At 41.1% G+C, this 71,471-nt stretch overlaps 2 protein-coding genes across 2 annotated transcripts; one reads left to right on the forward strand and one right to left on the reverse strand.

Moving 5' to 3' along the window:
* Nucleotides 1-2,164: 2,164 nt before the first annotated feature.
* atrx (ATRX chromatin remodeler) lies at nt 2,165-43,369 on the forward strand. The gene is given in 35 exon segments (XM_030145346.1): nt 2,165-2,338; nt 3,449-3,510; nt 3,639-3,688; nt 3,784-3,905; nt 3,998-4,078; nt 4,199-4,308; nt 4,419-4,486; nt 5,275-7,523; nt 9,364-9,433; nt 10,184-10,332; nt 10,422-10,592; nt 11,196-11,319; nt 11,418-11,517; nt 11,789-11,965; nt 13,257-13,398; nt 13,495-13,604; nt 13,988-14,134; nt 14,225-14,402; nt 15,645-15,782; nt 15,930-16,105; nt 16,221-16,338; nt 17,443-17,579; nt 17,824-17,918; nt 18,029-18,168; nt 18,963-19,113; nt 19,236-19,336; nt 20,630-20,738; nt 23,406-23,583; nt 24,236-24,277; nt 24,280-24,429; nt 35,150-35,299; nt 36,858-36,974; nt 38,853-38,948; nt 39,076-39,204; nt 41,750-43,369. Coding segments are annotated over 35 exon segments (6,378 nt in total). The 5' UTR covers nt 2,165-2,322; the 3' UTR covers nt 41,975-43,369.
* A 1,579-nt stretch (nt 43,370-44,948) lies between these two features.
* fgf16 (fibroblast growth factor 16) lies at nt 44,949-50,980 on the reverse strand. The gene is given in 4 exon segments (XM_030144775.1): nt 44,949-45,947; nt 45,949-46,139; nt 48,289-48,392; nt 49,919-50,980. Coding segments are annotated over 4 exon segments (651 nt in total). The 5' UTR covers nt 50,223-50,980; the 3' UTR covers nt 44,949-45,895.
* Nucleotides 50,981-71,471: the final 20,491 nt, after the last annotated feature.

Below are 71,471 nucleotides of genomic sequence, written 5' to 3' on the forward strand. Positions count from 1 at the left end.
CAATTTGAGTCTGTGCCAAAATCAAAGTAAGACAAGCCAAGTCTCTGTTCAAGTCAAGGAATTTCTGATAGATTGTCCTACGTGAAAAGTTGAGCCACTGATAGTCTTTCAAATGAACAACAGTGATGAGTGGAGTTCCAATAGTTACCTCCGCCAAGGAGGTTATGTTTTTGCCAGGGTTTGTTAGTCTGTTTGTCTGTCCGTTAGTGTGCAACATAACTCAAAAAGTTCTAGACAGAGTTTGATGAAATTTTCAGGGTTTGTTGGAAATGGGATAAGGAAGAAATGATTAAATTTTGGTGGTGATCGGGGGTAGGGGGGCCCACGGGGGGGGGGGGGGCACGGACCAGAAAATTTCATCAAAATCTGTCCATAACTTTTTGAGTTATGTTGCACACTAACGGACAGACAATCAGACAGACAGACAAACAAACCCTGGCAAAAACATAACCTCCTTGGCGTGGGGGGGCCCACGGGGAGGGCCACTGATCAGCCTTGGCGGAGGTCTGTGCTCTCCGAGTGCTTCTAGTTCACTGATATGTTTCATTCCTCTGTTTAATATTTCATTTGGATGGTTTTTTTTACCGTGATTAATGCCTCTTGCATTAGCAATCACCAATTCATACAACAATATGGCTAGTCATCTGCTACAAGTTCAAATCAAGTCTTTTATGAATGCTCATGTAAATCCAAAGAACTTAAACACTTAAACACAGAGAAGTATTTTTGTGTCTCCACATTGAACCTTACTGAGTGATTTATATGTATTATTTTATCCTCTGCATCAGTTTAAATATGTATTTTCCTATATTTAATTCACTGATGATGCAGACGTTCATTAAAGCTCAGAATAAATTCAGAGGTTTTTACCTCCGCCAAGGAGGTTATGTTTTTGCCAGGGTTTGTTTGTTTGTCTGTCTGTCTGTCTGTCCGTTAGTGTGCAACATAACTCAAAAAGTTATGGACAGATTTTGATGAAATTTTCAGGGTTTGATGGAAATGGGATAAGGAAGAAATGATTAAATTTTGGTGGTGATCAGGGTGGGGGGGCCCACGGGGGGGCCCATTTCCAACAAACCCTGAAAATTTCATCAAAATCTGTCCATAACTTTTTGAGTTATGTTGCACACTAACGGACAGACAAACAGACAGACAAACAAACAAACAAACCCTGGCAAAAACATAACCTCCTTGGCGTGGGGGGGGCCCACGGGGGGGGCCACTGATCAGCCTTGGCGGAGGTCTGCGCTCTCCGAGTGCTTTTCTAGTTATATTAGAAACAGAGAAAACTGAAGAAAAAGTGGCTTTTTCAGTAAAATATATCATTAACCGAACATAAAAACAAGCATGTCCAACCACTGTCATTTGTCAGCCTATGTCAACCTAATGTCACCTTCTCCTACACTGATTGTGAATCAGTGTTGGAGAAGATGACATTGTTTGCACATTCACTACAGAGCCTCTTAATGTCCAAATGGCTCATATCTGATGATCACAAAAAGCTGAGAAACTGCATTTTCCTTTAATTATTTACATGTACTGACAGGAGTAGTAGTTCAGCAGTTAGTTAATCATTTTACATCAGTAGATGTTTGAGGTCACCAGTGACTGGTTAGGGCTCTGAGGGTTAAGTCTGACTTTAGTTAAGTCACCTGATTCAAGTCCACACCGTCTGTGAGGAAGGGACCCAGTTTCAGTTATTGTGTACTTTTCAGGATTCTCATCACAATCATTCATTTATTTTAAACCTGGGAACAAATATTCAATCTCAATATTTCCACAGTGGAAGGTTGTGGTGTATACCTTGAATGAATCCAACTCTTCTGTTTCACAACAAAAGTAATAAACTATATCAAACTGTGAACTATTCAATTAATGATCATATAATATATGCTAATTTCTTTAACTGAATAGGCCTCTTATACATATACACATACATATTTGCCATTAGTTAAATATAATCATATCAGTTCTCCATTTGAATTTTTACATGACAGATTTAACATTTTACTAGAATGTTTATGAGTTTTAATAATAAAAAAAAATGTAGCTTTGTAATGTGTAAAAGTGTGTGAGAAAGTGGGACCTCAGGGAGCGGGAAAGCGTCTGAACCGGTCAGCCAATAGCAACGCGCACAGGATTTAGGCTGGATGCGCCATTTTACTGCGTCCACAGCCATCCGGCAAGATGGTCCCCTTGCTTTGTCTCCCCTGACCGGAGTTGTTTCGGCATTCACAGGCTGGTTTTCCTTCCGTGACATCGAAAATCTGTACCGCTGGCTCACTTGCACCTCGAAGAAACCGTGTCTCTGTTATCCGAGAAATGAGTGCGGTGAAAAGTAGGTAAGAGCACTGTTTAATCTGGTTGTACAGTCAAGTCATTTTTGCATTGATCACAGTGCTACATTTGCTAGCGGAAAGCCGGGCCATGAGTGGCTACCTGCTCGTTAGCTCGCTAGGCTAGCTCAGTTGTAGCTGTTAGCTAGGTAGCCGGCAATGTTCAAGTTCGTACATACGCATATTCACATGTTCATTCATGCACACCAGGTTGCATGTCGTTTCAACGGGCTTATCTGTGAAAACAGTAGTCTTTGTGGAAAGTGTTGAGCAGCGAGGCTTGCTTATTGTTACTTTAGATGCCACCAGGTAATGCCAGCCTGCGGTTAGCGCACTGGCTCGTGTCATGGCATTGTCAGAGGCAGGGACGCCGTTCGTGCATTTTTCGATGCATGCTCGTGCAGTGGATCTAGTATGCATTGCCGAGATTGCAATGTTGCCAAGGCAACAGGGGGCTTTGTAAGGAGTTCTGCATTAATGTTGTGCGCCAAACATGCTAATGTTAGCATGTCTAAACTTGGCATCTACCACAGTCAGGAGTTCCTGTGTTTTCAAAACATTGGCTAGATACGTTCAGGATAAAAGGGCTGCACGCAAATGCAGAAGTGTGCTCCGCCTCGAAAGCGCCTTGGCTTTTTGGGGTAAAGTTAAGGCCTTGGTTGTTGTTGGTGGGACTGAGGAATAGCTCGACGCGTCTCATAGCGATGTTATCAGCACATTATGATGACGCAAAACTGCAAAATAAACAGCGGTGCCTGTGTCTAACAGTGATGTACCCCAAATGAAGACACGGATTGACGTGCATTTACAACCAATCAAATTCTAATTACGCCAGTAAGCTGATCGTGTTATTTATTACCTTCATGTTATAAATTCTGATTAATTTTGTTAGCTTTTTCAACATAGCGGGAAGTCTATGATAACGTTTATAGTCTTTCACATGTTATGGTACAGTTGGTCCCAGGCTTAATCGTGTTTTTAATGCCGCAACTTTGGAAATGAGGCTGCCTCACTGCCGTTTTTAGTGTGTGTTTATTCTTTTTAATCTTGTGCTATGCTATTAGATTATATGCAGTATATCGGTGTCCAAATAAGACTTTATGTCTTTCTAGGTAAAATGAGTCTGGCTTCTTCTGAATCAAACTTAGACCAAATGGCAGAAAAAACAGAGGAGGTAACTATATGGATATTATTTGATAATTTTTATATTTTCACAAATGATGGGCATTTCTTGTTTCAGTTGTGCCTAGATCTTCATGTTCTTCATCTCATGTTTTTCAAATAATATTTTGTTTTTTCCAGCCTGGTAGTTCAACGGACACTATGAAGCCATCCTCTTCTCGTAGCAAGAGGTGTGACACTGTTTTTTATTCCATGCTCTCAGAACATCTATTGTACTCCTAGGCACAATGTAAAGGCACTAAAACTTTGTATTCACACATTTTAGGAAGTCCACCACTGTGTCAAAGCACGCTGCACTAAATGAAACCAACGCTTCGGCTGAGAGTGACCATGAAGGTGCCACTTCTGACAATCCTTCAGACAGCAACACAGACACTGTGTCTAAAGGTATAATGAACTGTTAAGGGCTTTGTTGATGTTAGTGTTGTTAATGCTGAACAGGATGCTGATTTTGGAGATGTTTAATGCTGTCTCTGTAGGAACTTTAGTGATGAGGCCAGCTGGGAATGAAAATGAAGGTGCCATGAAGCTCAGAGTGGATTTCAAACAGAAACATACAGGTTAAACACTTATTTTTTTGACTTTGGAGAGTTTTTGGTGAGATAGTGTTGCATATGCACACAGATTTTAAAATAAATGAAAGTAATAGTATTAAAGACATTTATTTGTCTTTCACACAGATGATACCCTGGAGAAGAATGTCAGCTGCACTGCCTGTGGAAAGCAAGTAAACCAATTTCAACGCCAGTCTGTGCATGAGCACCCTGTGCTGAAAGTACTGATTTGTAAGGTAGGGATTTCCAAATGGAGATATGCAGATGTTTTCTCACCATTGCATTAAAGATTGCCTTCTGTTTATTGTTACTGTGTAAACATACATATAATTTCCTTTTGTTTTAGTCATGCTTCAAATATTACACAAGCGATGACATTAGCAGAGACTCTGATGGAATGGATGAGCAGTGCAGGTATGAAATGCATCCAATTTCTTTCCTCTTTAAATCTGCTACATCTTTATTCAGGCATTCATACCTGAATAAATAAGTAGTAGTGGCAGTGTTTAAGTGAAATTGACAGTCTGCATGAGCACAACAATTGACTTGACTATTAAACTGATTTAACTTCAGTGATTTTTAACATCTAAGATGCCCATGAAAGTTTATTTTCAGTTGCGTTCAAAGGACTTAAAGCGGCAGGAGCTGAAATCTGAAGGAAAGATGCCAGAATTTGGGAAAGCATACCTTCCTTCTGCAGCTCTCTTTTTTTCAATCCAAATCAAAAGACTAAATGTAAATATAGATGATGTTGTTTCATGCTGTTATGGAACATAAAGCCACTTCTGTGCTGAGACACAGTAAAGTCACATTCATGTCAGAATCTTATCAGAGCTTGGTAATTACAGCTGCTAATCATGTTTTTAACTCCCAGCTGTCTGGAAATGGCTAAGATTAGAAAATTATTTTTTTACTATCAAATACAGATGCAAGGAGTTGATATAGAATTTGTGTGTCCTTTGAGACCACTTGTATTATAATATACTGAAAAATATTTCTAGGGTTTGCAGATTTAAGCTAGTTACACAAAGAAATTAATTCAGTGGAATATTATCAAAGAAATGTTGACGTCATTTCTTTCAAATAATTTATTTCTGCTTCAGACATTGTTTTTGTGGAATTCTTACCTAAATGCTACTACTTCTTGGAACCAATCCATGTTTAGTTAAAACTGTTGAACCCTTGACCTTTTTTGTTCTTAGGTGGTGTGCTGAAGGAGGGAAGCTTGTTTGCTGTGACTACTGCAACAATGCTTTCTGCAAGAAGTGCATCCTGCGCAACCTGGGTCGGAGGGAGCTGTCAACCATCACTGATGAGAACTCAAAGTGGCATTGCTATGTTTGCAGGGCTGAACCCCTTCAAGATCTGGTTTCCAAATGCCACCGCATTATGGAAAAACAAGACCATGTGCAACTCAAGCAAAGAAAACTAGATAAAACAGAGGAGCACGAGAGCAAAAAACACAAAAGCAAACCAGTCAAAGAGCACAAAGCTGTTGTCAATGGGAAAGAACACCTTGAAGGCTCAGGGACCATGACATTCTCCTACAAGAAACTGCAAGTACCCAAAGAACTTATAAAGAAAACTAAAAAGCTTGTTGAAACTACTACTGGGCTGAACAATACATTCATCCAGTTTATTCAGCAGACGACAGAGGAGCATGAAGAGAAGTCCATCAGGTATCGACATTTGAAAGCCTTCAGAGCAGTACTTAGTGACTTGAAAAAAGCCCATACTGCTTTGGAAGCAGCGTTAGAGCCTGAGTTCAGAAGCATGGAGCTGCAGAATGGTAATGAAAGGGAACCTATTGTTAGAAAAACCACTGGTACTACAGCCCCTGTTGAAAGTGATGAGGTGGACGATGAAGCTGATGCGTTTGATGAGTCAGCAGCAACTGAGGAGCCTTTTGAGGACATGAGTGAGACTGCTGCACCTGAAGAACCACTTGAGGACATCGATGAGGCAGTTGTAGCTGAGGAGCCTGTGCAAACCATTGAGGAGGTGGCAGCAGCTAAGGAGCCCATTGAGGACATGAGTGATGCAGATGCACCTGAAGAACCGGTTGAGGACGTCGATGAGGCAGCTGTAGCTGAAGAGCCATTGGAAACTGTTGAGGTGGCAGCAGCTAAAGAACCTTTTGAGGATATGAGTGACGCAGCTTCACCTGAAGAACCAGTTGAGGACACTGATGAGGCGGCTACAGCTGAAGAACAAGTTAGCATCAATGAGGTGTCTGCAGCTAAGGACCCTGGAGAGGACAGTGATCAAGTGTCAGATAAGGTTGAAACAAAAGAAAACCAAACTGGCATGGAACTAACCAAAATCTCAATTAAAACTGAGAACTGTGAAGATGACTTGGCACACACTGGTGAAATGTCCTTAGATCAAGATATAATGTCAGTTCCTCCATCAGTTCCTGAAGAGCTGTTTCAAATGGTTGAGAGCCTTGCTGATTCCACCATGCTTACACAAACTGATGCTGATATGGACCCAGTTGCCGATAAAAAGTCCAATGGAAACTCATTGGATACTAAACAGCCCCAGCCCAAGGTAAAAAATCTCATAGTCAAACTAACTCCAGTGCCCATAGTGACGACACGTGAGTCGAAGTCCCTCAGGTCCAAAAACAAAGGAAACGATGAAGAGATGTCAGTCAAATGTAAAAAAGAGTGTAAGAAGGAACAAGAAGATGCAAGCCCACCTCCCAGCCGCCGTTCAAGTCGAGTTAAAACTACACCTTTGAGGAAGCAGGCTGAGAATAAGGACAAGGAAGACTCCTCTGAGTCAGAGTCAGATGAAGACCATAAGCGCAAAGCTAAGCCCTCCAAGAAATCGAATAGCATCAAAAAAGAGGAGAAGCATTCCAAATCTAAGGAAAAGACACTGGACTCAGACTCTGATGAAGTTCCAAACATATTACTTGAGAAAGCTGCTGAAGACCACAGTTCAGATGAGGAAAAGACAAGCACAAGTGCTAAAAAGCGTTTATTCAAACTAAACAACAAATCCTCGCAAGATGCAGACAAAGCATCCAAACGCAAGAGGAAGTCCGAAAGCTCTGGTTCAGACTCAGAAAATAGAGCTAAGAAGACATCCAAGAAGAAGAAGAAACAGAACGGTTCAGACTCCTCTGACACTGACAGGGAGGATGAAGCAAAGGGTAAGGTGAGCACAGCAAAAAGAAGATCTAGCCGCGTCAAAAAACAGGATGAAGCAAAAGAAGTGGAAAAGAAGTCCTCAGAGAAGAAGACAGGTGAGCATAGAAGGTCCTATGAAAAGAAGCGCAAAGGATCCAGAGCAGCCTCCAAGCTACAGTCATCCTCCAGCGAGGATGAGGATGAGGGGGAACAGCAAGCTGAAGGTGACTCCGGACAAGACAGTGACGATCAGAAGATCAAGCCTATAGTGGAGAATGTGATGGGAGGCAGTGGACATTTCCATCAGTCCTCAGGTAATCTGTGGCCTTTACCTATTTGTTCTGTCAGTTGTGTAGCTCATGCATAGTTCTGTAAGGTCTGCTTTAAATTTGGTATAAAGTTTACATTAATGATATGTTCAAGCTAGTTACTTTAAAACTAAAGTTGTGTTGAACATTGCACCACTATGAGATAAGGTTCATTTCAACCACTCTGCTGTAAAACCCAAATTCACCAAAGTTACAGTTGCAGAAAATGACATTTTACTACCTGTTGCCAGTTGGTAAATTGTTGTATTGTAATTGAAGTTTTTTGGTTGTTTTTTTTTCTTTTTTTAAAAAAATTTGTGTACCATGCATTTGCTAAGAGGCACCTAACTAAATAGATACAGCATTGTGATTAGATTTGGTGGAGGGGAATATATATATATATATATATATATATATATATATATATATATATATATATATATATATATATCTCATTAGTTTCTGATGTGAAATTACAGCTTTACTTTGGTGGTTCTACATGATATGATTATTGCAGGGATTTGGCTGTGTCATGTTACAGCTCTGCTGCAAGCCAGTTGTAATATCATTAGGCATCTGCATCTCTGCTCGTGGACATAAGTATAAATCTTAATTATCTTCACAAATGTTTGAGGGGTGTTAGCTGTTAGAATAACATTAAAACAGTTGGTGTAGTTTGCTCCCCCTACTCCTCTCTAAGTTATTCCACCTTTTAAACAGTGTTATTTTTCAGAGGAGTTTACAATTACAAAGGGCTTAGTGTAAAATTTAAGATGTAATTGCCCCAGCCCCCTAAGAGGGAGGCAAGGGTATGTAAGTCACAAAAAGAAAACAAGAAGTCATCAGCAAACAGTGCAATCTAAGTAGAGCTGTAATCAATAGTGCTTCCATGTCACTTCCCAATGTAAACATTACAAACTAGAAAAGCACTCGGAGAGTCCAGACCTCCGCCAAGGCAGATCAGTCCCCCCCCCAATCACTGCTAAAATTTAATCATTTGTTCCTTGTGCCAGTATTAACATTTCCTGGAGTTTTCATCCAAATCTGTCCATAACTTTTTGAGTTATCTTGCACACAGACAGACAGACACAGACAAACCAACGCCAGCAAAAACATAACCTCCTTGGCGGAGGTAATTACATTCCATTACCTGGACTTTGGTTTCGTTGTACAATGCAGGCATAATACTAACTGTTTCTGTGAAGTGGCTTTGTGGTGGGAGTGTATACCTCGGCTCAACAGGTATTTAAATGTAGACACAGACCACCCTGTCAGAGTTGGCCAGGAGAGTTACCAGCGCCTCTTCAACTCTGTTTTGTTTTTATGGGCTCTTATTTATTGTATTTATTGTGTCATGCATTAGCTTTGTGATGACAGTGATAAAGACATAGTTAATGTTGTTCATCAGATTCATAGCATTCCTAAAAGTCTTTGTAAAACAGATTTTACAAACGATGACTTGTCCAGTTCATGCTTCCCAGCAAGTTTTTCAAATCTACAACATGCCCACATTTTCAAGGTGCTAAGTGCAAAGCTTATCCCTTGCTGTGAGTGTTGATCTCCCTTTGCCATATTTGAACAGTATAAGTTTTTATGTAGGCTGTAAGCTCTCGATTACTGGTTTACTACATCAATGCAGAAAGCCACATCATCCATGAATCTTAGAATCAAGAAATTTCACACCTCTATAAGTTTGAAGTTGCCTTTAAACTAGGCTACATTCACACACAGCTGAAGCAGCACAGTGTTGGTGTACAAGCGCTTCTCACATCAGCACCTGTAGCTGGTTTCATTTATGCCATATTTGCTCTTTTGTTAACTGCATGTTTGCTATTTTTTTGCATAGGTGATGAAGTGGACGGCAAAGAGGGTGCATCTCACGCTTGTGATGATGATGACGACGATCCTGAGAACAGGTAGCTACAAAGACACAGTTGTCTGTCACTTATTTAAAATCTTATTTAGTTCTTGTTTTTAGAAAAACCTGGAATACCTCTTTGTACCATTTGGTTTGTTCATGTAATGTATGAAAACAGCAGTGACACAATGTTGGACAAACAAAGCTTTTAATATGGATAATCTGCTTACAACCCCTATAGTTACAATGTTGAGGGGGTTTTTTTGGACTTACTCCTAACTCCTGAGGGAACTACCTGACTCTTTAGCTGTTATTTGTGTCACCATATGCTTTTATGTGTCTGCTGATTGGTACTGTGTGACAGAACTTAACTTGTGCATTTCTGGGCAGAATATTATTGGTACATGACTGAAAAGTCCAGTTGCTCAAACTTTGGAACTCACTAAAGAACATAAAGTTTCATATCAAATGCTACCTTAAGGGAAGATTTGTCTCTCTTTGGAAAACATGTCTGTGATTTGTCAAGTGGTGACCTTGGGAGTTTAACAATAGTATGATATTCTGGTAGGCTCAGTTATCTATTAACAACCTTTAAGGCCAAACTGAAATCACAGGCCAGCTGTAAATCGAAGGGGTAGAATATACTCAGAGCCCTCTATGCAAATCTTGTACTTTAACTACTGTATTATAGTCGTTTGCTTTTAATACGTAGAAAGGGTTAGGGTGAAAATGTAATAAAAATGTTTTTAATTGTTAATAACCCTACTCATTTTGTGTGGTGTTTTTCTTGTTAATTTTTTTCCTAAAGAATTGCAAAGAAAATGCTTCTTGCCAAAATCAAAACCGATTATTCCTCTGGAGCAGACAGCTCCTCTGATAATGATGGATCAGAAAAGGAAGAAAAGAAGCCCTCCAATAAAGTTAAGAAAGAAGATGAGGATGAAGAAGAGGACCAAGGTAGTGCATCTGTGAATTATTCAAAGTTTATTGTTATAGATTACTTCCATATGTGTCATTTCTTAAAGAATAGTGTTCTTTTTTTGAAGATGCTGAGGATACAGAGGACTCAGGTTCCGAAGTAGAAGTGAAGAAAGCCAGCCGACGTCACAAACTGCTCCGTCATAAACTCTCGCTGAGTGAGGGAGAATCTGGAGAGGAGAAAGATACCAAAAAAGAGGGCAAAAATAAGGGGACTAAAAAGAAGACAAGACAGAAAGGTGGGACAGTTTGCTTTCTGTGTTTAGTTCGTCTAAATCCCAGTTCAGACCAAAGTTCTGCAGTGACTTTTTGCAGATGTTACAGCAGGGCGAGCTGGCCCGTCACCACTCCACTGGAGCTGGAAGATGGTGTTGCTGGTGTTGTATTGTGTGGTGTATCTTTTTCTGAGTGTTTATGGGTACCAACTCTCCTGTCAGCAAGAAGCTGAGTGTTATTAGCTGTTCGTCGGTGAAGGCTTGTCTCAATTTATTTTCTCCGCTATTAGATGTGGCACCAATTCCTCAAAATAACATCTTTGGAAACGTTCTGTGATGTTTTCATCATTATATTAATGTTAAAAATAGAGGAGTTGTTAATAATTTACTATCCTTATTCATAAGACTCTACAAACTATATCCAGCTACAGAAACCATGAAAAGTTACAATGTAAATAAAGACTGTTATTCCAGTGAACATGCTGCATTGGTGTGAACCGGAAGTTTTCTTGCAAGTAGTTCAAGCTTTCAGTTCATCTCATTAATATTTAGTTTGGACAATTCGTCTTGTGAATTTGGTGAGACAAAGAGTGAACATGTTTCTTTTATTTGTAATTTATCTGTCAGTGGACAGCGATGACTCTGACGACTCAGACTTTGAGAAAGAGAACTCAGACTCGAGTTCAGAAGAATCTGGGATAAGTGAGCAACTGAGTGATTCAGAGAAAGATGGAAAGCGTCGAAAGACTAGGTGAGTTAATGGAACTTATTGTATAGCACTCCACTGTTTCACTACCACTGAATCTGCAGTTATCTCCTACGCTTTGTTTTTTTGTTTTATTTCTGCAGATCTGCATTGAAAAAGGACGGGGACAAACAGAGAAGTTACAAGCAGAAGAAGAAGCGGCGCAGGATCAAAGTTCAGGATTCATCCTCCAGCAATGAGAAGGTGTTCAAATTGCAGAGCACCTAGTTGTAGTCTTGAACTGTCCAAAACCACTTTCTTTTGCAGGTTTTGCAGGTGGAGATGTACCCATGTAACTTTTGCCAGTCAGGTCATGCATGACATATAAAATGTATTTGAACTCATCCCTGGGGCGTGTTGTGAGGATTATTGCGGGCACATTTAATCATAGGGTTGCTAGGCTACTGATCAGAGGAAGTGAATTTTTCCCAAGGGCTGAAGATCAGAGGACTGAACTTAATGTTCATTTCCACAGAGTGGAGAGGAAGATGGTGATGACCAAGATGGAGAAGGACGCAAAGGGCGCAAGAAGATCCGCAAAATCCTGAAGGATGACAAACTGAGGACTGAGACGAGGGATGCTCTGAAAGAGGAGGAGGAGAGGAGGAAACGTATAGCGGAGCGAGAGGCACTCAGGGAGAAACTTCGTGAGGTAAAACTGCAGTGCAGTATGTTTCACAGCCTGAGTGGTTATATTTTCAACACCTGGGGTGAGGAGTCCCTGGTGAAATATTTAAGACCTCATTCTGTACTATGATATAATTTCAGGTTTACCTCCTAAGAGATGTTTTTGCTTGCCTCTGCAGCTCTGCATCATTTATATACTGAACTAAAACATAGATAGAAGTGTATGAGATATTGTATAACCTCTGGAAAGACTCATAGTGGATCACATCAAGTAATTGGAGTGTTCATTTGAAGTAATTCACTCTGAAAATCACTTTATAAAGTCTAGCATTAGAGTCCTTTTATTCAAGGCTTTCATTCAGTTTTTCACATTAAATCTCTGGATAGGCCTCATTCAACTGTTAGGTGACAACATAATTCATGGTCATGATCTCCTGAAATGTTTCGTTTTAATGTAGTGTAGACTAATGCTCACAGCACTCAGGGTCATGCTTCAAAGGGAGAATGCTATGGGTCAACTAATTTTTGGATCTAATACCAAACAATTTTAAAGTTACCTGTTGTAGTATAGTAAATGGAACCAGTCATAATTCATTGCAAAAGGCTGTAATTTAGAGTTTTTCTAGGAGGGTTTAGGGCGATCTAAAGTTTCATAAAAAGTTTGGGGGGGACTCGATCTCTGTTTTTCTGTAATATTTTGGATTCAATGGCCGTGATCTGGCAGAGGTACTATGTAAACTTCCAAACACACTTTGGTAAAATTTTTGTATTGTCTTATCTTATTTTAAGTTTGTGTAAGTTGCAGGAAAAAATACACACTTGAAAACAAATTATTGGGAATTTTATCTTTTTGTTTTTTTTTTTTGCATCAAAATAAAGATTTACATTTGTAAAAGACAATATCTGATTGATAACTCACCCTAAGGTAGTGGACATAAGTGAAATAATGGACAAAACACAATATCTGCCTTGGGTTTAAGAGAATTTCCTCAGCTGAGATGGTTAATGTCATGTAATACTACTGGATGAGGATGTGTGGTAGAAAGAATCATCTGTGTCCTTGTGTTGAAGGTTCAGAATCAGGGTGTTCAATCTGTTTGGTGTTTGAAAATGTAAAACATGTTCATTAGACTGTACACTCTTGCAGATATTAGTAAATAACATAATAAGAACACCTATATCCCTATATATTGTTTTTAATGTTTGGCAGAGGCTTTTTAAACCTGACCACAAATTGTGGTCAGATATATCAAATTTAGTTTTTGTGTGACATGATATTTTTGTAATATCTTGCTGGCACTCCTCCCTTATTTTAGGTGATCGTGGTAGAGGAGTCCTCTGAGGTGACCTGTCCCATTACCACTAAGTTGGTCCTGGATGAGGATGAAGAGACCAAGGAGCCTTTGGTGCAAGTGCACAGGAACCTCGTCACAAAGCTCAAGCCTCACCAGGTTGATGGTAAGGACAAGGCTTTAACAGTAATGGTGGCAAACACTGTTGAGATGGTTCGGCCTAACCGTGATGTTTTATTTTCTTTTTTTATTGTTGCTTCAGGGGTCCAGTTCATGTGGGACTGCTGCTGTGAATCTGTGAAGAAGATTGAGAAATCTGCTGGCTCTGGATGCATCCTTGCTCACTGTATGGGACTCGGAAAAACTCTGCAGGTAAGAAAAGACACCTTGTTGTGCGTTAAATTATCCCAAGGAGGTACAATGTGGAAATGTGGAAAATTAAACATACATTGGAGACATATAGTGTGCCCCTCGCAATTCTAACATAAAAGATAGAACAAGCTAATAAATGCAAAGTATTTCTAAAACCCCTTCATTTGGCTCAAATTGTCTGATCCCACTGTTTTTTTTTTTTTTTTTTTTTTTTTTGCTTTGTCAGTAGTAACAAAGTTGCATTATTGCTTGTAAGAACTGTAAAAATGTATTTTACTTCATTGTTGATAAAATGTCACCCTGAAACAGAATAAATGATGGAACAGCTGTCTGAAGTGTCACTTTTGCTCTGTGTAATATGCACTTCTCTTTTTGAACTGTAGGTGGTGACATTCCTTCATACTTTGCTGCTTTGTGAAAAGCTCAACTTTTCAACAGCCCTGGTAGTTTGTCCTTTAAACACTGTCCTTAACTGGCTCAATGAGTTTGAGAAGTGGCAAGATGGCATGGAAGATGAAGAGAGTTTAGAGGTAATGTATTGTCTTTAAAGTATTCTGGATATTTTTGATGACCATGTGTGTTCGGGGTGTAATCTTAGTGGTGTTCTGTGTGCTTAACAGGTGGTTGAGCTTGCCACAGTAAAGAGGCCACAAGAACGATCATATGCCCTTCAGCGTTGGCAAGAGACTGGTGGCATCATGATCATGGGCTACGAGATGTACCGAAACCTGACGCAGGGCAGGAACATCAAAAGCAAGAAGCTCAAAGAGATTTTTCAGAAGACATTAGTTGATCCAGGTACAGTGTAACATAGTTCCTCTGTAGTCTGTTGGTAAAAGAAGTGAAATGTTCTCCAGCACTACCTGTGGCAATGCTCTATCTTAAAAGAATAACACACCATGGAGTGTATTATGTCATTATACTATACCATGTGACGGTAGCAATGGGTCTACCTGTTGATTTGGAAATCTTGTCTCTACCATTGGAGTGGTCCCTGAGCATTTCCTTTTTTCAAGACGGGCTATTTAGCAAATCAGGACTGGAGTCTCTTGCAAGTTTATGATTCTTGTGGCTTATGAATGCAAGATTCTGCTGCCCTGTGCCTAATGTGGCTTAAGCAGCATGAAGGGGCAAATCTTTTTTTCAGAACTCATTCTGGGCTCATTTGCTTTGTTTGGACTCGCTAATAAGTGATTTAGTGGTCCATGTTTAAGTATTTTGTGTTAATAAAACCTCAGCTCAAATAGAGGCTTTGGTGTCTGCAGTGTCAGGCTTTGATTAACAGGTCTGTATGACAGCTCACACATCTGTCTGGTCAGACTTTCAGAGTTTTGGTTTATTGAAAAGAATACATTTTCTTTCTGACAGAACCCTTAACTATAGTTGTGATTAACAGGTTCTATTACAAACACAGTGTTATACAATGCTTGATCCAGTTTACCCTTTTACATAGTCGGTAAGATAGCGCTAAGATAGCTTACCTCTGACCGGCTCATGCTGCTGCAGCTTCACGCCGTTTGTCCAGATGTCATCACTTCTGAACCAAAAAAGCCAATATGGCAAAGGCCAAATCATAAACTATTGGCTTTGTCCACTAATTCTTACAGTCTACGATTTAACTTGTGTTGGGACAGTTCATAACAGTTGTTTGCCTGTTGATGCATAGGGTATAGTGTGTGTTTTTAAAGTGACATTTCAGCAGATTGACAACTGGAGTGTGTGTTAAAACCTGTATTACTGTTAATATTGTTTTGTAATATTGCCTTTGCACATGAGTATGCAAATGACTGATGCGTTTTCAATCAAATAAACTTAACCTCATGCAATGGGGTTACAAACTTGTGCAAATGTAGGTCAGTTCAGGAATGTGATCTGTTTAAGCTCTTATCAAAAATTGGCTACCACAAAATCTACTTTAAATGTAATAGGATGTCAGCAATAAATCTAAAAGGCTCATTAAAACTTACAGTGTGATCCTTGTCTCTGCCTATTTTGCCAGCTGTGAAAATGTTTTTCTCTCTCTCTCTTTACTAATCCCAGGTCCAGACTTGGTGATCTGCGATGAAGGTCATATCCTTAAGAACGAGGCATCTGCTGTGTCTAAAGCGATGAACTCTATCAGGACGAGGAGGAGGGTCGTGCTGACCGGAACACCTCTGCAGAACAATCTTATTGAATGTAAGCCTAGCTCACTGGGATGTACATTTCAGAATGAAAGGTTGTTTTCTATTGTCTGTTGAGGACAGCCTTCAAAGATCTAACTGGGCCATGGTTATGTGGAGTTTTGGATGTATTCAAAGTGACTGATCTTTATCTCCTGACCAGACCACTGCATGGTGAACTTCATCAAGGAAAACCTGCTCGGGTCAGTTAAGGAGTTTAGGAACCGCTTCATTAACCCCATCCAGAACGGGCAGTGTGCTGACTCAACTCCACATGACGTTCGGATCATGAAGAAGAGGGCTCACATCCTCTATGAGATGCTGGCTGGCTGTGTTCAGGTAACTGACAGGCTCCAACACGTGGCTCAGGTGCTGGTTGACCTTACATCTTAAAATTTAGCTTAAATTCTAAACAATTATCTTTGTTTTTGTATACCTGCCTCACCACCCACAGAGGAAAGATTACACTGCTCTCACCAAGTTCTTGCCTCCCAAGCATGAGTATGTGTTATCGGTGAGAGTGACTCCCATCCAGGCTAAACTCTACAGATACTACCTGGATCACTTCACAGGTGGGTTTTAATGCAGCTTTCTCAAAGTGTCAGTGTTGAAACTTGCTTGGTTCAAACCTTTCAGCCTTGTGGGTGTTAGGTGTAGTAGAACCTCTAGGGGCTGCCATGGGCTATTACAGTTAAAGGGCTAATTGCTCAGATAGGGATTTTAGTCTAGTCCTAGACTTAAAATTCCAGTGGAAAACACGTGGAGTGCAGGACTAGGCTGGATCTTACTGTTGGACTTGTGTTTTTCTGGATGTCACTTACTCCGACAAGGTTTTGAGATAAATGGAGTGGCCGTTTCGTGCTGCTTTGTTAAGTCGTTTAGTGGACTTTCCTCTCAGAATGTGGCCCAGGATCTGTGTGTGTGTCAAAGAGTGGCAGCTGGCAGAGTGCCGCAGGCAGGGTTTAAGCCTAGTTTCCCACGTCTCCCTAATGAAGAGCTCTGGGAGAGAGGGAACAGAGGGTGGGGGGTAAAAAGGGGGGAACGTGGCGGCATAAAGGAAAAGAAAAGAAATTTAGACAGAGGAGGGGCCAGAGGTTTCACACCAAAAGTGAAAACAAAGAACAGGAGAGCTGGGATGTAAGAAGAGGAATGATGGGGTGGTGTTGGTGGGGGTCTGGTCGTATGTGCTGTGGCTCATTAGGCTGTGTTTGTCTAAAGCGCACATTGCTGATGTTGTGACTGTGGCCCTGGACCTCCACAGTGGTGTCTTTAGGCCACTGTCAGTCTGCAGGGGTGGGTGGGTGGATGTGGATGAACATGAACATTTTTTTTTTTTTTTTTTTTTTTTTTAAGTTCATATAAAAACTAAGCAAACTTCTGACCTTAGAGGGTCAGTGCTGAAAACAGAGCAGGTACCTTTTAACAGCTGCCACTTATTTCCTCAGACTTGGTTTTCATTGCATGTGAATTTCTCATAAGAAATTGTCCCATTACCTTGATAGGAGTAGTTTTGTATAAATAGCAGACTGTAGATTTTGTTCAGTCAGTAGGCACGTTTTGTTTTGCGTTATACTCTGCACTAGTCTGTGTATATGAAGAGATTGAGAGTACGCTGTCAAGTACATAATGCAAACACACATCCATCTTCCTCCTCACACTCTTTCCCTTGTGTGCAGGTGTGGGGAATGCTTTAGAGGGGGGCCGTGGCCGCGCGGGGACCAAACTCTTCCAGGATTTCCAGATGCTCAGCAGAATCTGGACCCATCCCTGGTGCCTTCAGCTGGACTACATCAGTAAAGAAAAACAGGGTAGGGCTGCGAGGACAGACTAAACCCACACTAAAAAAACAACTCAAAACCTGTGAATACATCAGTACAAATAAACACACACTGAAACAATGGAAACATACTACTGAGGGGTCATGCACCAGGAGAGAACAACACACATATTGCAACTGTGGCAGATTTTTCCCTTATGCATCATTCCTGTTACCCAGTGTTTGGTTGACCCTGTATCACCCACACAGGCCAGTGTCACAAGAGTGCTCTTTATTACAGGGTTTCTTTGACGAGGACAGTATGGATGATTTCATCGCTTCCGAAACTGAGGAATCTTCTATGAGTCTGAGTTCAGCAGACGAGAAGCAGAAAAAGTAAAAGACATAAGATTGATGTCCATTTTTGTTGTTCACATACACAAACAGAGATACATCTGTTCCCCTCCTGACCCTGTCTGTATTAACAATCCATCATTCCTTTATAGGAAAAAGAAGCGAGGGAAGGGAAAAAATAAGGACTCTGAAGATTCGGATAGTGATGATGTGGAAGTGATCAAGGAGTGGAACACCAGCTCTCGAGGCAGGAATGGAGAGGGTCGAAACAGAGCCTCCCCAGTAGAAGAACGTAAGTTTGATCTGTCCGACAGTGGCTTCATATGCTGAACTGATGAGTTCATTGATGGTTTTAGGGCTGCTGCTACTTAACATTTTTCCTTTCTGTTAATCAGGTGATTATTTTAAGAATTAATTGGTGAATAAAATATAGGAGTTTTCCTAACCAATCTCAAACTATTTATATGTAGTCTGAGCACAAGTTTAATTGTTGCACTTTATGTAAACTCTGCCAAAATTTCTCAATCCCTCTGGAGAGAAATGATGATAGGAATAAGTAGGATTGACCTGAATAGACAGTGTGGGTTTTTTTTTTTTCTTTTTTTTTGTCTCTGACATACACCTTTTGTAGATCTTTTTCTATTTGTTGAATTGGAATGTATGTTGATTTCGTTGTTGTAGATCCATAGCTTAGCAAAAATGTTTTTTTTTTTTTTTGGTCAAACAAAAAAAGGCATCACAGCACCTAAACTCTCTGCAGGAAAACTACTGCCTTGAAAAATACTTAATTGCAAGGTTATTCAATCAGCTGTCAAGTATGACAAAGAAATGTCTTCACTATCCATATTAAAAGTTAGTTAAGGTAAGTGAATTGATCACTGATCAAATAATGTGGATTGCATAAATTATGTTTAATTAAAGAAATGTAAATATCCTCACATTTGTTGGTTAATGTCCTGTTTTAGCAATAGCATAGTGACTTTTCAGAAACCTCTGATGGTGTGGCTCCGTTTTTGAGACTTGGATGTTTTTGTCCCACTTGTTGTAATGACCATCCACTGACTAACTTTGTGTGTTTAAAAACAGCTCGACCCTCTAGCTCACAACCAGGGAGTCCCAGTGCTGACTGGCACAAAGAGTTTGTCACTGAGGCTGATGCCGAAGTCATTGAGCATTCTGGAAAGATAGTGCTTCTCTTTGAGATCCTCCGGATGGCAGAGGAAGTAGGCGATAAAGTGTAAGTCCTGAAGACACAAACTGTTGAGCCTTTTACTGTGTGAGTGGAAAGTGCTTGGGTTAATCACAGTAGACATGGTAAAATGACCCTGGCATTATCTTGTTATTTCTGTCCCCACTCAGGTTGGTGTTCAGTCAGTCTCTTATCTCACTGGATCTGATTGAGGATTTCCTGGAACTGTCTTGCCGAGCTAAGGATGAAGATAAAATATCTCCATACAAAGGTACATTCCTAAATGCAGTTTGATGTGCTCCTGTGAATTCAGGCCATTGAGTCTTCATATGTTTTTAGAAAGCCTTGGAAGTCTGAAGAGATTTGTATTTATTAAAAAAAAGTTTTGGGTTTAAAATGTCCTGAAAATGATTTGACAGGCTCAGCAGTAAGATGTTTTTACCAAATTTAAAGTTACATTTATAGTCAAACATGGCTGGGTTTTGAAGTGAGGAAGTCAAACTTTTTTCATTCGTCTCACACTAAGTTGAACTAGTTACCATTAAACAAACTCAAACCACCTCATCCTAATGTAATCGCTGCATATCCAAACTAATGTGTCATGTGGTTCATGGGTAACATATTGTCCTCCTCTCATGAAAAAAGCTGCTTCTGAAGATAAACATATGACACCAGAAAATGATACAACCACCAGCACACGGCCATCAGCCAGTATTGTTCTGAATTCATATAGTGAAACTCCAGTCCCAGAGTAAATCACTCATCACTGCTAACAAGGTCTTAAATTGTATTCCCAGTGGTCTTTCAAAGGCCTTAAACTCATATTTAACTTTCTTAAACCTGTTGAAGCCCCCCCTCTTACTGAATATTAAGGTTTGAGAGGCAATTTTTGGTTTCATGATGTGCTAAAATCACAAAGTAATGTAAAGTAAGTACACCAGCTACTGGTTTATAGAACTTGACAAGCCTAGTTGTCTGTTCCGAGCTTCATTTTTGTGGTTTTACACTGTAGTCTTTGAATTGAGACTGTATGTCGGATGTAAAAAAGCACTAACAGGAGAAGTATTTTCATATGGAGATGGAAGTTTCAGACAGCCTGCATGCAACATGTATTCTCGTACATACTGGTGTGGTTATTACCCTTAAACACACACAGACGCACACAAACACACCGCCGCTGGTGTAAGGTCATGTTCCTAATTAAACTTGAGCAGCTGTTTTTACTTTCATTTTGAAAATGATTAGACCTTGACTTTTTATTCCACAAAAAAATGTTTGCTCAAGGGTTTGTAATTTGTAATGAAAAGATCACAGTGCTGTAATTGGAAACATACTGAAATGTTGGTTATGAAGGCTGGTAGGGGGGTTGGCCATCTTGAAGGCTAAACACGGCTGGCCTCTAACCAACACAACCATCTATCTGCTGTCTGCTAATACCCAGCCTAAGTCCTTTTGACAAGGTAAAGACCTAGCTGATGGTGATGCGTATGTTGTTGAAATTCTTCTGGAGTTTTGATGGTGTGTAGTCAAAACCTGATCTTTTAAACCTAACATGTCTGCGTAGGTGAAGGCAAGTGGTTCAGGAACATTGACTACTATCGTCTGGATGGCTCCACCAACGCCACCACAAGGAAGAAGTGGGCTGAAGACTTTAATGACACCAGTAATACAAGGTAGCACAAAACGCTTTATGAAATATCAAATCTAAATGGATTTGGATGCATGGTGATGGATACTGGATTGGTTCGGGCTGGTAGATATTTAACTGCCAGTATCAAACCAAAAGGTCACTAGGGCCTTTTCAGAAATTTTGTTTGGCAGTGCATTGTGGGAATGGGAATTCCACAAACAGTAATTTGGCTGTCTTTTTTGAAGTGCTGAACCCAAATGTCACCTTTACCTCCATCCACCGATTATACTCATTCTTTAAAAACAACCTGGTGGACTGTATAATACTCCACCAGGAGGTATTGTGATCACTTTGCTTTGTGTGTTTGCATGCGTGTTTGTTTGTTTGTTTGTTAGCAAGATAACTCAAAAAGTTATGGATGGATTTTCCTGAAATTTTCAGTAAATGTTGATGCTGGCACAAGGAAGAAATTATTAAATTTTGGTGCTGATTAGGGGGGAGATTTGTCTTGGCGGAGGTCTGCGCTCTTGGAGTGCTTTTCTTGTATTACATTGTAGTGATCTGGCTTGTTTTCTTGCCCAAATCTGAGAGGAAACCGGCTTTTTTGGTTGGTCACCATTCCCCACAATGCACTTCACGACAAAATTTCTGAAAAGGCTCGAGGGACATTTCAGTTTGTTATGTAAACAAGCAGACTGTGCTTATGATGGAGTCATCTTCAAAGTTGTTCACAGTGAGGGAAGTGATTCAGGTGTGTGAGCTCGGAAAGACTAATGGATTAGTGATAATTAGGCTATCACTTGGGTTTTACAAATTTGAAAAAAAGATGATTGTGATGAAAGTCTACGCTGCTTTAAGTGTTCAGTTTCAGTGTGCATTTACTCAAGAGTTTCCCTAGCATGTGCAGAAGAAAATAATGTCAAAGATAATAAGTCTGTCAACTGCAGGTCCGGCTCTCAGCTCTGACATGCAGTCAGTCATGCAGATGCTTTAGAGTTATGTTAGAGTATGCAGTAGGCCACCGCAACCTAGGTAATTATTAGAAACAATGTAGTGTCACAAATGTACTGTTTTTATTTCATTTATATATTGGACTATATTTCAGCATAATCACGCAAATATATTGAGCTTTTAGTCAAATAACTACAACAAAAACCCATCACACACAGCCAAAGTCTATAATTCTGATTCAGATTGAGATTTTGCTTCAGGAGATTGTCATATGGTCTTTTAGCTAGATCACCAAGCCCTATTAAGACATAGTCTTTCACCTCTCAGTAGATTATCTTACTAGGGTTGGGAATCTTAGTTGGAAGGGCCGATATGATATGCATCTTGATACAGTATATTAAAGATACATGTGTGGCATGTCACAGTACAATTCACACCCAAATCACGATACAGAGTGATTAAACACATTCGAATTCAGCACATTCATTCTGGTGAAAGAATATGCAATGCAGTTCAATGAGTTTGATTATTTATTTATCAAATAAACACCATAACTTTTCACAAACTGGCTTTTGTGCAATTTTCAGAACATGTGCCTCACATATACAGTCAAATGAAAAAGTTAAGATGGCCCCTTTAAATCTTTGTTTTCTTTACCATATCTGGGATTCTGATTTTTTTTTTTTTTTTTTTTTTTTATAAAAATACTAAGATATGGAACACATATACCACAAGAGATGAAACTAAAGAAATGCTTTTTAAAATATGTTGGTAAATTCAATATATTTGGGAGGAAAAGTTGGGACACTCTTATGTTCATTATTCCTTCCAATGCCTAAAATGAAGATTGAATGCACCTGGTCAGATGCAAACCAGTTGAAGGTCATTAGAGTTTTTTTTCAGGATTCTGTCTTTTAAATAATGAAGACAAGGGTGTCCTAACTTTCCCTCATAAATAAATAATTATTATTTGGAATTTACCAAATACCGATTTGCCGAATCAATATAGCATTCATTGGTGGCGCATGTACCACAGTGCATCTGCGGAGCTCATACTGTAGTGTGCAGTGTACACATCTGCGAATCCATTAACGTGGGTCTTCAGAAAAGAAAAACTTTACCCAAATAAATGGTAGCACTTTTAAATGAACGTAAAAATATATTCTGTTGAATGGATCGAATTTTATCGATACAAACATTAAATAACCGATGCATCTCCATTAGAGCTGCACGATATATCAATATGCCACCACACCAACAGATCAGTTCCACAGGAAACACTGCAACGTTGAAAAATGAGCAACAAACAAGAGGAAAATCACTGAAAACGAGACTTGGTGCCAAAAAGAAAAGCAATGTCAGTTATCAAGAAGCATTTTTGGCTATAAGAAAGGATGATATTGAAACTCGTGCCTGTGCCGATAGTGCCTTGCATCTGTTGCCACAGTGAGAGGTAACACAACTAATTTGTTTGACCATTTATGTCGGCATCACACAGCTTTTTTTATTCTGAGTATTTGTTTTCATATTGCAATTATATATGGTAGGGTTAAAAAAATTGCATATCAGCTTTTTTTCCAATATCGTGCAGCCCTTATCTCCATGTCATTCCAAAATGTTCATTCACTCTCAGCTTCTCTACTGGTGTACTTGGATCGTGCATGCGCATGTTGGTGTATTGGTGTGTCGGATCATCTTCCCATCCCAAATTCTTACAGCTCCCTCCTCTTTCCCCTCTCATTCCTTCAAACTTCCTCAGAGGCCGTTTGTTCCTCATCTCAACACGAGCTGGCTCCCTTGGTATCAACTTAGTGGCAGCAAACAGGGTCATCATCTTCGATGCCTCCTGGAACCCTTCCTATGACATCCAGAGTATCTTCAGGGTCTACCGCTTTGGCCAGCGTAAGACTGTCTATGTCTACAGGTTCTTGGCCCAGGTGAGCTTAATGAAAACAAAGACAAAACCAATAAGCCCAAATGGTAACCTGTTCAGAATTCAGAGAACAGTGTGTCTGTTGTTTTTATTGTTAGTGTTATTTTCATCTAACAAGCACAAGTAACAACATCTGGCTAAAGTGTTTGGAAAATAACAAATTTGAAGTGTTTAGCATGTGGTACATGAAAACACTGAAATTTGGAACTGAACGAATTCATGGAGAAACTCCTGCAAGTAATTGTGGGACTCCTGTTTTCCTGCATATCCTATATACTTTTTCTTATAAGTGTGGATGTGAAATAGGATGGAAAATGTTAAATGCTTCCATAATATTCTTTAAAATGTGTGAAAACCTTGAATTAAACATATTTCACACTCGATCACCTTTTGGATCAATTTCCATTGTAGGTTGTTTAGCAGTTTCAAGACACAAATGTTTACTATTCTTTTTAATGGCTGTCTTAATGTGTTGTTTTAGTTGAGGGTTCAGGTAAACTTAAATGCTTCAGTAGACAGTTTGGATTGGTAATGAACTGATCAAACTGGAAGAAAGTGAATACTGTGTAAGCCCTAACTACTTTACCAATACAGAACAAGCTGAACTAGAGGGAATTAAGGAATACTTTTTTCATGGATTTCATTATCTTCTTCAGGGTACAATGGAGGAAAAGATTTATGAGCGGCAGGTCACTAAGGCAGTCACTGTCCATTCCGTGTGGTGGACCAGCAGCAGATTGAGAGGCACTTTACCATGAATGAGTTGTCCGAGCTCTACACTTTTGAGCCCGACATGGCGGACGATCCTTCTGAAAAGAAGAGCAAGAGAGCCACGCCAGTGCTCCCTAAGGTAAACAGTCATCCACTATCATCACACCATGCATGCGTTAATACCAGTGCTCAAACGGGACTGAAAAATCCTTTTAGAAATTGAATTTAGGATAAATCAGACTTGTACATTGGGCTTTGATGAACATGGACTTCAGATTTTATGGAGTTCTTTGTGCTTGATCCCTAAAAGAAATGCAGAATTGCAGGATGAAACCCATTAGTGGTAGTAAATTTTATTTCTCTTCTCCAACAAACATTTGATGGCAATGAATGGAAAAATCCACTTCACATTTAAAATGGCAAACTCACACCAAGTATGTTCTTGTTTTTGAAGTTTAGCACTTAAGGGATAAACTGTTGTATAGAGACAGTGCCAGCTTGTATCTTGCTTGGCCTTTCCGGGATCTTTCTAGTTTATTTTTGTTTCCTTTCATAATCCTGTACTTGCCTCCCTTCTCCTTACTGCAGGTGCTGTGTCACTATTTGGGCCCCCTGGGGTTTAATAAGAACACACGCCCTTACATGGGCCATCCAACCCCCGCACAAGCTGGCACAGATTCATCTGTTTACTGCTATTTACTAAATAGTCTTCTCATTGCAACACTGCTGTGGAGCAGAGCTGCTGCACCGCTGTAAACCTTTCTTCTTTTCTTCAGTCATCCTTCTCTCTTTGTTGTCTTCTACTTTTCTGTTGATCCCTGAACTACCCCCTCTCCCTCCGCTTTTTAAAGTTCATTCAGATCATCTTAAGTGGATTTACCTTTCTGTTTTGGTTTGACCTGGGTTACTTTACAGAAATCTGTAAACAGAATGGATAAAAGAAACACTGCAAACCCAAATCCTGTTCTTTTCAGTGGACATTGGAGAAGCCTTACTGTCCACCTTGACAAAAAAAAATGTGATTTCCATTTGCACTGTTGAAAGGTCTTTATCAATAGGCCCTTTTCCACTGCAGGAACTTTGAGCATTACCCAGATCTTTGAAAAACCTGGGTGCGTTTCCATCTAAATTACCCAGACAGAAATCTTTCCCTCGCCCACAACCTTTCCCTAAAGAAGTTTCTGGTAGGGAGGTAGTAATTGTGTTCATGTGTATTAACAGGTAGGAGCGCTGCATGAATCCTCCCAACTAGCAGTTGATATCATTGCTCTCACCTTCCATGTTGCTTTTAAGCAGGAGTTAGCCTACTTAGAGTGCAGCGGAGCACAGTTGGAGGTTTGAAGAGGAAAGATGTGTTCATTGAGCCACGGCCTGTTAGATGTGTATGATCTTTAATGAGCCCAGTGACATTTATGTGACACAGTATTAAAGACAGAGAGGCTGACAAGCTCTTTAACAAGCTGACCTGTTTGGCCAGGGGGTTTAACTGTGATGTGGCAGCAGGACTGCAGTAGTACGGAAGGAATTTGCTGTCTGGAATGATGTGAAGATGAGTCAGACGCCCTCCATCATTTTAAGCCAACAGAACTCTGAACTGGAGAGAACGATTTGTGTTACTTTACAGAAAAGTGTCAGCTGCTCTGGCCTGAGACAGTGCATTTCTTTAAAACTCAGGTCACATCGTTCACAAATACAGGTTGATATTTGTGCACAAGAAGCTGAGTGGTGGGGAAAATAAAAAAGCTTTCGCCCCCCTTGACATCAAGGTTTATACTATATTGTCCAAATTTCCCTGCTTGGGCCTATTAATGAAGAGTCATCTGAGCATTTTTTTTCAGCACAGACACTAATTATTAGCTATCAGGAAGATTGATACATATTTTCAGCCGTCATGCATTACACGATCATCCCCACATGCCGCTCCTGCACCAGAGATAGGGTCTGGCACCATCCTACTATCCTTCTGGAATGAGGAAAAACTGTCTAATCTGTTTTAAAGAGTTTCCTTTCCTTAAATGCATCTCACACATCTTGCGTGGCACTAAATATTGGATGTAGTAACAATGCTTTTGTACAATTTTGGGAGAAGTTTTGGAGGAACATGTGCACGAGGGGACACAAGCCTGGGTATTAACATGAGAAAATACCCACGAAAGATGATGGTGTTCTTGTTAAACTTTTCCATTTTCAATGTGCAGTTTCAGCGTGGAGGTTGTGTTTTTTTTCTTTTAGGTAACAAAACACATCCCTGTCACAGAAAAAGACAGGGAGCAGAATGCTGACTGAATACTCACCTATAGCAGGTTAATTCCATCTTGTTCCAAAGTACATCCATTGAGGCAGATTACATTTGCAGTAAATAGGACTTTGGGGTGGCGTTTTCCAACTCTAGCAAAAATCTTTGCTGAGAGGCCACTTTCCATGTTGAACAGGGAGTGTTTAAATATAAAAATAACTTGTAAATAAATACTCTCTTCTAATTTCAGTGTTGACAGTCCAGTACTCAATCACTAGAACTGAATCAGTGTCAAATAAAGAAATGAAATAATTAAAGTGGATATTGATTGGAAAAATAATGATCCTGATCATTAGAAAAATGTCCAAAATTTGATCTAATAATCTGTCTGTACTTCCTCATATCCTGCCATCTTTTCTGCTTTTCTCCTTGTCCTTACTGATGTCCTCTTTCATCCCATTCTATCATTACCCCACTCCCTTCTCTGCCCACTCTCTGCATAGCCATCTGTTGGTGTAACTTGCCACTCTACCTCTGAATGTTCAAAGCGAGATCAGTAAAGTTGTTTTTCTTTTTCTGCCTCTGGGATCCCCAGCTTGATGAAGGGTCATTATTTAAACCCCTCTCTTAAAGATGTCTCAGAGAAACTAATTGGAGACAAAGGAACAGGCCCACTTCCACGTAATGACAAAGGAGGTCCATGCGACCCAGACATGAGATTTGACTCCCCACCCACCCATCCTGAGACACCCTCACCTATTTCCTGTCATCATATTCCCTCACCTAGCGTGTGACCACTTGCACAATTGGAAGTGTTGATGGGGTTTTTTGGGAGCCCATTTTCCCCAGCACTGCTTTCTCTGAACATGTTGCAGCGTTGTATGCTGACGGTCAAGCTGGCAGGCTGTGGGCGTATGTCTCTGTCTGTGTTCTCAGCATGTGATGGCTACAGTGGTCATTAGGCCCTGTCAGGTACACTGAAAGGCTGTGGGGAGGCTACATTTGTACCACAGGACAGACTGGAGCAATAAGCCACACCATGCTTGTCTCATTAGGGGTAGGAAGCCTCGTGGACCTAAAAGGAAAATCCTCCTTCAAACACTATTTAAGCATCATATATCATCAGTCTGTGATGTTCAGTGCATTCCGGGGGTTATTTTCTGATGAACATATTGTAAATGAGCTTTTTGTCAAACGCCATCTACTTGTGCTTGGGTAACACGTTTCTTACACTTCTCAGGGTTTTGCCAGCCTTCAGAGAACATGTCTGAGCTTGTTGGATTGCAGGTGGAGAGAACACTAATGATAGTAACAGCAAGCGACCACGTTCTTGCTAGCGAGAGCTGTTGCTCTTTTCTGTATTCAGGTCTGTTGAGACTGTTGTCTGTGGAGATACTGCTGTCTGTCCTTTATCTGTAATGATGCCTTTTCTATGATAATTGACCTTGAACATGCCATGTAATGGTTTCAGAAAGAAGCCTTTCCTGTCAGACATGTCCTTTCCTCCTTATCTACATGAAACTCGGCTGAATATTTTTAGGATTTTAGTTGGTTGGTAGTGGTTTGACAAAATGATTGATCATGCTAAAAGCCATTAGTTGCAGCCCTAAAAAAATGCACAACACACCGAACATGACAAGTTTTAGATAGTGTTGTGAGACTGATGTTACAAGCCTGTTTGTTAAAGGGCAGTGGAAAGACATGAATGGGTGTCATTAGATGAGAATTTACAGAGGCAGCATAAACTGAGGCAGGAATTAGTTTGCAAACTTTGGGTTTCAGTACAAAATTATATCCAATAGGAACAGTCTGGCCAAGTCTAATATGTATTTTAGGCAGTGCATTATAATGTCCTGTCAGTGAAGTCCTTTTACCGTGTGTGGCATAATATCATCAAAAGTCCTCATATCTTTGTATTTTTTCAGTTAAATGCAAAAAAAAAAAAATTTTTTTCCATTGAAAGACCCACAGTCAAAATATCTTTTTTGAATGATCTCAATAGTTGTTTTTTTTTTTTTTTTTTAATCTTACTATTATTGAAATGTTTTATGAATCTACTTCACCACTTAGATTTTTAATTGAGAAGAAGCTTAGAAAAGTCTCTGGGATCCTCTTAGGACACTCATTCAGTTAATGTGAGTCTACTTGGTTTAGGACAATCATCAGACTTCCTTACAGCCATGAGGTGAAATTCACATGAATAATGAAGAGATGGCAAAGTTAGGCCTTTCTGTCTGAACTATGTTCAGTGAACATGCATTCAAAGCCAGTCCAGTTTACAGACTGGGCTGCAGTGCTGAACTGGTCAACACCTCCAGCTGGGAGTAGTACGCTGTTAACAGCCTTCGCATTTTCTTACTTGAGAATTATTCAGAAACCCATTTTATTTTTTTAATGTTTTTCTGCCAGTCGTGTTCTTACAGATTTCATGCGTTTCCCTCCTGACTTGCCTGTCCAGCTCCAGCTGGCTGGCCCTCGCAGGGAGCTCGACTAGAAATACACCCCCCACCTTGACTGCTAGCTGAGGCTTGTTTTTATAGGAATGTGGTATGTTTATTGTCTTTGTTTAGCCCTTTGTGACATGCATGATTTTGTTTCTTTGTTAATTGACTGACAGCTAGATAAACCCCCTGACTCGTCTGCAGGCCCTGGAGGGTGTAAAGACAACGTCGACCTCAGCGCAGTCACAGCGTTTGTTCACAGAAACTGTTTAGAGTAGGCCAGTAGGGTTGTGTGTATCATTTGTGTGCAGCTGGTGGAGGGAGAGTTTGACAGTCTATGTTTAGGTATTACAAATATCTCAGCTCATCGCATTCCTGCTGCTGGGATCCTGCCTTGGCCCCCTGTGTTGCTATGGTTAACCCCATCTGCGTCAAATGACGTTTCTGGCAGACGTAGCTGCTTTGAACACATTTATTCAAGCCTTGGCAACTCTAGAAAATAGTATCTACTTTCAGAAAACAGAAGATCCCTTTATGTTACTTTGTCATATAAGGACATAATTCTTCTTCTTTGTCCCGCCACACTGGTGACAGCTATGTTTTCCTGTTGTCTATTTTCGCATCCAAATCTCTTGAAGGGAAAATTGCAGGGACACATCAACGGAATTTTTTTCATTTCTCACAAACATTCACTTTGACACACAGATGAACTGATCATATTGTGGTGGTCAGAGGTCAAGGTCACTGTGGTCTCATTTAACTAGCAGCTGGCAAGAACTCATGAATTCATACATGAAATAAAATGTTAGTGATGACATCTGTATACAGTCTTCACCCCCATGTTGTGGTGCTGAACATGAATACTATTAGTATAGAGATTATACTACTGTAAAAATGAAGAACGTGTTGACATCTTCAGTTGTGTTAAAAAAAAAAAAATACACTAAAAGTAATGAAATGCAACATTTCATTATTAGAATTTCTAAAAAGGCCAGGATTCTTTTTTATAGAATATGTAATTTTATTCCTGTTTTTATTTGGATGACATTATATCCCTTTTGTTGATGTTAAGTGTATGAAAACCTTCCAGTCTTAAGTCTTGATAAGAAGTGCATGAGGAGCACCTGAACCTGAAAGTCTTTCTACAGACAGTACTATAGGTAATCTATAGCCCCCTGATGTGTGGGAGAAGTACTGACCTAAGCCTACATGTCCTTATATTAACACTAAGGTTTAACATTACTTGCACAGATTTCATTAGACTAAAATAAAAACAAACATCTACTAAAAATGATGTGAATAACACATTTGTACATGGCCTGATTTGTGATCAAGGTTTCAGTCTGATTGACATCAGATAATTTATCAATGCGGCATTACTAGAGGATATGTAGGACATTTGATCAGGGATTGAATCAATAACTTCATTTTTCTGGTATTTTATATTTACATTGACCTTAAATGCCCACTTTGTCAGACAAAGCGTGTAGTTTCTGTTGCATTCATTTACTAATAATTAAGCATTTTTTCTCCACCTGCTGATGTTAAAAGGTGAAGATGAAACAGGTCACATGTAGTAATCAGTAAGTGTTCCTGTTGATGCTGTAGTATTGGTTTGATCATTTTCCTTCTTCTAGTGTTATTGATAAGGTCATAAAGTTATTAGGCATCTACTTTCAAGATGTGCACATCCCCGAGTCTGGTTCACTGGGTGTACTTTGCCAGAATCAGAATGAATATTTCCATTGTGCAATGGCAGGATTGTCTTTCTCTCCGTCTTCTATCTCTGCATCAGTGTTGCTACTGAAAAGAACAACCACCTCTGGGTTCCAACTACACCCTAAAAATGGCAAATTTCGACAAAGACACATTGTTTTACGTTTCGTTTTTTGTTTGTATTAAGCCATATTAATACTACAGTATGCTTCCTCATGCGCACATGTTTTACCAAAGGTCCATCTCTTCTAACTGCATTTTGCAAAAGCAAATGGTACCTGTGAACCCCTCAAACAACTTTGATAGCTTTCACTTCCATTCCAGAACAGTAGTGGAGGATGTTGTACCCATCTTAGAGTGAAGATGGGTCTGACTAGATGTGACTACAGATACACTGTGATGATGACAACTCGCACTATCCCAAACTGCTGTAACAGAAACCCCTAGACCACCTTATGTGTTTGTTTTGAGATGCCTAGCTGCACCTGACCCATCATTTGATGTTTTTATTAAATCCTTTCAAAGTCTTCACTGTATACAATGTATGCATTAATATTGACATGGATGTGAACTGCAGCTTGGATAGTTATTGATGAGATACAACTTGGAGGCAGTAATTCCACTTGCACTTTTCATCTGCTCATTTACAAGTTGTTTTTTTTTTTTTCATTGCAGTCCTGTAGAAGTCTAGCATTTGCAAATTTTCATTTCTCCTCCTTCACTTTTAACACTCCCTGTGAGTTGTTTTTCTCTGTTAAATAGAGGTTTATTGTTGTGGCAATGACAGACATAAAAACGGCAATCACAGAGCCACATTGAAACACAATAAGCAGCCGTTTAGGTGCAGGAAATTGGGTTAACAGAGTCGACAATGTTCTCAGCTCGAGAAAGTATCTGATAACATGGCCAAAAATTCTGCTGTATAGAAACCAGAGCTATTAATGCAAGCGGGTGTTTAATTGCATCAGACCTTTTACAGTTAAGCGTCACCTAAAGTCAGTGGGTAAAGTACGTGTTGGTACCTGTGCCAAGTTGTAAAGTCTACATGAGGCCCACTTATGTCGACTCCTAAATTTTCATCCTTGTGATGTAAGAGAAGGCTGGTTTCAGAACGGCTTTACATCATTTATGGACTGCTGGCAGGATAACAGTTTTCATAATCTTTGACTTGTTTAGCAGTCAGCTGCAGCAGACTCCCAGCTCAGAGCTCACTTTACATTATTAGCACATTCGCAGACCCTTTGTTGAATAAAACATACTTACACCGCATTTAGATAGCAGATTAGGGAGTCAATCTGAGGCCGAATTTATTCTTTGGTTTAAATTAAGGAAGGCTTGTGTTTATCCAAGCCTCGGCATCCTCATTATGAAATGCAAAAACATAAACACAGTCTGCGATGCCCCATGCCAAAATTCCTTCTGAAATTTGACTTGTAACAAAAACTCTCTCTGCTCCCCATATTTTTCTCAAAGGAGAAAAAGGTTGAGTCGAGTGGGGTAATTTACCACTTTCTTTTCTGAGCACGTGCCCACCCAGCGTCCCTCATGCTTTTTCTGTTTCCCTTCAGTAAAGCGATAGGCTTTTCCATGCAACTCCATGAGGATGACAATAGCCCTAGGTCAGGTTACCTACAATCATTAGTGTTGGCTCTGAACACATACACACACAGCGCACCAGGCTAGGAGATGGACCGGACCACCCAGAGCCATTGCTAGTGGGGATTACTTAGGTACCCCAGAATGCACTGGGTTCCAGTGGGAGCGTCTGTACTGTCATTTGACCTGCAGCTCCACTGACCCGTACCCTGTCAGTAGTGAAATGTGCTCTCTGTCCATCCATTTGAAGAACACGTACAAACACTGTCTACATGCAGCAGGTTTTTATCCTCAGCTAGGAGTGGAAAACTAACGTTAATAGAAAAATAAAAGTCAATGAGCAACCTTTTCTGTAAGGCTGTAGTTATTTCAGATGAAGCCAGTTTCAGGTGCGCTTTTCACTCTGATGTGTTCAAGAGGAAACATACAGCTTGAAACATAAGCCAGTGCAAAGCATACAATGTCAATTTAGCAGTGATGCTACCTCTAAAAAATCTTGAGTCTGTAACATTGTTGCCTGTGGCAGCCACTGTTGCCATGGTAAAGTGACATGATGCTTGTCACAATATACACAGGCTATACATTCACATAACCAGAAGAATGCCAGCTTAAATCTCAGTAAAACCAATTGTCGGACACTAGAACACAATCCAAAAAGCAAGCATTTTAATGGGCAAATGTCTAAAACAAGCTAACAGTCTTAGACCAGGGTATGTCATGAATAATTTCATGAAACAACAGATCAGTGTGACAAACACTGCACCGCTAAACTGACACTAAGCAAATTCCACATTCTTGTCAGTTCTGGACCCTAAAAGCCAAACCCAAGGCTTCAGAAAAGGTGGCAGCGAATGATGTCACAGGGGCTACATCCACTTCTTTGGTCCAGTTGGTCGTTGTTTTGAGAATAGTCCAGCTCAGTCTGCCCTAAACACAGCTTACCTCGTCTGTATGGGATGGTTACACAACCTATGGCCTACATTAGCCACTCAGACTCTAAATGACTCGAGCTCTGCTACGACAGCCTGTCATCTAGAACTTTAGCACCGAGTCTATTTTGTCACGTCAACTACTTGGTTCTCAGCAAAAATAAAGAGTGACATCTTTCATTTTAGTTCCAGTTAGAGCTGTAACATCTTATAGTCATTGTTGACTATTAAATTAATTCAGTATCAGTTGATCAAGACTTGCATGTTTGAATAATTTCCATTTTCTGTATTTTTGTTTGACTAATTGAATATCTTCAAGCTGTGGACCAGACTTGTTATCTGAAGATGTATTGGGCTTTTGGAAACACTAATCTTTTCCACCCTTGTCTGATATTTATTTATAAATTAATAGAGAAAATAAATGACAGTTATTGACACTGAAGGCAATTGTTAGTTGCAGCGTCTGAATACATCATAGACATTGAAAAAGTATAAACATTCATTTTCTTAGACTTACCTTCTTCAGGTTTTATCCATCTAAATCTAATATAAATGAAATTTATAATGAAACTGTATTGATTGCCAATAAGGCTGGCAGAAGCAGCTCCATCACTGCAAGCTGTGTCAAATATTACAAGAATTGATCACTGAATCATGTTGCAAAAGTTACATTTTTGTGTCGAGTTTAGAAACGCGTCTTATTTTGTAGGTCTGTGACAGCCATGTAATGGTCAAATGCATGAACTGGCATCGCCTGTGACCTGTATTTGACCTTGAGCTTTCCTCTGTTGGCGAAACAAACCCACGGCGGATGCCTTTTTATCCCAGTCAGGCCAACAGGCTCTTGTATGCTTTTGTGTCCTAATTGGAGAGCAGAGCAGCAGTCGAATCACCGGCTGTGCCTTTGCTCCAAAATGTCTGGTAGTTCAAGGGTGGCCTGGTTTTTTCCTGATTGAGTGTGATGGCTGGGAAATACAAACGTGTCAACAAGGAGCACAATCAGGCCTAAGTGTTGGAGGTTGAAGTTCTGTGTCCTTGTGGAATGCCTCCTACCTGTTTTTGCCACCTTATCTGTCACTTTGTGGACGTGTGCAGGGCTAAAAATAGGGTTTTGTGTAGTTCACTTGCAGCTTGATTCTCCCTTTGCAGGATCTAGTTTCACCCTTTCTGGATGTTTTTTTTTTTTTTTCTGCAGATTTGTGATCAGCATTCACTGCCTTAATTTGGTGTTTCTGTTCTGTCCTTTTATTCATTCATTTATTTATTTATTTATAGCCTCTCAAGCAACATCAATGATTCATTTGTTTGAAGCTTCATGTTAATTTTCAATTTTTATACTGTGAGTGAGAATGGAAAGAGCTCCTTTTGTGTATTGGCCCACATTGAGGTTGAGGTGATGCAACTTCTGTATGATGTTTCCAGAAAGACGTTCAAGTTTAACGTAAAGTCAAGATGAAAAAAAAAAAAAAAAGCTAACCTGCTGCAGAGAGAGTAATTTAAACCATGTTTGTATGAGCGGACGCTGGCCCGGCTCTCCAATTTTACCTAGGTATTGTTTTCAGTAACAATGTGGTCATGGAAACGAGTCTGACAAAAAAGCTTAAGTCATTTATTTTGTTTGTTTTGCTTTTTATATGTTGTCTAATCCTCTTACAGGCAAATCCAATTTTTTTCCCTTCTGAAATCCACTCACCACAACACACTGTTTGTTGCAAAAAAGAAATGAACAAAGGATTTGTCCACTTATTTGTATAAAATTGACTTTAATACTAAGGAAGGGCAAACAAGACACTGCTGAAATTGTCTAATTTGTACTCTGGTATTGAAGATAAACAGCCTGTGGTTCAGGTGGCCCTCAGCCATCTTCTCCTCTTTTCTAATGTTGACTTGAAACCCAGTGTGATATCGTTTTCTGATTCTTTGTCACCCCTCCTGATTTAGGATCTCTTCCTGGCTGAGCTGCTACAAAACAACAAAGACCAGATCGCCTGTTACCACGAGCATGACTCGCTGTTGGACCACAAGGAGGAGGAAGCCCTGAGTGAGGAGGACCGCAAGGCTGCTTGGGCCGAGTATGAAGCAGAGAAAAAGGTAGGAAATGAGAAACTCACAGATCGGCTCACATCCAGAATCAAAGGTGGACATGTATGGCACTTAACCTTCGTGTCCATCATTCCCCACATCTCTGATTTCTACGTTCAAGGTCGAGCTATATGAAGGCCTGCTTTTCAGCCCAGGATGTTAGTTTGTGTTGGATCTTTTTTAATCCTTTCATCACAGTAAACAGATGACGGAGCCTTTCCATTCTCCTGTCTGTGATTGTCATTTTGCAGCAGGCTAGTGATCTGTGAAACGAGCACTGCCGGAGTCTGAGAGTTAGGGACTCTTTCCACTGCCCCCTCCCCTTTCCCTGTCTTTCTATTCTTGTAGGACAAATCAATGGGCAATTAGTGGGGTTTATTTGGAGAAGTGTATGGAGGGGGAGCTGATGTTGTAAGAGATCAGGAGCAGGTCTCCTCTCCCTCCCTCTGTGTAATCCTAGATTCTAATTCACTCTAATGATTATTTTTCCAACACACTCTTTCTCCTCTGCCCTCTGTGCGCCTTAAGCGGCTTTTCCCTGCAGCTCCTCTGCTTTTCAAGAGAACAGAGGGTTCCCAGTCGCAGAGGCCCAATATGTGGATTTCATTTGTTTTCGCATCACTGCAGTCTTTTATCCAGTGAAGATGCAGGAATCAGTTGCTGTCGACTGAGCTGCCGCAGTATCATGTTGTATTCTTGGATCTTTGTGGGAGAAACAACTGGAACGTAACCCTGCCTCTGCTAATGTCTTCACAACTTAGGGGTTGGCCAGTGGCAGCAGGGAAAGGCTGTGTGTATGAATATCAGATTTGCAACTCAGGAAATGGGGGAAAAACTGTGAGAACATGATCAGGCGCCCAAAACTAAACTGAACCCAGTAGCCCTCCTGTCTCTCTGGGACGACCTCTGCTCAGTACAGATCTCCGTGAGTCTCGTGTCATAAATCTCCAAGCTTTGGAAATTAAGTCCAGTCTAGATTTTTGTGTCTATGTGAAGATGTATGTAAGTCAGTGGAGAATCTGGTGACAAGGAAGTCCAAAAGAGGCTGCTTGCTGAAAGTGAAGTGCGTGTGTGCACATATGTAGTTGTTACAAGGTTTTGTTTAGGCCTGCACACCTGTCTGTGACCAAAGACTGTCCAAAGACCCCCATAGGCCCCTAACAAACACACACACATACACACTCCTACATACCGGATGGCCAGATTACAGGGCACGGGAAAACCATCTGCAGCAGAGGCTCAATTACACACAAACATCGGCATCCTGCTGGCCTTTACTGGGACAAGACTGTTTACCTCAAGTCACTACACACACAAATGTTAACAAGGCGATGTGTTGCTCTTCTACGGTGAAACAAGCCACTTGTGTCAAAGTTTAATAACTTTATCATAGATTTTGTTCATTGAACGTGAGGTGAAGAGCCAGACAGTCGCTGTATGAAGGAGTTTGTCAGGAGAAGTGTCAGTGATGGCATACAGTCTCCGATCATGCTCTTGGTAACTCTTTAACACCTGTTTAATAGTTGTGTAGTAATCCTGTCTCCTGTCTCTATCTTTCATCTCTCAGGGTCTGTCCATGAGGACCAACTACCAGTCTGGTTACCCCCAGATGGACATGGGCACCTCAAGCTACTTCTCCTTCAACATGGCTGCTTTGGCCTCCATGACCAACCAGCAGCTGGAGGTAAGTAATGAGCTCCACATGCCCCTTTCCTCCCCCCTCATTCCCCACGGCATGGCGCCCCACATTCCTCAGACCCCACTGCTAATTGTGACAGCAGACTAGTAGCTGGCGAGCCCAGCTCTGCCCTGCTTCTCCACCCGATAGTTTGTAATACTCCATGTCTGTGGCAGCGTCTATTTATACCCAGTGGCACATCTGACAGAGGGCCAGGACAGCACACTGGTCATTGTCAAATCTTTAATACACACAAACAGTGGAAAAATGTGATGAAATATTTGGAGATGTTTTTAGTTTTGAGAATTGTACATAAAACTCCTCCTCCATCTCAGGCTTTTGTTACACAAAGTACAACCTATTAGATGGCCCTATAAGAAAAAATACTTCTCATTATTGAGCTTTGTGGATAACAGCATCCAAAGAATGGAATTCATAACCACATCAGAGAAATTAACACTCACCCTTCTTTCACTGGTCAGCTGAAAATGTGGCTCATAAACTACCAAACTCAAAAACTGAACATATCTGCCCCTACCGCTGCCATACTGTGGTAAACCGTAGTCTACTTCATTTTTATCAATTGTTTTCATTAATGATTTGTATTACATGTGATATTTCTTTTGCTAATTTTTCTATAATTGTTGTTTCTGTTCTGTTCAAGCTGTCTTTTAGACAATAGGCATAACAGAAGAAACATTAGCCACGTTGGCTTACTGACTCATTATCCTTATGTTGATTTATGAGCACTATCTGTCAAATAAAGCAATCAGGAAAATGAAAGACAGACAACTGGCTAAAAAAATAACACATGCTTGTTTAGAGCTTTATGACCATTGCATCTCTGTTTTGTTGAAAGTATTCACACTTAAAAGCTTGTAAAAGTAATTCACATAGTAAACAAATGATGCATCCTGTGAGTATTTCAGTAAAAGCTCATTACTAGGGATGGAATCAATAAGTTTCCGTTGATACTAGTGCAATTGTCAAGTCCACTTCTCAGTCCAAATTTTTAATGATTTTGCTAGGGGTTCCTGAACAGGCCTAAAGTACTCGTGTTTTATTATCTCTGTTTGTCTGACAATGTGAACACTCAATAGTACCACAGATAGTGAACACTGTCTTTCCTACCTTGAAGTCAGCCCAGTGTTACTGTATTAGGAAGCTTTTGTAATATGATCTAAACATAAATCTCCAAGGTATGGTTGCAGCCATTTGTCTTTATATAATTAAGTAAATCCCATATAGTTTAGGTGAGTCTGAGCATGTTTCATGCACATGAAGACTTCTTGATGTGTGACATAGTTAATGTTGCAGGTGATAAATGCAGTTGACTGTTGGTATTTATCAGAATCAGAATATGCTTTATTTGCAGAGTATGTAAATGCATACAAGGAATTCCTTGTCTCTCTAGATTAATACAAAATATAATAAAAGTAGAACAAGAAAAAATCTATATACATAAAAGCAGAGCTTTCTACTAATATTAAAAATGTAATGCCTAGTTTAATTTCATTTTCAAAGATACAAAGTCACAGAATATTGTCCTGGAAGTGACTGTGCAGCAAATGAGACACAGATGGACAAAGCTAAGGGATCAGAAAGATGCAACTACTGCAGCAGCTCATCACTTAAGGTTACCGTTATGAGCTGGCATCAATCTAAGAGAAGAAAATACAAGATTAATGATGGGGGGTTTTTTACCCCCTTTTCATGATCATCATCTGATCTGACTTACTGGCTACCTGACAGGTTTAGTAATAATAATCTGCACGCTGAAAAAAGATGAGGCGTAACCTTTTTTTTAACTAATTCCTACAGTCTTGCATTAATATTTGCTCCAACTGCAGCTCACCAGTAATAAATATGTTGTCTTGTCTTCAGGATCTTATCAACCAGGGACGGCAGAAGGTCTTTGAAGCAACAAACTCATTGAAGTCTTTACGTCCGGAGGCACTAGAGGACACTATTGCCAGAGTGGTGAGTGGGAAAACATTTATACAAACAAGGGCAAAGTCTTTGTCAGAAGAATTCCCTTAACAATATCCCTGTTATAACCGGACTTGAACAGTTCTGATGGTAGTTAACTGGTCCTTTCTCCCTCCAGTGGAAGGAGAACCCGACACTGACAGAGAGCCAGGTCCAGTCTCTGGCCCTGAGCCGACAGGCCTCAGTGGAGCTGGAGGTCAAGCGTAGAGAAGCCATTTACAGGGACGTCCTCGCCCGGCAGCAGGGGGTAAGAGCTGCTCTGGGAAAAGCCCATAAAAAACATTAAACTACTTTTAAAACAGGAATAAAGACTACGCATGTAGGTGAACCATTGTGACAAAACTGGCAAGATTTGGTTGAAATCATCATCATCTTATAAACTGAAATAACATGAGTATCTCTTTGGATAGACAGAGCATTTAGAAACAACCTTGAAAAAGATGTGAACATTTAAGCCATCAGGGTTTTATTTTCTGCAAATATGAGGGTAAAACCTGGCAAAAGACACACAAAATTGCTTAAAGGTGCGGGAGACTTTCATGACCAATTTTTCATCAAATCTGTAAAACCTCAGTCATAGCCTAAATATCACAAATCTGTAAGTCTTTTTGTGATTACTCACCTGAATCTCTTGCATTACGGTGAACAATTTCGAAGTGCCATCCACCATAAACAGACCTTATGTTTACAGAGCCGGGAGGTAACTCGGGCATCTTCGGAATTTTGTTGCTACATTTACATCCCGGTTCTGGATGTAAACAGACGGTTTGTTTATGGTGGATGGCTCTTCAAAACTGTTCACCATAATGCAAGAGATTGAGCTGAGTAATCACAGAAAGACTTACAGATTCGTGATACTTAGGCTATGACTGAGGTTTTACAGATTTGATGGAGAATTGGTCATGAAAGTCTCCCGCACCTTTAAAATGTCCATCCATCCATTATCCACCGCTTATCCGTCCTTTAAAATGTAATAGACATTAAAATTATGAATAACAAAAACAAATTTTCTTAGTAACAATTAACATAAATTAAGAACATCTGGTACAAGGGCTGTTCAATAAGTTCATGGCCTCACCCAGAACAGAACAACACAGACCGATAATTTATATTTTATTTTTCAACATAATCTCCATTTACAGCAATGCACTTGGTCCATCGATGTTCAAGCATCACTATCCCATCACGAAAGAATGTAACATCCTGTATTATAACAACCAGTATTTCTGGGTGAGGCCATGAACTTATTGAACAGCCCTCGTATATGAAAAAACAACATACAGAGCAGAATATCAGTTATGTTTAAAGGCTACAGAAAATCACAGATTATTTCCATAACTGTACTGTAGAGCTGGTATACACGTCAAATCAATTTTCTTCATTATAATCAGAATCCTAATGTAAACGTATCATACATGAACTGTGTCTCAGAAACTAAATGATTAACTTAATCATAATCCTAATGTTTTTTTTTTCTAACCATCAGCACAAGTATTCATTCTCAAGCAGCAACAAGTTGCAATAAAACAATCACCACATACAGCTTTGTCCACAATACTTAATATCTGAAAACAAAAACCCTTCAACATCAGCCAAAATACTTTAACCTGGAAAGTCAGGCATGCACTGCATTAACTCATTTATTCCCATTAACTTGCATGCAAACTTGTGGTTTTGTTCTCTCATGTTCAGTGCAGTAACCCAATTTGTTATGACATTCTCCCTCTGCGATGAATTTTGTTCTATTTGGCCAATTTGAAATCTAGATAGCTGAGTATTTCTTTCCTGTTATTTTTCAGTGTACTCTGAAGGTTTAAGATGTTTTTGTTCAGCTGCTAGATATTTCTCTGTCATTTAATCTAGAAGATTATAGATAATTTGCAATATTGTGGATCTCAGGACAAACATTACATATATATATATATATATATATATATATATATATATATTTATTTATTTATTTATTTATTTATTTATTTTGTAATTTATTATTATTGTTTATTTATTTATTTTTTTTACTTTTTTTTTTTTACATATGTGCTGTATTTTGCAGTATCAGTAAACTGTAACAAAAATGGAAAGGTGTCATCGGCATTATTTATATATAAAACAAAATGATAAAATATTCAATAAAGGCTAAGTTGGTAGCACTAATCAGGCATTTTTTGACCCTCAAAAAGCTAAACCTTGATTAGACAAATTAACACCAGTTCCATCTGTGTTGCCAGGTAATGTTTTTTTTTTTTTTTTTTTTTTTTTTTCAGTATACACATTCTGTACATCCACGTAACCAGAAGAACGTCACCTAAAAGCTCAAACCAATTGTCAGACAATAGTATACAATCCAAACAACAAGCACCTTAATGGGCAAATATCTAAAACAAGCAAACACTTTAAGACCAGTGTCTGTCATGAATAATTTAATAAAACTGACCAATGTGACAAACGTAGCGGTGCTAAGCTAACCCTAAGCAGATCCAACAGTACAAGTATTATTTCTCTATCGCTAAAACTCACTGAACAAGCCATAGTCATAACTACACATTCTGTTTTACCTTAGCTGTTTTCTGATCATAACTTGATTTTTTTAGCTTCTGCTGTGGTTAATCCATCGTTTTGTGTTGCATTAAAATGATTCTGACTGGAAATAAATGGCCCAGGGTTCAACAGGTTAATTGTTGTTTATCATCCAGCTCTAGTCTGGACATCTTTCAGCCTGGTCTTAGGTTTTCTTTTTTGTTTTTTTTAATGTGTACTTCTTGTTAACCGCCTGTGTGTTTGTGTCTCCACAGCTAATGACATACGTGCAGAAACTGATCACCAACAGGAAGGTGCAAGAACAGCAGCTGGCCATGGCCAAACAGGCCACTTACCTGAGCCAGCTGGCAATGCAGAACGGCATGCTGGGAGGCCCTGGGATCAGCCAGATGGACCTGCTGGGACTCTACCAGCAGCTCCACGGCCTCGGCACTCATCAGGCTGCGGACAAGAATCCCGGGCCCTCCAAGGGCCTGTAGGTCAGGATGGCTCCTCCACACCCTCACTCAGCTAGCCGGCTCCCAGTGGCCCAGTCCCAGCAAGGCCCTGTGGTCTGTACCAGATGCATCACGAGACCACTTAGATCTCAAAGCGACCCGGTTCATTTCAACCTGATTGAAAATGGAGCCCCAAACAGAGGGTGGTGTAGTTTTGAGATGAGGGCCACACACAGGATCGACTCTCAGTCTTTTATTGTGTAGTTCACTGAGAGAAAAGGCAGTATGATGTAAAAATAGGTGTGTGAGCTGGGTCGAGTAGAAAGTTAAACAGAAAAAATGTATATACAGCCTCAATGTTATTCAAGTTCTATATCTTAATTTTTTCATGTATTTAAAGACAAACAAATCTACCCCCAATGCTTTAGGCATTGTATCGTTTCCCCTTAAAAGAGGGCTTCGTTATTATTTAAAGTCAGTTTTTTATACTGTTTTAATGCCTAACAAACCTGAGTGGGACCAGTGTCGATGGTGACAGGACTCGATGTAAAGCTCCTCATGATAGCAGCCCCAGTAGGTTCCTCCACCAACATCCCTAAGTTGGAGAACTGTTGGTGCTTCAAAGTCCTGCTCTTTTTTGAAGGGTAGAATAAATTGATACATCAACGAAAAAACAAGAAAAAAATATGGCCTTATATTTGTTTCCTAAAAAAAATGCAGGTGTAAAGTACTAAAATTTGAGATTTGTTGAGGATCTTTTCTATTATGCTTTTAAGTGTTTACATTAGTTGTCGCTGAACATGGTAATGGAATGCTTGTGTTGTTCAAAACTGCCTGCCGGTTCTTATGACCTTTTTCGTAACATCATTCACATTGTCACGTGTTGTCTAGCATAGCACTGTGCGTCCTGCTCATTGTTTATGTTCCACTTGTGTTGATCCCAAGCCAGGGGGCGATTGACTGGGTCTCCAAAAGCACAACACGGTCAGCCTGGTATCACAGGGCCCAAACTCGTACACTTTACTCGTCTGTCAAAGTCAGGAAGCGTTTGATATGAAGTGAAGACTGGAGATCTTCGTACTTCCGGCTGACATGCATCTGCTTTGAGAGATGTGCCCCCCTAGACGCTGTAGGCGCAACAGGCGGGACCCCCAGACCCCCCGTCTTCTACTTTGGCACATTCTTGCTTCTAAATGCTTAAACTGGTGTAGCTGTTAACCATGAGGAACATGTACATTTCTCATGAAGAGGCGCCTGTTGTCTCTAGTTGGCTCCTGTGTTTGCACCACTTGTATTTCATAATTGTAGATTAACTTTTTTGCCCTCCTAAGAATGTTCTTATGTTAGCAAATACAACATGATTTGCCATGAATCTGATCTGCTATTATCTTGTTAAGTATTTAATATAACATTTAATAAAGTGACCAAAAGGATGAACTCTTTATTCTGAGTCATTTATTCGGTTTGCTCTTATTGTGGTTTCCTATCATACACCTTTATGATAATCAATATTTCTGTTTAGGTTCAAATAAGTTTAGCGTGGAGTTTGATTTTTATTTTCAACTAGCACTTTTATAAGGATTCTGAAATTGACTTGGATATAATTGGAGTTGTGAAGTGGCTTGAGTGTTAACATCAAATTATTAACTCACATTTATTTGGCACGTCTCTACTGCAGATTCTTTTTTTGTACCCTCTGGCATCTGCACCGCTACAGACATGTTGGCTGATATTATTTGATTTAATGATTGCACTGCTTCATTCAGGTTTCTTGTTTATTCTTGTTTTCTAGTCAGACAATCAACAAATCAGATAGTGGTGGTTTGAAGTAAAATAAACAGTGGGAAATCAGATAACTCTCACGTCCTGATGCGCTGTCCCTGCATTTCACACACAGTGCACTAAGTGCCTTTTGTCCCGCTCTCTTCCCTTCAATCTGTCATCTATTTTTCCCTCTCCCAGTATTGTTTTCATTTCTCAGTCTGCCAGGGTTTTCCCCTGCATGTCTTTGACTTTTCCATTCCCTTCCCCCAGGGGAGCTTGCTCTCACAGCTTACAGATATCTGCCAGTGGAGAAACATTACAACTATTGCAGATGTTGAAATGTTGATCCCATCCCCTCTTAGCCCCAGATTACCACCGCTCCAGGTTTGCGGCACATCCACGCTGGGTCTCTGTGTGGCAGGCAGCTGTTTCTGTCCATTGAAAAGGCCCAGTGCAGAGACTCCACTGTAGTGGGGTCAGTGAGGCCCCTGCACCCATGGACCAATCGCTGCCCAACCCATGCTGATGTGTAAAGCCAATTAGTAGTCGGGATCCAGTTGCATAAGGAATCTGATTTGATACGGTGTATGTAGGCCGACTAAGACCTTATGGAGACAGAGAGGGTCTGTGCGTATTAGTCCGTAAAGGGTTTATGAGGGTAAATTGCCATGAGATTGCATGGGTGTTCACCTCTGGGAAAATATCTGCTGCATCTGTCAACTGTTTTGTCAGGACACTGTATCGAAATAATGGTTAAAGTTGATCCACAGGTAAAAGAATATACTCATAAGTCTTAAAAATGAAAGAAAGAAATGCGGCATTCACATACAATATGTTTTATATCTGGTTTAATTGGTACATCATATTTTTATCCAAGCAAAAATAGTCTCACAATGAATTCTCGACTAGCAGGACAATTTTATTGTCATGTTCATTGCAGTTCTTCATTTTTTTGGTTTGCTTTTTTTTTTTTTTTGGTGTATTTCAGTAGAATCTACAGTTCAGATAACTTCAAGTCATTACAAATAAAGTCTTTGCAATAAATAAATATATAGATTTATATTTATACTTTATATGTAGAAAATAAATATATTGTACATCTCATAAATAGGATCACCATATGTACACCTCAGCTGCTTGCATTTTTAATAATGTTCGTGACACTTTGACCATTACAAGTCACCATCCTTTAAAACCCATCCCTAATTCTTTACAACCACGGTCAGAGAAGTGCTTTGTCCCAGACTTAGTCACTTTTTTTTTTTTTTTGCTTGTCATTTCCTAGAAGATGGTGCTTAAGATGTTTATTTAATGTGAATCAGATGAAGAGATCAAATGAGCTTACAGCTGGGACCGGGCATGTGCAGTAAGTGCTCTTTCATTGATCCCACATTCATTGTAAAGATTGGGTTCCATCTTCACCTTTGAGTTGGAATAATTCTTAATAAAACTCCAGTTTGGCTCATTACAGTTTGTTCTCTGCCTCACAGACATTCCTCTCACAGACTCTTCAGTACCTGACTTTGCCAACCTGTCACTTTTCATGCGCTATCTCTGACCATCCTATTTATCATCATGAATGTGGAATGTGCCCTCTTTTACATTTCACATGACCATTGCTGTGTCATCTGCAGTGCTTTCTGTCATCCGGAACTCCTAAAAGTCTTTTATTCAATGTTACTCACTTTTTTTCATAGTTTGTAAAAGTCAGCCATCACGCTCTGCCCACAGACTTAGTGCTACACAAAGAAAGGAAAAAAAAAAAAAAGGCTGTGGACTGCAGCTGGTCGTGCATGTCACTTCGATACACGTCTAAAAAGTGGTTATTGACAAAACATGGCACTGATTTTAAATTGGCCCACAGCCGGCAGTCATATGGGCCTGAGGCCACCGTCTCCATCAGTTTTGACCTCCTTTCTCCATGTCTGCAGTGGTTTTACAGGATAACTTTCCCTCCTCACTAAGGTCACACGTCCACTGTAGAGGCAAGTGAGGCTTCATCCAGGGACATGCACAATGTTTATGTCAGTGCTGTACGTGTTTGGCCGAGGCGCAAACGCAAGTGACCTCAGGAGTAGCTGATGAAAGCAACAAGGTTGAGAGGGTAAAACAGTTCGGTACCTAGGTTCCAAAGTCCCACAACAACTGCTCTCTCTTTTTCTGTCCCTCCAAGTGAACCACTTGTGAGGGGAGCACTGGTCACCTGTACTGGAATAAGTCCCGGTATGCCTGAGGGATCTTTTCAATCTCCCTGGCCTGGTAAGAAGTGGGTGAGTTTCTGGTGTTTTTTAGTCCCTGCCGCCCTCCCTGGCGAACCATCCTTGTTTAAGGCCACGTAGTAGAACCGCCCCGTGTCCGTGTGTTTGTTATAGAGTTGAAGCGTAGTGTTGTACCAGTTCTCCTCAAACTGCTCCCTGAACACACATTCTGCTGTCAGCTTCTTCTGCAGGAAAGAAGCAACACATTAGTCACATGTTGAAGGTCCTGCTCACATAAAAATGACCTGAGTAGTGAAAAGCTGAGATGGATGATGCTGCTTAAACAGACAGACTCTCCTCTCACTGATGAACTGGTTAATACATGCTTCTGGCTAATCGGAGCAGTTTTTGTGTTTGGCCCATGAACTGAAATGAACCAGTAGAAACTCATTTACGCAGGTGCTCATTATGACAAAGGGGGGGAAGTCATTACAAGCAGCTTTTCACTTTACACCCCATACTCACTCCTTAGACCTGTTAACCTCTCATTGGGCACAGAAAAATATTTCCTTCCCTCTGATGCAACAGTGAGCACACACACCCAGTGTTCATCCACTCTGACTGTGGTGCACACACAGAGCAGCTCTCAGAGCCTCAGCCTTCACTGACACCACAGCATGAGCGATGGCTGTGGGTTCAGCAGGTGAGACTGTGCTGGCTGAGTGAGTGTGTGAGAACAATAAGAGACATCAGGGTTAGAGCTGCTTTCTGCCAAAAACAGTCAGTCATGCAGTGGTTCTGCTGCAACGCCTGCTGCTCGATCTGCTCTCCTGCTTCATGCATGTCAAGGGTATCACCACAATGACCAGGAGCCAAAAATGAGCCCCGTTTGAAGGTGGTGTGTGGGGCACAAAGGGTACAAGGTTGGCCCTGATGTCCTTTGTCCTTCCTGGATACCTTTCCCTTGTGTTTACTTTTTTGGCTATGAATACATGGTGCCTCCACACAACAATATTAATGTTCCTGATCAGTCTAACACTCCCTTCAACACACTTTACAGTTTAAGAAAGTGTTTGTGCAAGAGTCTCGGTTTTTATTCCAGAAGCAATTTTGTTGATTGGCTGTCAGGCTGTGCTTGGCTGCGGCTGTGTGGTGAAGCTGTTGTCTGTAAACACAGCCTAAGGGCACATGACTGGGCCAGCTCCATCCGAATACACACAAACCTCATCCGATCAAAAGCTCGTCAAGGTCCTGGTGGTTGTGGACGGAAGCACCCTTCTACCTGTTACCCAGTTTCACTGGGGCTAGTTCCTCCCCCCACCTATAGGCCTCTCAGGCTCAGACAGATATGTCTGCATCTCTCTCCCTCTGTCAGTCAGGTGACTCAGGTCAGGTGTGCAATTATCCCCACCCCCCAATCACTGCCTACCCACGATCACTTGCCCCCCTCCTCCCAGGGTCAAAGCTTCAGGATGCCAGACTCTGATAGCACACAGTAAACAATTATCTGCACTTTCAACACAATGGCCGTACTTAAAAGTAGCCTCTGTTCAGAGCCGGGGGGGAGTCCGAGCCCTGAGAGGCCCTCAGGTAATGCCCTGGGACACCTGATACATGTAACCCTCACATACTTCCCCTCATTGTTTTTATCTCTTTCCTTTTCCCCTTGCTGTCCCCAGATATTAAGCTTATGTGAGACAAAGTCAGTCAAGTTACAAAAACAAGATGTACCACTAACAAATGTCTTCTTTATTCAACCCCACAGTCTAAACTTGAATCCAGCTGCACACGCAGAGGTAATCTAAAATCCACCAAACCCGCACATCCAAAGTGACTCCAAATGGCCCTGTGTCCACTTTGGGAAATATGTAAATATTTCTGCATATCTGAGAACAGAATGAAGAGGTTGGTTTGCTTTCTGCAGCTCCAAACAAGTCTGAGGTGGATCTTAGTGCTTTTTCTTGACTCCCTTCACTTTAAAGACAAGTAAAAAAAAACAAATTTTTTTTCCCTTTTCTTTGCTTCAGCTGGAGTTTTCAGTCTAAACGTCCACACTGTTTACCAGACCTGCTGTCTAAATGCATTTGCATAGTCATTATACTAAAGAAAATCAGCAGGAGAAGGAGCTATGATACTGAGAGTGTGAGAGTCTGTAGGAGAAACACATACTTGTTTTGTCTCATGTGGTTTTCTCATCTGCCACGTATGGGAACCTTGATAACAAACTGACTCCCAGATGAAAACCTCTTCCCAAAAGATAATACACTTTTACAATGCGAAGAAAATTTTGATTAATTTGCAAATCTAATGTACTCAAATCCAGCCTAGTTGTGAATGAGACCATGGGCTGGATGTGAGGGCGGGGTTGGAAATGGAAGGAGGGTTTTGACTCACCGACCCATAGAGCTCTCCTTTCTCATTCATGCCGAGGTAAAGTCCAGCGTCCACTCCTCTGATGCTGACCAGACCCACTGCCAGACTGATGAACTCCAGGATACCTGAGGTCAACACACAGCACACTGCTGGTCAGGGAAACCCACAACCCACTGTAAGCACTTCAGCAGACAGCCTGAACAGGACCACTGAAGAAATGTGAATCAACCTGCATGGTTTTGATGGAAAAAAAAAAAAAACTTATTTTTTTTAACTTTCAAATCATACAATATCACATTACGTTATATTGAAATGTCCAGTGTTCATGCTAAGACAAAACAACTCCCACTAAATATTCAAGGCTATATGATAACTCTCATTGTATCACAAGAGCAGAAGTACTGAATAGAATTATAGGGTATGGGTACACTGCAGATAGGTTTCATTCTTTTTATTTAGTCTGACCCAAGCTCTATAGTCTGACAGGTTGTGGTGTCTATAAATGTCTTTGGGACTTCCCAAACCGACTACTAATACAAAGTGAGAGTCACTTTTATGGAGCTCAGTTGTGGGTTAAGTCGTTGGGTGAACTGCTGACTCACAGGAAGTCCCAGCAAAAGGAACATGCACTTCAAAGAGGAGGAAACAACCGGTAAAATTAAAAGCCACGGGTTGTTGTGATGTCGAGGTTAGTCAGAGAGGCTCTGGCTGAGCTGACTGGCACAGAGGCCAGCTTCCAGCCACCTGGTCCCCATCTCTCCGACCTCATCTGATGCCAAAGGATGACAGAGAAGATCCCTTTATTTTTTGTGGGGAAAAGAGTGTATTTCATATCCCTTTAATCAAAGCCATGTCTCCCTCGCAGCTCTGACAAAGACCTTGCATTTTAAGGCTAAGTAAAGCCAGAAACAAACACGCGGACCACCATCCTGTAAACCGGCTTATTTGGCTGTAGTCTGAACATTAAACCGTCCCTGAATTCCGCAGTGGTCATGCTTTAATTTAGAGTTATTCCGCTCTTTCCGCACCGAGAGAGCCGCTCTGCACCTGTGAGATGACTGCATGGCTATGAGGCGCGAGACATGTGCGTATCTGCCCTCTGACCTCATTTGTTTATCGTTCTCCAGCGAGCCGCACCTCGCTCCATTGACATTAATGCTACAAGCAGAGCGCGAGCCCGGGCCAGCTTCAAGCGTCGCGAGACGAGCTCTGCTTGTTTGTGGTTGAGGAGAGACACCTGCGGCCCCCACGCGCACTGGGGTTGAGAGTGGTAGGGGGTGGGGGGTGGGGGGGTTGTCAGGGAAGGTGTGGAGCAGTGCGTAATGCGCCAGGTGACAGTGACGCACGGATAGGAGTTCACAGGGGATGAGCGGCAGGAAGCGTCCCAATTAAGCCACCTCTGGAAACGAGCTGAGGAAAATTAGAAAAGGTTTTACATTTTATTGTTTTGATTAAAAAAATAAAAAAATAAAAAATAAAAGATGGATGCCATGTTGGAATATGAAAAAGTAACAGGGTTGTCTCCAAGAGCGCGTTGGCTACAGGCTGACGCAAATTAAAAGAAAACTTCACATTCAGAATATACATTTAATAAAAAGTGTTTTCTAATTTCTGTGGGGGAAAAAAATCACAGCCATACAAGTCTTCTCACCGAATCTGCTGTGGTCCTGTCTTGTCCCGTGTACTGTCCCATTGGGGAATATCTCCAGCTGAAAGCCTGTCCTGCAGTAGAGCTGCCGCCGCCTCAGGATCCCTTTGAGGTGCCCAAAATCCGTCGGTGACCCACGCTGCAGCCTCCCCTCAATCTGTCCCAGCCGCTCATTCAAGCCCACGGGAGACTCCGGTAGGGGCATATTCCCGAGCGCAGGAAAGCTTTGTAAATCCAAGTCGAGTGTCCCCAGAAAACTCCCGACCTCTGCCATCGTATGCACAGCTGTCAAATTAAGCGAAGGCATTTCTAATGTACGGTGGCTGAAGGAGGGAGAAAAGTTTACGGTGCAGCTCAGACTCAGAGGTCCGGTCCATGCACGCACAAAGCGGACCGAGCGCGTCGTGCTCCTCCAAATCAGCGCAGTCCTCTCAGCTTATTAATGGTCCTTTGCTATATTCATCAGTTTGATATCTCTGTTTATCAGATGGAAAGACTCTATTATATACATACTCCCCACGCATTCTCACATTGGATATTCAAACACAAGCCACGCCTGGCTGGCATCCCTTCTTACGCGCATCAGTTTCCTTTACTGAATGTGCGCTTTCAGTTCAACTTTTACTACTGACGATGCCGCCGTCTACACTCGCCTTTCACTGCTTTCTTAAATAAAGGCTGTATGTCTTCCGAAGAATGAAGTCCACAAGTATCTTCTCATAGCTCCTGCGCTCCTGAATGCGGTCCGAGGCTGTCTGTTAAATTCACATAACCTACCCAGAGGCAGGGAAGTCTGGTAAGAGTTTGTGGTGCATTAAAATGCGACGCAGATGCAGAAGCAAAGACCATCATTGTTAAAACACAAATGTCAGCTGACAGAAAACCGAAAAGCTACATGTATCATAAACTGTAACAACCACTCCACCACAAATGCAATCCATAATTTTACACTGACTGCTTTTGGTCACACCATAGCTTATCTTGGAAGAAAACAAAAAGACAGAAAACCGCAGATCATTTAGCGAACGATTCCCCACAAGATTATCAAAATAACCTGTGCATAATCTCAGAGCAATCCAACCTCCTGCACAAGTGACAGTGCCAACCACTGCAGTTGGACGTTTTTCATGAGAGCATTTTCTCCACCTCCTTGTTGGAAGCAGGTGCTTCCTCGCCCCTCTGCACAACGTTTGCACTGTGCTCCAACAAACCAGCAGCCTAACCACTTGTACTACTGGCAGGAAGGGGAAAAAAAGGAAAATCCAAACGCTGATGACGTGCACTATCAAATCTGACTGGAGCAGGGGATCAGGTGAGCCATTTCAATCATCACAGGGGCCACAAGAAAAGGTCAAGAAAATGTTTTAACCTCTCCAACATTAGTATTCATAATGTGCAAAATGACTTTTATTCTAAGAGAATCAGATTTGCAGCTCCTCAACATGAGGTTCTGCTCCTTAGCAGTTATGTAACAACAAAAACTGGAGACCAAACACTGAGAAAACATAGATATGGTGTATAGTTAACTCCTTTACTGTCATAGAGCTTGAAACTGTTGAAACTGAGACAGACAATGAGCACCTGCACATCTCCGCCTCTTTCTCTCAGCTCCAGCCAAAGTCCCACCAGTGATGTCAAACGTTTTCAGAGTGAGCTGTGCTATCATGCTCAGAAAGGTGCACATTAAAGAGAACACAGAGAACCATAACAGGAATAATGAATAATAGGTGTAATTTATGATTGAATGGGGATTTTGTATCTCTTCTGTGCACAATGGGGCAACAGGTTTCAACCTGTGTCTTTGCAGGAAAAGAAAAAAAAAATAAAATGCAGCTGTTTAGTGAAGACTTGATTTCTGTGAAGATTGAAATGAAAACAAACTCCAGGAGTGTTTTAATTAGTTCACTTTCTTTGAGATATCATTGACAGCAGGACGGGTAGGAGGGAAGGACGGTGATTACATCAATAACACCATTTAACTATTAGGCATGTTATTTTAGACCTCCTTCAAGCTGTTTTCGGAAACCCCCGTCCTGAGGAGGAGTTCTCACCTCAGAACTAAGAGCTGCTCATCAAAAGCAGCACCCTTCCTTCTCTGTAGAGAAATGTGATTTATGACAGTGTATCACTTCAGTGAATGGTGACAAATAGTATGTTAAATTTCCACAAAGTATGTATAATTGTTTTGATGTCACCATCAGCCCTTGATGGATTTCTAGCTCCTTGTTTTTTTGTTAATTTATCAACTTGCGTGGTGGCAGTGCAATCTATTTTGAAGCAGATGTGAGTGGCTGTGAGAGTAGGATACAGTACGATTGACCCTCCAAAGCACGCAGGCCTTTTTCACTGCTACTAATTATGCCACTATAAATCTTGCGGGTGTGTCATGGCGGCATTGAAGTCAGAGGAGGGACAGTGGCTTTCAGCTGGTGCGGGATATGAAAGGTGGTGGGGGTGATGAATGCCCATGGGCCTCTGCTTGATGAATTGGGCAAGAGGTTGACGAGGAGTCAGCGATGGTCAGGCTTTGTGCGATCAGACACCAGGGCCCTCGCTGCAGAACAGGATGAAAGGAGGATTCGTCTCAGCTAAAGGCTGGAAGGAGAGGGATTAATGAAAAAAGAGAGGGAAAGAGAGAAAGAAAGAGACTGAGCAAGTGAAACAGTGTAATAGAAAATTAAAAGGAAACACCCAGGCTCCTTTTCTAATGCGTGTTGACTTTCGCTCACTGTCCATGTCCTGTGTGTAAACTGAAATCAATCTTAATGGCTGTTAAGTATTAGGATCAAAATCTAGAGGTGGTACATTTTGATGTGACTTTTTTTGGTAGCTATTAGAACTACATCTGTTGCTGGTCAGGCATATTATATAGTTGACATGGCAGATTTATGGCTGCAGACTAAAAAAAAAAGACTTAAAATGTTCCCATATGCTGAGAACCTGCAGAGGATATAGAAATGAAGATAATGACCTCAAGTGCATGGCTACAGCTTTGAAGTCGCTCTCCCATGAGTCAGAGGGAGGGAGAGTCGGAATTGAAAATGAAGTTACACTTGCAATGGGAATTGGGGGCTAATAAGTGCCTCACCTGTTTATTTGGATTAACCAAACTTCATATGTGTCCTCTTCAGAGGGGTGAGCAAAGGTCAGTCTACGCAAATAAAGCCGGTGTGTTTTACAGGCAGAGATTATAATGTGGAGCACACAGGAGGTGTTTGTCTCCTTTAAACACAGTTCATGTTGCAATAAAGTACTTGTCTCAGTGTTGTTTTAAAAAGAAAACCCTCAATAAATTGTGTCGTGTGTCAGTAAGGGGGACATCTCTTCTCTTGTCAGCAAAGGTGGGAAATAATGAAGTCCAGATACTTAGTAGCCGCAGGTGCTAGAGTTTTTAACCCAATATCAGTACCTGTACATGGGAATGGGGAATTATTGTTATTTAGCATTATAGCACACTTTTAAGTCTGACATCAACTTAAACTGGTTGAGAAGATGATCCCTTGCTTTACTTAATGGTGTATATCAGATGTAAAAGACAAAGGTGAACCCTATAAAAAAAGGTGTCATGACGCTGTTCACTTTTAAGGCTGATTTGCATATTGGAGCATCTTTGTGCTGCCATACTTTGAGTACATGTCAGAGCCTGTACCTTTTCACCTCTACTTGATAAAGAGTGTACTCATTCCACCTCTGCCCATCAGTGCTGTACTGATTGGACATGATGGGTGCCCAGTTTAGTAGAAGGCCTCCTGGTGCTCCTAATGGCTCACTTGATCATCAGATCTGGGATCAGGTTCCTCAGACCCCTCTTGACATCAGCCAAGTGAGGGCATGCAAAAATGGTGGCCTCCATTTCAGTGGCTATTAGGAATGAGTGTTTGTATCTCGTGCCACCTGGTTAACAAGGCCCGTGAAGGGTCAGACCTCTGCGTCTGCTGCCGCCTGGCAAAGTGGAACAGCAAAGTGCACAGAACTCTGAATGTGGCTGTAGAGCACAGCTACAAACCCAGAAAGGGAGAGAAAGGATATCATCTGTTCTTATTTTACCTTTTGTCAAGCAGCATGTGGAAAATGATCTTCACTGTGAGTTATTTGCAGAGCTGGATTCCGTGTTATTTCATTCCCTAGCAGAGACATAACAGAGAGGGTCTCCTCTTTCACGCAGGTGGTCCTTCGGCCTTGTTCAAGGGCGCTGTGTGCACTGGGGCATGGGTGGGAGGGTATGTAGGGGGGGGGGGGGAGGCAGAGGGGTGGAAGACACAGACAGATGCATGCGAATTTAGGTAATGGTGTAACATTTCAATGCCTGCTTTCCTTGGCCACCCCATGTAAAGATAGTGTTAATTAATTTGTTTGCTTTGCTTTCAAGCACTAACGAATGGAGCCCTCCAGGTTTTGAGAAGCCACTAGTATGCAAGGAACACAGTCTAAAACCAACATTTGTTGTACAAATTGCTTGCATATGTTCTTGGGAGAGGAAAAAAGATCCTTGTCATGACACACCGAAAGAGATGTCCCACTTTTTTTTAACTCAATGGGAAAACTTTGGTAGGAATTTTAAACTTTGTCTCCAACATTTTGGTTTGGCAGTTAATTATGCATACTCCAAACTTGTGGTTTTTCTGTTTTCATCAGATGGCTGACGAAAATATAAAACGGATTTCTAAATGTTGTATTTCACGGTGTAAACTTCCTACTTATCCACATCATAAGTGTGGTTTTAAGCCTTTTTCCTCTGGATTTATTTAGACTTGTACTGAATTCTCCTGCTCACTCACCAATTCATCACTGAAAGGATTTTTAAGCTCATGCTGTGTGTCAATAATTTCAGGACATTAGCGAGAGCCACATTAGAAGCTGAAGGTGGGTGTCTGTATCTGAGCGATGCTCCACCTGTCCATCCAGACTGATGACTGATGTGCAGTGTAATAACAGTAATAACAGCTCTGCTTGTGTTTCTCAGCTCTGAATGGCTGCGGTCTGACGTTACAGCTCAGACCACAGAGTGTATATGCGTGATCATGATCCTGTCTGATGAGGGAACAGGCCCTCAGAGCGAGACTATTATTCTTACTACAACACAGAGCAGGAATCTACCCTCAAACAGATGTTAGGAGCCCTTTGTAGAGCCTCTGGCACCAAGCCCAAACCTACCTATCTGCACAGCTATTTACATGGCAATCCAGCTGCTCTCTCTCTCTCTCTTTTTCTTCTCGTCGTTCTTTCCTTCACCCCTCCCTTCCTTCTGCCCTCTCACTCTGCCCGTGTCTATACATTTACATTCCCCGTTTCTCTACCTCCCTCCCTTCTTTCCCCTCACTGTTTGAAATCAAATACCCGTTCTCATATAAACTTTGATCAATCAAACTTACTAATTTGTTTAGCCGTGGAGACAGTGACATACTGATGCAGGTTCAGTTACAGAGGGATGAAAAAGGCCAGGCGCCCCCTATCTCAGAATATCTCTGTGTTGACGCAAACCTTTACCCCACACTTTATATTTAGTCATTCCCCTTCACAGAAAATCCAAATATATCCCTAAAATTTTTACCTGCTATGCTGACTTATTGTCCCCTCTTGTCCAAGCAGATGTGGGAGGCAAGGATTATATGATAACCATTCTGGGAATTGGAGTTTATATTTACTTTCCCACTAATCTTGCAAGGTGATATAAGATGATTTGCACTTCTATTTTAGCCTGCAAGACCTTAGAAATGTGCACAGCCAGAGTCAAGTCATTTATTTCATTTAATTTAACTCATCTATCAAGTTCAGAGAACTTACAAGCAGGAGTGTTACTCCTAAAAATGTAGAAAACGCTAATATTAGTTTATCCACCTCAACGAACAAATGTGTGGCTGTAGAAAAGTAGATTTTTGTTGGTGTTCCTAATCTTTAAGGTTTATTAAGAGCCACAGTGACTTAAATGATCCAAATATTACACTTTTCTGGCTCAGAGGGTGGATCTGGTCCTCATTTGCGGGCAGCTCAGTGGCAGCATTATGATAAGATGATAATTAGACAAGCAACCTTCATGTAAATGAAAGGAAATGAAATCAAAGTCCACTGGGGCCCTGAAGCTGGCCGGCTCGTCAGTAGAGGGTGCTGATGTTTTCCCCTTTCACAGCCCAGCCAACATCTCAGATTGCCTCAGAATCATGCAATGTCACGCTATGACAAATGGAGATACATTAGTTAATTAAAGTGGGGAGTTCAGAGCGGGGTGACGCAGGTCGTCCTTTTCGCTCTCATTCTTAAACATTCCTCCATGTCACGATGCAAAGGCAGAGCCCAGTCCAACTCACTGACTGTCCTGGCGTGATTGGATGAGCTCTTTCTCAGTTTCTGTAATCAAGGCCATTTCTGCTTCTGACGTAGTTTTGGTGTTATTCTCCCTCTGTTGTTGACTTTAGTGAACACTCAGATCTGGTATATTGGTGGAGGTAATTTACTGTCTAGAGTGATTTACAGTTTAGGGTGATCGTGAAGGTCTATGCATGAGAACGCTTAAAGTTTGTTTACCAAATAGGATTAACAGAGGACATGTCTTTCACACTGACATTAAGCAGCTCCTTTACCAGAGACGTTTTAATTGGCTTTAAGTGATTTTGGCAAAAGAGGAAACGCCAAATGAACTAATGGGGGCAGCGGGTTCACTGTTGATGATTTGTATTGGGAGGCTAAAATGGAAAAGAAACCACAGAAACCCAGTGTTTTCATCTGAAGTCTTCCACTTCTGCGTCTTTGATGTGATGGGGGCAAATAGTTGTTAGGTTGAGGCAGTCTATCCTCAGCCAGAAACAAAGCTGGAGGCTGAGACAGGTGCATCGCGTTCATCACATCCTGATGGAGGAGACTGTGGGCCAAGATGTTGTTCTCAACATATTGGAAGTGTTTGTTAACAGATGGAGACATGTGCTGGCAAACGTTCCCTCACATTGTCCAGAAGGAGGGGAGAGTAAAAGGATGGGGTGGAAAGCAATGTTTAATTTCCAATGGCACGAAGGACAAAGGGATAAAAAATAGGTAATATAACAATGAAAGCTTAAATTCAACATGTCCTGTATTGCAGCTGATGATGATAATAACTGTAGTTGTCAATCTATGCTGGGAGAAAATGATTGAGACTCTGCTTATTCCTAAGTTTTGACTAGAAAATCCAGCTGCAAATTGTGCAAAACCACAAGCAGGTTAAGGATTTTACCCCAGGAAATCTTTTTTTATCTGATGTCTGTCATACTTTTCAAGCATGTCTTAGTCACATATGTTCTTTGCAGTGCGCTCCTCTATCTGTGTTTGTATCACAGCTTTATTTCTCTTGTAAGGTCATGCAGCTACAGCTGGCATCAATATGGCAAGACTTTTTTCTGTCTGAGTCCAGCGCTGGAAAGTTATATTCATAGGGCTAATCAGTTTAAAAGATAATGAAAACAGAGATTGTTTACAGAGATTAGGCCCTTGGAAATGGAGTAATCAGTGCTTTGAAAGGGCACTGACAGCGGTGGGCTGGATTACTGTCTGTAGAAATGGAGCAACACAGCTCTAACTCTCCATCTCTAACAAGCTCTCAGAGCCCTGATGTCATCACAGATAGAAGATAGAGTACCTTATTCTCCACTCCTCTCCATTTGCTCCTCTTTGCTGGAATGAAATTACTCAACGTTTTACAGACAGGGGCACCTGTCAGCCAGATGTGTTTGAGTAATGAACAAAGTGTAGGATGAAGTAAGCGTTTTGACAAAAATGTCCAGAGAAAAATTTATCATGGGCTTAATTTCTTCACAAAGCCATTGTTTAATATGCCGTATGATTCATGTGACAACAGATTGATTTATTTCAGGAAAAAGATGCTGTATTAGTCGAGAACAGTCACCAAGTCAAGCCCAGACATATTAGTAACATTTCACACTTTCACTCGCATATGGATTATATAGTTATGTTGACAGAAACCGCTTTAACCAGAGGCCAACTGTTGTTTTTCCATGTGAGGGTAGGTTTTAATTTGTGTGGCTCATATAGTGTTGTTTGTTGGCGGAGCTATTTGATTCAGTTCCCATTTTATTGATTGGAGAGACACATGGGGCCCCAGTTTAATTGGGGAGGGGCTCCCCTTATAAGAGTTCACCCCAGAAAGTCATGAAAGTAATTATCAGTATCTCAGATCTCATTCAGCGAGTGGAACATATGTTTGGGATTTGGAGGTACAGGGTTGCCCCCTTCACCAGTCAAACAGAACTTGTATCTTCTCAGTAACCAGTAACCGGGGTATGAATCTTACAACATGGCTGCTGACAGAGAAAAGATCTGAGAAAAAGATAGATGGAGGGGTTGTGAGCATGATGTGTCAGGACAAGAGGTAGAGCAGCTCCTTTTGGCTCAGAATCTAATCAACATTTGGCTCCTCTCAGGCATTTCTCCTTCTCATTGAAGGACATGGGCAACACCAGAAGTAGTTTTCCATTCTGTCCTGCTCATACATACATGATCATTTGCTGTAAATACTTGCTAATTAAAGAATAAGCAGATTAGTGTAATTTGGTGTGTTTGTTTGCCCTGAATCTGATCAGGAATACTTCAGGGAAGGATCCATCTGGAGAGGAGAGGATGGGTGTGAATCTTTTGTCTTAGTCTGAGTCCGCTTTTGGCCACGGTGTGCTGTCAGTTGAGCGGCCCAGCGAGGCTAACCCCCGGCCCTCCGCCTCTGACCAATGACTCTGGCATCCTCGGCTTTGGCACTGGGACGTCCTGGGGGAATCTTTATTCTGATCAGAATACAGGGCAGAAACCTCCTATAAAGTCTTACAATAAAGTGAAACAGAGAAACCATGGATTTTTCTGGAAAGGCGAAAAGGACGGATCACCATAAAAATGTCATTAATCTTATGGGATTCTACTTTTACAGATCATACTGTCCTGTTTTTCCTGCAACATACCTTTCTGTACTTCAACAAAGCGCATGCTACTGCTGTCACATTTTCAGCCATTTTAAGACTGATGTAAGGGCTCGGGTTTGTAAAGCGCTGCGTGTATTCCAGCGGTATCCATTAGTGTAATGCCACTGTTTAGGAAACCTGGCTGTTTGATTGTGGAGGAGACCCTGACAGTGGACTTGACAAACAGTCGGCTGATCCATTTCCTTCCCAAAGGAGAGTGACAGGGGGCTGCCTTTGCTGCGAGCGGCCCCACTGTGCGCCTATAAGAACGGAGAGTTGGGTGGTCTGTCCATCAACGGCAGATTTGGGGTTAGGCCTGAGAAAAGCAGCTCACCCATATCAGTTTCAAAGAGTGAAACCCTAAGCGCTGGCCGCTCTCTGCCTGCTGCAGCCTCGAATGCACAAAGACACCTGTTGTTCCACTCTCATACAAAGGCCTAATCAATGTAGGTGTTTGCAGCCAAACAAACACAAATGCCATGTGGTATTCAGTTTGTAATTTTCATGTTTTTAAAGAAACGGTACATGTTTGTGCTTTGCTTTTGGCCAGAGCGAGTGATAACAACGCCAAAGCACTGATTACACACAATTTTTAACATCAGGTCTTATATTATTGTGAACTTATTTGAAACAGATATGATTTTCCACTCAGTGTCAGTCTGTAGCATGGATAAGACAGTAATGCAGTGCTAAGCTGTAGGTCACTTATAGTAATGTAATACATTTATGTGCAAAAGGAAACTTCAGCCCTGCAGGACACCGGGATGTATGTGCTGCTGTCAAACTCATAGACCATGATGCAACTCCCACAGAAAGAGGAATGATGAAAAAATAAAAAATGGTCTTTTCATTGCTTCTCAACTCCTCAGGCCAAGAATTATGACACTGACACAGGCACATATACCACTGTTAAGCATTTTCTTCTCAAAAATATCAGGAAAATAATTTGAGAAAGCAAGAGAAGCCATGCATGAGTTTCATTTATGACTACTGCAAAACCATATCAAACTTTGCTTCTTGTCTTTATTATTCTAAATTTTTATGAGAAATGGCATTCACAGTAATTTCATTGTTATCTTTGGACATCTTTGATTGTGTTTCACCCCTGGTGATGAAATTTGTATTCAAGTAACAAATTTGAGCCCAAATCCAATAGTGACTGGTTTGATGACACTTAATACAAAACTATCTGAATGCCATCATTGGTCTTGTAAAAATGAATTGGAGGTCTGTAATTTGCACAAAAGATTGGAGCTAATTGGAAAATTGTCTGGTTTGGAAAGAAATGCTGTTAAGTTTACTTTAAGAGCTTCTTTCTTCTGCTTCCACCGGAGACATTTGTCTTAATAAACACGCAGTTGTAATCTGCAATTAAACTTGCACTGCACTGGGATCCAAATCCCTTCTGGCCAATTTGTAACTGAAAAACAGCAGTGAATGGGAATGAATGGAAGAGAAATGCAGTGACAGAAAGTACAGGACGAGGTATACCACAATAAGATTGACTTAGGAGTTTTGTTTTTTGAATTATTTTTATTAGAGTTACTAATATCAAGAGAGCTTTGATGGCTAATCTCAGTCCCGCTGGCTGTATGTCTGATGCTATTTAATCCAGTAGTTAAACAGTGGACAATTAAGAGAGACTGAAGATTGTTGAGGAAAGATGGGATTGGTTTCTACCTAAATCTTTCCAGTAGAGGGGAGGCAGATATGAATAGCTGTGGTAATTTGATGAGGCACTGCCTCTCTCTGGGATCACACACTGAGAGGAGGCTTTGTTTATGTGCCAAATGGATTTATGGAATCAAATAGAAGTTTTCATTTCCTTGTTTGAGTCGACGTGCAGGGGATTAGAAGGGGAAAAATGTGGGCAAAGATAAAAGTAGTTATCAGACACACCGTGGTGGAACAAAGGCTCTTTGGTTTACCTGTTGGTTATGTCCTGATTTTCCATTTTGCTTTGAACAGTGTCTTTATGGTGCTCCATGAGGTTGACTGTCTAAGCTGATTTAGTCCTTTTTTTCCTGCTAAAGCTGAGTCCAATTTAAGCAATATCAAAAGGTCAGCGTACAAATGCATTAAATCATCTCATTTTTCATATATCTGCTGACCAAGAGGTTAAGAACAGAATATACTGTACATTCTGACAGCATGGCAGAAGTTTATTCAAAGTCTATATATAGTATCACTATGCCTGCAGAATTACGCTACGAAATATTGTGTCTCCATATGTGTCCTGATGTGATCAAAACAAATAGATAAAGCGTCCAGCGTAGCTTGCATTAAATGCATTGATAGTGTTGTGACTTTAGTTGTAAAATATTTAAGGTTATTTAGTGGTGAATGCCTGTTTTTAAATGGCACTGCCCTCTTGGCCTTTTCTCTTTGGTTAAAGGACTGTTGTTCACATCTTTTGTCCATTTTACAACTAATAACTCGAATCAAACCCCATTTTAGTTTCAGGTGTTTGCTGTTTCCTCAAACACAGTCACACTCTAATTTAAGTTACACAGATGAGGCACATGGTTGGGCTTTTTATTTTGCGTGTATGCGCGCTTATTTTTTCTTCAACTTGAAAAGGGCAGTCAAAGCCCACAAGTGGTTTGGTCTCTCTCCTCCCTTTTTCACATTTGAGTCTAACAACATCCCTCTTAAATCACCCTCTGATATCACTTCATTTCATGTTTCCAAAAACTTCAAACAAATCAATATCACTGAGTACACAAGACCGTGAGACTTCCTGGCTATCACAGACGAAAACTGCAACTTTATGGATGAATTATGAAAGCATTTGTCATGGCATTGTGTGTGTTTTGACTTGAAACATGTTATTGGCTTTTGAGTGTGAGGCACAAGTGAGGTTATTAATTATCATGGTCCCACAGCTCTAGTAAAGGCACCAGCTGCATTTCATGGAGGACTCGTAGGCAGCATTGTGTAAATAAAGAGAGAGACAGAAAGAGACCTTAATGCTTTAAGGTGATGTGTTGTTAGAAAACTGCTGTTTCAACACAGATCTGAAGTGGCTAAAAGAAAGAAGCATTTAATTATTATTCACGTTGCTTTGGAAAATAGTGTGTGATGAAACAATGTGTGTGCATGTTACCGCCCAAAAACCAGAGTGTAATCTGCTGTAAAGAAAAATACAATTAGCTGTTGCCTTTAATGTGCTTGGGAAAATATAGGGAATATAACTGGTTGTCTCTGGTTTTGGTATGTAAGTACATTTCCCTCTGTGGTATTCAGCATGAAGATGACGGAGACAGAACACACACAGAGGCAGCTTCTTCGGAAGATATGACCATAACCTTTGAAGTGACTGGTGACAGTAGTTCATATATCCGGCAATGGTTTTGTCAGGTGGACAGGCGTCCATAAACGCATTCCTGAGTTGCAGACATAAGCCATTTTCCAGAGAAGGTGGAAAGCGGCGATGTTAGAATCACAGGCTTGTTTAGCGTTTTGCAGAGTGATCAGTGCATTATGAAACTTTACATCTCTGACCCCGGGGTCTGAAAATGTCTACGTGGACACATGGCTTTTTCATTGTCCTCCCAAAGCCTGTCTATTGTCTGCCTCTTCTGTCTGTGTCTCAATCAGAGACTCCGACGCTGCTCTGCGGATGCACCTGGCCCATAAGGTTTCACTTATACGTCCTCTGCCTCGGAATATTAAAGCCCTGACAAAAAGTTAAAGTGAATGGTGCCGTCGTCTTTTAGCAGACTGCTCTGTGGTTCACTATTAGGTGCTTTTGTCTGGACAGGCAGACCAGGAAAGATAAAAAAAAAACAAAAAAACAAAACAGCATGATCTTTATTGGAGAATATCATGTTATTTGAGGATGGATTCAGGACTATTTGAGCTGGATCTGGGTTGGGTTTGAGGGGGCGAGGTGTGGAAGACGTCTGAAGGTGACTTTATTCTCAGCTCCTACATATAGGGACACAGACTGGGCTGCGGATCGGCCGAGTCATGAGCCTAACAGATGTGGTCCTCTCTGTTCCTCATCCAGGCTATGATGGCAGTAGTTCAGTTATTCTCTGTCAGAGGTTCAGCCCGGGGAGCGCAGGTTCAGGTCTTGCGTGAGCCCTCCCCAGTGTTTACCCTTCATCCTGTCAGCGTTGCTGGATACTGGCTAAAAACAGCCAGCAGCTGATGATGTCCAGGACTGATAGAGGTATCTGCTTTCATTAAGGAAGACTCTATTAGCCAATGGTGTGAATTTAACGTTTGTTCTTTAAGGCCAAGCCTCAAATAAATGAAGGGTTATCTATAGCTCTGTAATTGGAACCACCTTGACTCTTGTTTCTCTCTCTCTCCATCCCTCCCCGTCTCTCCAGTGAGTGATTTCATGACTTTTGTCCGTTGGCGTCACAAGAACCAGATGTGAGCGAGATTCCTGCTGGTTTCTGTTTTCGATCGAAAACCTGGTAGATGGTCGGATTGATGACATTTTGTTTGCCTGTGAACATGTTCTTCATTGGATTTATGGAGTGTCTGTCTGCTTTCAAAACACCTGCTGCGCCGGAGCAAATGTCAAACCTAGGTTGATACTCTCACGTCTAAGACAGTACCCTGCACAGAAAGATGAGACTGAAAAATAAAAAAAATGAGGAAGTGTGCAAAGTGACAAATATCTCAGGCTTACTGTATAATCTGTTAATGTTTGCAGTGCTCATAAAACAGATAAATGTGTGGCCTAGAGGCTACTTCTACAGCATGAAGGAAGAGAATCCAACATAAATTTATGCCCTGTGAAATTCATTATCTTGACAAATTAGACCATCTCTCAGAGTGTACTCACAGATGAAATATCACTAATGTGTTTATATGCTTTGTTATGAAATTCTTATCCAAGATGGATGTATTTTCACCTCACTTTGATTTAGCACTACAGCACTTTGGTCAAGAGCTGAATCAGTATAAAGTGAATAATCTAACGTTATACTTAAGTGACTGCCTTTAGCGTTATTTATACTATTTACAGAAGAAATACAACAATGAATGAGCGGTGCTGTTTGATCAGTTACAGCTGAACTTGTCAAGTAAGAAAACAATTAATGCTGAATGTAAGTGTGTTCTCTGATTTGTGTTTAACCTGTGGTTAACCTGATAACTCCTCAGCTGGATCTGGAAAGCAGAATGATCCTCTATTCTTTCCCCAGCATCAGAGGCCCTGTCACTTCACATTAGCACTAACAGTCAGCTGCACCCCTGCCTGCTCTGTCTGGCAATCAGCTCAAGAGCCTGAAACACCTGCTCATGTTAGGCAGTTTCCATGGAATAATGCAGTAATTCCATCAGGAATTGATTGGGATTGGGAAAAAAGGGGAAAAGGGAAAACAAATATGCGTCTGCACATACAGTAGACTCGAATGGAAAGAATGCCACTGTTTGTTTTTTCAAGCTAAGGAAAAACCTCTCCTCTTTTGCCACAGCAGATCAAAGAGGTTTTGTGATACGTATGTGCTGCTCCGAAGTGAATTAACCCCCCCCCCCCTTACTCTGCAGCCCACTATGATAATTGTAAGAAATAAAAGCTGTTACCATCTTTATTTATAAGGAAGACATTAAGTCAAAGTTCAGACTTATGCTTTGTCTCCATGCTCACTGTTTGAAATTCTGCACATATCCAAGAACTTTAAATCAAAAGTGGAACATCGGCAGGCAAAGAAAATTATACATGAAGCCTCTCAGCTCCTCACACAACTTTATGTCTTTGCGGTATTTCCTGGATCCTTCTGTTAGCTGTTTTTGGAGAACATTATTCTTTTTAATTCCTCCCAAAGCACATGGATTCCCTTTCCACACAGACACTTTTCCCAATCCATCAGGATTTGCTAAGGCTTTCTGTCAGACACTAACTCCTTCTGTGATATCTTTATTGACACTCAAATAAACACATACCTGCATATTGAATCTTACTGTTCAAGTCAGGTACTCCAGCTTTTGAGAGCAGCTCTATGAGAAACGTTCCCCCCTTCTGCCTCTATATTTCTGACAAATACAAGTATTCCCACACCTTCCAGAGGGGAGGATAAGTGTTGGTGCTCTTGCCAGGGTTGAACATGCTGCAGGATAGGGATGATATCAAAGAGCTGGGGAGGATTTGGACAGTGAGGTGAGTGAGCACACCTCTTGGGCCTAGAGAAACACAACTCCTCGCATATCCATCATCTCACAACAAAACCATTAAACTCCCCGTCTATGCAGCCAGAGAATCTTGTTCAGAGTGTTTTTTTTAACAGAACATGAAATTTAAAATATCATCTCTCATATTCTCACCTTATACTCGACTGTGTGTTATTCACCTCTAATATACTTCAGGGCAAACTACAGCCTCTAGTGGTTAGAAGAAAACACAGCCGTGACAGGAACGAGCTGCATGTCTCATTATGCAAAAACAAGTGATTTTGTGTTTAAAATAAAAGGCTGTATTGCATCACAGTTCTGTTTGCAGCTGATAATTCCAGCTAAATATTTCCCTATAGCAAAATGAGGACTAACTGAAAGAAAAACCATCTGTGTGTGTATGTTGTCATGTTCCTCGCTGTTTACTTGGTCTCCTCAACCTGCTAAGACATGAGATATTGTCTCCCTACTTACAGGTATTCTACAGCAGCCTGTCTCTCCTGAGCATTCAAAACACACACACACACACACACACACATATACGAACACACACATATATATACACACACACAAACAATTTCCCCCTGTGTTGACGGCTGAGTGAAAAAAACATTCCTCAGTCAGGAGGTGGAGGTGCCCTGAAGGATTGTGTGTGATTGTGCGTGTGTGTGTGTGTGAGAGAGAGAGAGAGAGAGACAAAGAACCCATTTCATAGCGGTTTTCACCTGACAAGACAGTAGACACAATCAGCTAATCCCTCCTGTTGTAGCACAGCAGACACCACCTCATGCACACATAAACACATATGCACAAGGGCAAAAATAAGAGAGAGCTCTTCCTCTTGTTCACACATCCACACTCAGGCTGCAGACACACACTTGGCGCTACAGTCTGAGGCCAGGTGGATTACATCAGGGCTTGGGTATTACTGTAGGTGAAGCCTTGTCATGTGCAGGGTGTTGGTGTTGTACATGGACTTATGCGGCAAACACCGGGGAGAGGCATTTTGCTGAGACGGAGGCTAAAACAGCAAAGAAATAAACATGTTGTCAAGGCAATATCAAGCATGTTTCCTCACGCCTGACACTGGCAACAGGAGTATTTCCGAAGCCTTGCTGCTGTTTCTGTACTTAAACACCTGTGACACACAATATGAGCAAAGCCTGGGAAAAGCATGGTTGTGGCTCCCATGGGGGAATGAGGGGACCAGGGTGGGGACATGTGTGAGGCCTGAAGAAGTGTGTTCCTGGGGTGACTGCCACGCAGCCCAGCAAGTGAAGTTGAGGGCTGCTGGGGACTCCGGTGTGTGTTCAGCTGGATCTGCAGGATGTTTTTGTAAGAGAGGCAATCCCCTCCTGCACAATGCGCACACATAGACACACAGGTGCTTACAGGCTTTAGGTCTGACGAGGCTAGGTTACGTGGTCAGTGCACCATGCGTCACTATGCAATATGTTCGCTACGCTGCACGTAGGTCGGTCTCAGTGCAACGGCAGGGCCTTTCCTGTAAACTCTGTCTGATGTCTGCTTTCATACGCCTTCTGCTCTCTGCTGTCAGTCTGTCAGAAGGCTCGTTCAGAAAATCTGGAGGTTTGTTCTGCCCCGCCAGGCCTCAGAGGGACCTCCACTCACACATTTCCCAAAGCCAGGAGGAGGCCTCGCAGCCAGTTCTGTGTAGTTACAGTAACTGTCTGGCTATTCCCCGCCAGGAGGAATAAATAAAATAAATAAATAAAGGGAACTCCACTTCATAACATTTTAATTGGCTTTGGAGGCTTAGCTGTGGCTCGCCTGTGGTTACCGCGGTCAGGCAAGTATGGAGCACAGCAGCCACTGGATGTTTTAAGCACTCAAACACACGAATGCTCTCGAAGAATCACACACACATGCTGTCTGCAACTACATTCTGTCTCTGGAGGCCAGGAGTGCACAGTACCACAGAGGTTGGCATTTCCTTCAACAAAACCACTTGTCGAAATCCAACCCCCTCATTACACCATGTTAGAATTACGGCTTGTTGCAGCGAAACATCACTCTGAACCGACCAATGGCCCAAACGTATCTTCCAAACAAGTCAAATCAGACTGTAAACACTGTGCTTGTTTCTGTTTGACCTCCTGTACTGCTGCCCGTGTACATGTTGAGTGTTTTGATGTGTTTTGACTTTGAGGCTTTTGCGGCGTGTGTGGTTCCCATGCCATTTGGAGCAGCAGTGGATGTGATCCTGTCAGCGTGGAGCCCCACAGTGATGAAGCCTGCAAGTGGCATCTGGTGATGTCACCACCTGTGGGGAGCTAAGGAGGTCAGTGTCAGTGTTGTGGTGTATGTGTTCCATGTATTTAGTTACAGTATAACTATATTCCGCTCAGATAAAATAAAAGGAAAGCCGCAGTCTGTCCAAGAGGATCCAGACTTTTCCTTCCTGTGTGAACATTGGTTCACACACTCCAAACACTGATTCTATGTGTCTCTGAGTGATAGAAAAGTCTCCAATTAGAGCCTGAGTTCATGTCACACATCTGCTGATCCAATCCACCCAGCTTCAGGAGTTTCCTACCTATTTATGAGAAAGCCATCCATCCGCCTTCACGCCTCCTAATCCCCCAGCTTCCATTATTCCTGGGAAGTGCACTGTCACCATAGAAATCATGACTGAGAAACAAAAAAACAAAACAAGAGACAGAGAAGAAAAAATATATTATGTAGGAGAAGAAAGCAGGGAGTGAGGCAGGATAAAGAAGGAAACAATTGAGTAAATTCTCCAAAGGTCAATGCACTGGTAAAAAAAAAAAATGTTTAAAAAAAAAAAAAAAAAACATAAAAAAAGAAAAGCTAAGACAGAGAAAAAAAAGATCAGCAATGAAAGTGAATGTGGAGTTTGTGACGCATTGTCGGTGCGGGGTTTGCCTGCTCAGGCGAATGGGTCTCAGGGGCTCTTTATTTTTGAAGCTTGACTGCAATTTGGATAAGAGAGCCAGAGGTCCCAGGGAAGGAGCCGCCAACCCTGACAAGCTGCTGGAGGAGCCCTGCATAGGGTCATGGAGCGAACCCCATCCTCTACAACTCTGGAAGACAATAAATGCATACATGGTATGCACACACACACACACGCTCATACATGCATTTGGTTACAGGCCCTACGATACATATGTTGGTTGGCGGACGCACATGTGCTGTATTTTAATTCTGCAGAAAATGAAAGAGGAGGTTCATCAGTGTGTTATTGTTTACCATGTATTCTTTCCAACTCCACTGCCAGCCTCTCCTCTTCTCACTGTCTCCTTCACCCCGCCATCACCTACAATAAAAAAAAAACAACAAAAAAAAAACAAGACCTCTCTTTATTGCTTTGACAAGAAATATTTCACATAATCTGTGGTCATAGAAACCAAAATAAATAATATAAGCAGAGAACTGTGAACAAACTGAACTCTGCAAGACAACATTAAACAAGAAAATATTTCCCAACTATTATCCTCTTGAAGAGACACATAGACTGTTTTGGATGTAGTGGTCTATGCATGTGCTAATATGCCAGGCTAGTACGTGATGTAACATAATAAAGATAATAAGCGCAAAAGAACTGTGAGAGGGAGAGAAAGAGGAACTTGACATGTTCCTGTTTTGATCAGGATTCCATTAAAACTGCAAAGGTTAAGTCTCCAGAAGGCTGGCTGCTGACTGGTTGATGGGATTAGAGAATACATAATTGTTCACCAGTCACATGTGTCATAAAACGAGATGCCAAACCCTTTGTAATGAGGATTATGTGTCTTTTCCATGGATTCATTTCTCCACTCTGTGACATTATTGTGTGTTTGGTGAGCTGTGAGGGCCTGTATCTCTCCCATCCTGACTGTCTTTGTCTGATTGCACACATGGGCCAACTACCTTGACTTTCCACTGTGCACGCTTAGACTTTTACTGGTCATTGTGGATGCAGCACACCAGTGGCCAAAACCTGTAAAACTAACACAAGCATGTTTCATTGCAAAACAAGGTGTGAAGTAATAGAGTCTTTGCGTCTGGCTGCAGAGGAAGCTGGAAGTGAATCCTTGAACCTTGACTAACCTCAGCAGATAATTGTCTGTTATTCTGCTTTTACACTGGAGGAGTCGTGCTGTCAGTGTTAAGAGCGCTTTATTAAATCTACTGTTTATGTGCTGGACAGATGAAGGCCATTGGCATATGTCTTCTTTTAAAGGCCTGTGTGAAGCTGTTTATTGTTCAGTATATTAATTGGCTTTAAGTGCTCCCACAGACATCATAAAGTGATACAACATAGTTTCAGTTGTATAAATCCTCCATTACAAGGTGAATTCAAAGACAGTAAGAAACAAGAGAAAGAGAGAGACTCCTCGGGAAAGAATCCATTATGTGCTTTAAGACACATAATATAAGTATTTACAGCTCTGAGTTGCTTTAAAGGTGAATAGTGTAGGATTTAGTGGCATCTACTGGTGAGATCACAGATTGCAACCAACTGCGTTCACCACATTACCCTCCTCTCCCAAAAACAGATGCTGAAGATACAAGTAACAGTGTTTGCTTTGTCTGCTCTGGGAAGAAGCATGGCTGTGAAACATGGCAGACTCACTAAAGAGGACCCACTCCCTCTAAAGTTACAACAAATATAATAAGATTTAACAACTATGAATATTATATTCAACTTCTGCAAATAAACACATTACACACTGCGCCTCTTGATGAGGTAGTTGGATTTTTGTACCTTCACAGAAATATATGCTTTATAATCAGTGATGATCTGTTTCTGTGTTTGGAACAAAGCACCGCTGAGTGTAAATTCAAAGTGATGGAGCATAGAGCATGCACTGAAATAAGGCTTGGCTGTGGGAGAAGGAAACATTAAGTATTGCCCAGCAAACACCACAAACTGCATTAAACACTACAGTCACATTGTAATTTTACAACCTGTTTTAGTATTGCTCATGACTCTAATGTATGAGTGAGGCAATCAATGTGCGTGAAGCTCGGAAATACAAATGAACTTTGAAGTGCACATTCGCGTAATGACTTTTCTCGCACGGCAGGCAGTTAAACATCATGGATGGAGCAAATCCACGGAGCCTATCAATTTGTCTGAGATGGTTGTAGGCTGAGCTGTTGGAGGCTTTCTGTGTGGACATAGAGGAACAGCAGTCATTCAAAAAACAAAAAAAAAATGCTACCGATTGCATTTTTAGTAGAATTTTAGTTTATGTTAGTTTTGAGAGTAATCTCTTGTTTCTGTGTCAGACAGTAAACAGTATTGCTGGTTTAGTTGACAGTTCTTATATCAGATGGATTAAATAGTGAGATCTGAAATTAATATGCTGAGTGTGTTTTTAATTAATATGTTGTTTTCTGTGATTCTTAGACAGCGTATAAGTGTCTTTGTGAGAGACAAACAGGGAAGGGTGTGTGTGTGTGTGTGTGTGTGTGTGTGTGTGTGTGTAGGTGTGTGTGTGTGTGTGTGTGTGTGTGTGTGTGTGTGTGTGTGTGTGTGTGTGTGTGCGGTCCTGTTGGTGTACTTCTTCAACACCTTGAAAAACGTAAAATGGCCCTCAGTGGAACGAGTCTCCACTCTGCCTATCCGTCCATTACCAGCCGCACTGCTTGATTCAGGCCAATGTGCAAAACAGCTGTGGAAAAGGCCTCATGCCTTTTCTTTAATAGAGTGTCCCCTTAGAAATGTTTTTCCTACTCTCTCCATTTTTATCAGAAGTATAGAAATACCCACCCACTTCTGTCATGTAAGATTGGTTCCCCTCCAAGTATGACATGATGGAGCTCATCTGGATTGAGTTAGGGTGGGGCACCCTGTGGAGATAGAGTGGACGGGAATGTCATTATTGAATTGATAAAGTCCTGTTAGTATGTTTGGGCTCATGGTGCGCAACAAACATGATAAAAACGACCCATTGGCTCAGTAGGATGCTGTGCCTGTGTTCAGAGGGAGCAGCTGTACCATGACGGTGCAGCATTTCATTTTGCTGTTAGGAAGTGTCTCTACCCCTCTACATCCCCGCCCCCGCTCCTGTTTCTGGTTTGTTACTTGTGAACCACATGTTGCACAAATTTCAGCACCGTTAAAGTGCTCTCTGTTGTCACTATGCCTGTAAAGAACAGATCATTCTGGCAGCCTGTAGTAGTATTATTATTATTAGTATATTACTGTAGCTATGTGGGCTGACAGAAAAGCTACCTTAAGTTTACTGGAAGCTCTTGCATATTTGTGACTGTTTCAGAGTTGTTCTGAATCACGTTTTTGTATGATATAAAGTAATGCTACCCACCCTCTAACTGCTCTGTTACATCTACAGTATCTCTTGCATACAGCCCCAGCCTTCCCATGAGTCTGTGTGGACTGAACATGCTCCCCTGTCCAATCCAGAAAAGCCAGTAGAAACAGCTCACAAGCCATGTGCTTCAGCTTGTGTGCTAAGCTAATTTAGTTTAATTGGTTACATATTACAGAAGCAAAATCTCCG

This window comes from Sphaeramia orbicularis, chromosome 10 (assembly GCF_902148855.1).
Source record: "Sphaeramia orbicularis chromosome 10, fSphaOr1.1, whole genome shotgun sequence".
NCBI lineage: Eukaryota > Metazoa > Chordata > Actinopteri > Kurtiformes > Apogonidae > Sphaeramia > Sphaeramia orbicularis.